At 36.7% G+C, this 64,836-nt stretch overlaps 2 protein-coding genes across 3 annotated transcripts; both read left to right on the plus strand.

Annotated features, from left to right (window-relative positions):
- Positions 1-7,809: 7,809 nt before the first annotated feature.
- On the plus strand, positions 7,810-53,021 carry Mbtps2 (membrane bound transcription factor peptidase, site 2). Of its 2 annotated transcripts, XM_027927250.2 has the most exons (11): positions 7,810-7,972; positions 11,142-11,290; positions 13,054-13,273; positions 21,947-22,050; positions 24,015-24,142; positions 38,679-38,797; positions 40,668-40,848; positions 46,597-46,691; positions 47,055-47,250; positions 48,590-48,665; positions 49,905-53,021. In XM_027927250.2, the coding sequence occupies exons 1-11, from the start codon at positions 7,898-7,900 to the stop codon at positions 50,125-50,127; spliced, it is 1,566 nt and encodes a 521-aa protein (XP_027783051.1). In that variant the 5' UTR covers positions 7,810-7,897; the 3' UTR covers positions 50,128-53,021. The 2 variants fall into 2 exon arrangements, 1 of the variants encoding a protein (XP_027783051.1); XR_011705677.1 differs by lacking the exons at positions 47,055-47,250; positions 48,590-48,665; positions 49,905-53,021 and adding an exon at positions 44,428-44,646 and having other exon boundaries at positions 46,597-46,683.
- Positions 28,169-29,480, plus strand: Yy2 (YY2 transcription factor). The gene has a single exon (XM_027927251.2). The coding sequence runs from the start codon at positions 28,234-28,236 to the stop codon at positions 29,356-29,358; it is 1,125 nt and encodes a 374-aa protein (XP_027783052.1). The 5' UTR covers positions 28,169-28,233; the 3' UTR covers positions 29,359-29,480.
- Positions 53,022-64,836: the final 11,815 nt, after the last annotated feature.

The raw sequence follows: 64,836 nt of genomic DNA on the forward strand, positions 1-64,836 counted from the left end.
AAGGTTCATTCATTCAGTCTTTTGGCAGGTTTGCCAACCTCAGTCTTTACTGAACCACATTTCTTTTAGAAGACATTCTTCTATCTTTGTAGAATAAAGTTTGATCTTCAGGAACACAGGGATTGCACTGGACACAGTGGTGCACACCTGTAGTTCCAGCTACTCAGGAGGCTGAGGCATGAGGATCACTTAGGTGAAGGAATTTGGGAAGAGCCTTTACAACATAGCAGGACTCCATTTCCAACAACAAACAGAACACAGGGATATGTGCTTGCTTCAAAGCTGAACTGGAACTGCAAACACCTAAACCCTTAGGGCTCCTAAGGATTTCCCTAATAATTTCCAAGGTTTCATGGACCCAGTCCATACATAGAATCCTGAATACTGAAGGAGAGTTTAACAACCAAAATAACTTAAGATAATTTCTAACCTCTGCTTGTGAACTTCAAAAAATACTCAAGGTCGCTAAAATTAAAGGACTGAAAATTTCAAGTGTAGGCAAGAATATGGCATAACTGGAATTCTTTTGCCTTGCTCCTGGGAATATACATGGGTACCTCTACTCTAGAAAACTTCCTGAGGACAAATGTTAAAAATACAGATTTGCCCAGGAATTCTACCCAGAACCTATGGTCAAAAATGAGTGCTTATGTTTATCAGCACATATAAAGAAGTGCTCATAGCGCTATTATTCATAATAGCCAACTGCTAGAACACCCAACCATCCATCAACTACAGATGACTATTTTGTGAAATACTACACAGTGCTTTAAAAAATAACTTATTTGTGGCACTTGGGATTAAACTCAGGGGTGCTCTACCAGTGGGCTAGATTCTCAGCCCTTTTTGTTGTATTTTGAGACAGGTTTTCACTGAGTTGCCTCACATTTATGATTCTCCTGCCTCAGCCTCCCGGGTAGCTGGGATTACAGGCATGCACCACCGCACCCAGCTAAAAAAGAATCAAACAAACAAAACAACTTTTGCTACATAGAAAATATTGCTCAATATTACACTTATAAAGTTGAGTGAAAGAAATCAGACGCAAGAGTTCATACTGTATGGTTACATTTATATGAAGTTAAAAAACAGACAAAAACTAATCTGTGATGATAGAAATCAGATCCTTTTCTCTTGCTCACAGCCTCTCAGGTCTACCTCTAGTTCATCATGAAAGATGCAAAATAAGATGGCAAAGAAAAAATTCTCTGTACTATGGAGAAAGAGAGTGTGCTCAGCCATTATCTTGTCCTCTCTCCTATCATACATCCTGTTATGAAGTTCATGAATTTTCCTAGGGAAAAAGTACTACTGTGTAGATAATTTTTTAATGATAATGTGTACCAGTAAACAATAAACCCTTCACCTAAAATGTAGTAAGCTTTTGACTTGGTTTTCTTGGCAATATCTATAAGCCTATACCAGGTATTCCATTCAGAATCTTTTCTGCTAAAGATCACAAAGGTAAAAATTGGAAAGCAAGCTGGTATCTGGAAAATTAAAGGAGAACCAAATTGCAGTTTCTTAAATATGAATTTGAGCAGCACATCTCAGCTATTTAAAAAATTATTTTATTTTATTTACATAGCATTTGCACATCTCAACTTTAAAAGGCACCGGTCACAGGCACAGAGTAGAGCAGTAACCAGTAGTATTTTCCTGGTGTAATTCCATGATGTTAAATTTATGATCTTTAACCATCTTCACATGGGGCCTGAGAGTATCTGAGTTTTTGTTTTTGTTTTTGTAGGAGGGATTAAACCCAGGGGTGCTTAACCATTGGTCCACATCCCCAGCCCTTTTTCATATTTTATTCAGAGACAGGGTCTCCCTGAATTGCTTAGGTCCTTACTAAATTGCTGAGGCTGGTTTAGAAGATTCTATCCTCTTGCGTCAGCTTCCTAAACCTCTGGGATTACAGGCATGCACCAATACACCCGGTTTATCTTGCGTTCTGAAGATACAGTCTCAAAGACCTGCAGAAACTCTTACCATAAACTAGGCATGGTAGTGCAGGCCTGTAATTCCAGAGATTCTGGTAGGCTGAGACAGGAGGATCACAAGTTTAAAACCAGCCTCAGTAACTTTGTGAATGTCCTAAGCAAGACCCTGTCTCAAAATAGAAAAAAGGGACTAGGGATATGGTTCAGTGGTTAAGCACCCTGGGTTCAATCCCTGGAGTTGAGGGGGAGGAAACAGGTCCTAGGAAGCTTCCAGGAGCTATGAGAAGGAAGAATGGGGAGTTGCAGTTTAATGGGTAGAGTTTCTTTTGGAAAAAAAAAAAATTGGAAATATGTAGTGATGATAGTTATACAGCATTGTGAATGTACTTAATGCTACTGAATTGTACACTTAAAATGGTTAAAATGCTAACTTTAATGTTATGTATATTTACCCACACTTTAAAAAATACCAAGTACACAAAGACTTCCATTCCCTGCAATATCCTGGGGGAAAAAAACAAAAACAAAAACCCTACAAGTACAAAAAAGAAAAAAAAAATAGGCAGGCTCACTGGTGCACGCCTATAATCCCAGTGGCTCCAGATGGATATGTACCAAAAACAAAACAAAAAATTTGTATTTTTTTTTTTGTACTGGGGGTTGAACTCTGGGGCACTCTACAACTGAGCTACATCCCCAGGCCTTTTTTTTTTTTTTTTTTTTTTTTTTTTTTTAGAGAGAGTGAGAGACAGAGAGAGAGAATTTTTTTTTAATATTCATTTTTTAGTTTTCGGCGGGCACAACATCTTTATTTATATGTGGTGCTGAGGATCGAACGGGGCCGCACGCATGCCGGGCGAGCGCGCTACCGCTTGAGCTACATCCCCAGCCCCCCCAGACCTTTTTATCTTGAGATAGAGTTTCCCTAAATTGCCAAGGCTGGCCTCAAACTTAAAATCTTCCTTCCTCAGCCTCCTGAATAGAAGTAGTCAGCATTAAAGGAATATGCCACCCCACTAGGCAATCTTTGTTGTTTAAAGCCACTAGATTTTAGGGTTTGTTTCCAAAGCATATCCTGGCTTATCCTGATGGGTGCAATTCGGTGTTATAAATGTAGAATCTAATGACCCCAGAAACAATCTGTCAGCTTACAACTGATGAGGAATCAACATTCCTAAATGTAATGTCAAACTTAAATTTTTTGAATATTAACATTTTAAAATCAATAAATAAGAGTTATATATTTTGATCATGCACAGCATACAGTTATGAAATATGAATACATTATGCAGGGCTGGGGTGGTGGCTCAGTGGTAGAGTGATCCCCTTACACGTTTGAGACCTGGGTTCGATCCTCAGCACCACATAAAAATAAATAAGTGAAATAAAGGTATGTGTCCAACTACAACTAAAAAATAAATATTTTTTAAAAATACATTATGTAGTGGCTAATTGAATACTAACATTTTCAATTAAAATTATAGTAAGATTTTTAATTTTTATATTTCACATATTCTTTTATCTTAGAATAATATGGTGATATTGTGCTTCAGCCAGATATTGATTTGTAACATTCTGCCAAAATACATATTCAGAGCCCCTCTAAAAATTATTTACTAAATTAAAATGATATGAATAAAATCTTGGCTATGTATTCTTTATTTAAAATAGTAGTTACTTAACTGAAACCTGAAATGATTTGTGAATTAAGTCACGATTTTTTTTCTATGAAAAAATACCATGATTTTTAAGAAAAATTTAGAAGTTCTTTGTTACCATTGTACATCTTCTATCATGTCTGTTCTGCTGCCACCAGCTGGCTTCCAGTACTGCTAAACTCCAGTAACCAGCAGGATTCAATTCTGTGCTTTGTTTTGACCGCTGGGCTCCTGATGAGAACACCAACTCAGTTGAATAACTAAATTTTAGGTTGGGAACAGAAAAGCACAATCAACTCATTTCCTCCATATTTTAGGTTATCAGATAGCCACAAGGTAGCTGGTACTGGTCTCAGCAAGTAGTCCAGACAAAGCTTCTGGCTAACACAAGAGTAGCCATTTCAATCCTTAAATTAGTATTTTCTTCCCAGGGAAAAATATTATTAAATGTTAGAGTCTTGGGGCTGGGGCTGTAGCTCAGTGATAGAGTACTTGCCTAGCATGCATTAGACACTGGGTTCAATCCTTAGCACCACATAGCAAATAAGATAAAGGCATTCTGTCCATTTACAACAACATTTAAAAAAAAAAAGTCTAAAATACCAAACAGAGGTCAATTCAAATACAACATTGCACTGATAGCTTTAGTGTAATTTTAGGCTTTAATAACTTCAAGAAGTATAAATTCTATGAATTTACACAAAACATCATTTGAAGGTAAAATTATTTCAATTTCATGATCACTTGGTTTTGTGAATTTTTGAACAGTAAATATATTTTAAATTTTTTGTTTCAGTCAATATTTGCCATCGTGTTGGGATATTAAAATTCAAAATTATTTGAAATTCACAAAATTAAGTAATGGAGCAGCTCAGGAGGCTGAGGCACGAGGATCACATGTTCAAAACCAGCCTCACAACAACAGGCACTAAGCAACTCAGGGAGACCCTGTCTCAAAAAAAAAAAAAAAGGGCTGGGGATGTGGCTCAGTGGTCTAGGGCCCCTGAGTTCAATACCTGGTACCAAAAAAAAGGGTGGGGGTGAGGTTGTGGCTCAGTGGTAGAATACTTGCCCTGTACACATGAGGCGCTGTGTTCAAACCTCAGCACCACATAAAGTAAATCAATAAGTAAAATAAAGGTATTGTGTTTATGAAAAAAAATTAAGTAATGGAGATTTAAATGAGTTTCAAGGAAATTTAAATTAAGAAAATTTAAATGAGTTTCAAGTGATGGTTTTTCTAAGTGTTATCATTTCTACCTAAGAAGTTCTCAAAGTTTAAGACAGCACTAAGACCTTTGGGATACCTGTATGTGAAAATGTGGAGTGGGGGGGGACAAACATAAACTTTTATAATTTATACTCAGCTATGTTCAAAGAAAATTGACAGTAGAATGAGACGGACATGGGCTGGGGATGTGGCTCAAGAGGTAGCGCGCTCGCCTGGCATGTGTGCGGCCGGGGTTCGATCCTCAGCACCACATACAGACGAAAGATATTGTGTCCGCTGATAACTAAAAAAATAAATATTAAAAAATTCTCTCTCTCTCTCTTTAAAAAAAAAAAAAGAGAGACGGACATCATTACCCTAAGTACATGTATAAAAACACAAATGGTGTAACTCTACTTTGTGTACACCAATAAACATGGAAAAATGTGCTCTATTTATGTAATATGAATTGAATTGCATTCTGCTATCATATATAACAAATTGAAATAAATAAAATAAAAAATTAAAAAAAGAAAATTGAAACCATTTATAACAACATATACACACATATAAACAACAAGATGTAAAGCTGAGTCAAAAAAATTATGGAAGCTAGAGAGACATGTTTCTAAGTGACTGAAACATTAGGAAAAGTATGGGAGAATGATGCAAGTTAGTAGCATTATCTGTAAAACAGTTTTCCTATATTATACTACATTTTCACTTTGAAGGGGGTTGAGGATGCATTTATATTTGGGATACTTGTCCTAAAGATAGTATTAAGACCTTGATATTTTTGTATTAACACTATTATTGCTGATGATGCTGTCACAGGAAAGCAAGGAGCTGGAAACTTCAAACCTTGATTCTTGTATTCCGACAAAAGAATTTTTTTAATGTTTACTTTTTATTTGTAGGTGGACACAACACCTTTTTTTAAATTTTATTTGGTGCTGAGGCTCAAACCCAGTGCCTCACACGTGCTAGGAAGCGCTCTCCCACTGAGCCACAACCTCAGCCCCTGATGAAATAAAATTTAAAGTCAAACCCCAAAAGTCATGCAAGAGAACTTTATTATAAGTGAAAGTTAAACCTAAGTAAAACCTAAGTAAGTCTCATACAGGGAGCACTCTGAAAATTTCAGAGTGGGCCATCTCTGAGCAGAGAACGGCAAGGAGACAATGCTGTCTACAAATTTATTACTGTTTGATGTTTACCAGGAAAACTGGGACCACCTTCTGTACTGTACCCCTTGCCAACCAGATGTTCAACTCCTACTTCACATGGGGTGGTGGAGTTTTTCACCTTAGTTGGTCCTCTCCAGAACTGTCATGGTGGCCATCCTATTTAGAGGGGCTTCATTTATAAGTCAATCCCATGTTAATATGGGTGCTAGGGTCAATAGCTGGTCAGAAGATACCTTAGTGCCCTGCTAAAGGAATCTTCCTTCCCAGACAGATAGAGACACTTAGAGTTATAATTCCTAACTTCACATCAACCTCAGCGGAACCTGTCAAGTTAATTCCATTAATCCTTTTCTCTTGCTGTGTTTCCCCATTAGCTCATTTGTTTCTGTTTATTGTCTACAAATTAAGTATAACCCTCCGTTTCTTATCTACTTTGGAAGTAGTTTAAGAAGACCCTAAAGTAATTTAAAGAACACTCCTGACTTTGCCATGCATTTCACTTCTCTTTGCTAGCTACCATTTAACAATGCTTTTCCAGAAAAGGTGAAACAATTAACTTTGAAAGATAAACAATAAAAGAATGCAGTGGGGGGGCTAGGGTTGTGGCTCAGTGGTAGAGCACTCGCCTAGCACATGTGAGGCCCTGGGTTCGATTCTCAGCACCACATATAAATAAATAGAATAAACGTGTTGTGTCCACCTACAACTAAAATATAAATAAATATTTATATATAATATATGCAGTGGGGCTGGGTAGAGTACTTGCAACCATGCGTGCGGCCCTGGGTCCCAGTGATAGAAGAAATTGCAGAAAAACACTTAATAAATATTAGTTTTCCTTCCCTCTAATAGAGATTGTCTAGTTCAGTGGTTCTCAACCTTGGCTCCACAGTGGAAAGACCCCTGAGTTTAAAAAGCACAGATCTTGGGTCCCACGGAGCTTTGGATTTAATTGGTCTGGGTTACAAAATGAGCATCCAGAATTTTAAAGCCCCCTGGTGATCCTAATGTGCAGCTGAGGTTGAGAAACACTGCTGTAGTTCAGTATATAATCAAGTATATGTCAATATAAAAATATGTGCAGATGTTCAGAGCTCCAATTTTTAACAGTAGCATCAATCTCAAATTTTATAATCAAAGAGGTTGGGAAAAATCAGTCAACAATCAACATTAATAAATCTCAAAAAATATGTCAAGCAAAATATGCCAGACATAAATGGTGTGATTCTATTTACATAAAGTTAAAAGAAAAGAAAACAGAACGGGGCGGGGGAAGGTTGGGGGAATCAACTGAGGAACACTAGAGGGAAATTCCTGAGATGGAAATGTTCTACATTTTTGATTAGGGTATATGGAAATACACATTTATTAAAACTCATCGAAATGGACAATTGAGATCTGTGTGTATGATTTCGCCATATGTAAATTACAGTTCCGTAATAAGAATGAATAAGTAAACCTGATTAACTTAAATGTGGATACCTATGACCAGGTCGGGGAGGCAGCGATAATAATTACTTCAGATGATCCCCCAGATCTTACTAGATTAAAAGGAACTGCACACCCCAGATCAGAACCACTGAGAAGGGAGAGCACACAGCAGAGACGGGCAAAACCTAACAAATCTCCACAAGACTGGTAGTCGAAAACAAGGGGTTCCCAAGACAGCGGCGCCTAGTGTCACAAGAATATAATCCCCTACGCCATTTTCCGGTACTCGCAAGTGCGACCGTGTATCGGCACCGGAAGAATCCGGAGGGAAACGTCTCCACCGCCTTAAAGGAACCGCAGGTTAATTTGGTTCCCGCGCGGATGTTGGAGCTGTAAGGCGCCTGGCGGTCGGCGGCTGCAGCTCTGAGGGAGGAGGAAGCCGGGGCTCATCTTCTCTCCGCTGCCGCCATGATTCCAGTGTCGCTGGTGGTGGTGGTGGTGGGCGGCTGGACTGCCGTCTACCTGACCGACTTGGTGCTGAAGGTGAGGGCCTCGGGCCTAAGACCCAAGCCGGTGGTGACCAGGGCCCGATCGCAAGGTTCTGTGTCGCCCGAGGCCTTTCTCTTCCCCTGCCAAGAGCCTTCGGGGCTAGAAGCCGCACCGCCGGTGCCCACGTGCGGCCTTTTGCGTGGCGCATCCGCCCGATGGAGTAAATAAAGCACGGCTGGCTGCGGGAGGGGTGTGGCGGCCCGCGCAGCTACCGCTGCCGCATTGCGGGTGACGGTCATCGCTGCCTTTGATCTTGCCGGGAAGGCGACAATGGTGGGCTAGGGGATGCGGGGCGGGTCTTGCTGGACCCCACAGTAGCAGTGTACCAGGGAGGAAAATAAAACATCTGTAGGAAAGGCTTTCTTTTCCCTCATTGTTTTAGGGTTACGACCCTCTAGAGACAATGGTATTGGAATGAATCTAAATCAAGTCATGATTGAAATCACTGATTTCAAACTCAGAGGTGCAGAGAGTCATCTTGGGGTTCCGGTTAAAAATGCAGATTCTGATTCAGCAGATCTGGGAAGGTTCCTAAGATTATGCATTTCTAATCCGTTCCTGAGTGCTACCGATGCAGCTGGTCCCCAGACCATTATTGAAAGTAGCACGCTCAAGTATCAAGGATTTAGATAACCAGTTTTCTATTATTCGAATTCTGATTTGCACCCTGCACCTTCTTCACACTAGCCACACGCCCTCTGGGTGCATGGTCCATATTTGAGTTATTTGGGAATGGTAGCAAAAAATAGCAACGATTTTCTGACCACGTGCTTCAAGAACCTTTTCCAGTCGAATATTGGGGGGGGGGGGTGTGAGGGTAACTATATGTGGAATAAGATCATATACGTTCTCAATGGTTTAATAAAAACACCAATTATGAACAGGAAAACCTTTATGTAATGAATACTGTTTTAAATAGAATGCTGTAGTATTGTGTGTCTTAGATATAACAATAAAATGAAGTGATGCTTGTTCGTCATTATTTTTAAACTTGCCAAGTGCAAGAGATTATACACGTAGTTCTTAGGAGAGCTGGGTGCTGCCACTTCCTAACCATTTTGACTGGGCAAATTACTACCTGTGCCACAGTTTCTCATCTTTAAATAGGAATAATAATAGGAAGGATCTCCTGAGATTATAGAGAGGAATATGTTAGTACATCCACATAAAGGCTTGTTATACAACCTAAGGTGTAAGGACCCCATCTCAAAAAATAAAAGGACTGGGGAGGTAGCTCAGTGGTAAAGCACCCCTGGGGTTCAATCCCCAGTATCGCGCACACACACACACACACACAAAGTCAAATCTATACAGTCTTTCATCAAGTATATGAGGTGATCAGGATGTCTCTTTAATTTCAGTAACAGCCCTCAGCTCCCTAAGAGTATTAATTCTCAATCAAAAGACCTAATGACTCATTCAGAGTGTCTGCCTAGGGAATAGAGAGACCTTAACTTCAGGAGCTTGTACCTTCAGCTTCTCTGCTTCTAGCTTGATCTGCTATTCCACCCTTAGTTGTTTTTTGTTTTGTTTTAGCATTTTTTGCAGTACATATCTGCTGGAGGGGTATGTCACTCTCCTTTTAAAGTCTTGGAAAACTAAGAGGTTTTAAAAGCTACCCAAAGACTGAGATGAGAAAACCTTAGATATGTATATTCAGACTCAGGTCACTTTTTAATCACTGTGATAGGGCTGAAATAACCTTCTAGGACAAATAAGCCTCACATAGGTGAGCATCAGTTATATCTACTTACAGTCCTTATTATAATTGTCAGATATATAACATAGCCTTATGTTATCTATAATCCTGTATTAGTCAAGTACTTCAAACTCTCCTAAATATAAAACTATTGTAGCTGTGTATAAGCAACTATTCCCACAACCCCCAGAGAATTTAAGAGATGTTACTGAGACCAAGATGGCTTTAGGTAAGTTCTGTACTTTTACATGTTGGAAGTTGGCCTAACTTAGGGTTTCTCAGAAGATAGAAAGCACAGATTATAGCTGAGCATGGTAGCACATGTTTCTAACTGCAGCTACTTAGGAGGCTAAGGCAGGAAGATCACATACTTGAGGACAGCCTGGGCCTGTCTCAAAGCAGAAAATTAAAAAAAAGGGTTGGAGATCTACCTAAGTGATAAAGGACCTCCGGATTCAATCCCCAGTGTAGCAAAAAGGAAATTAAAAAGAAGGAAAGCACTGATTCCAACTAACCTATCCTTTGTGTTGAATTGATTGTAACATAAGGCCTCTTTCCTTTCTGTGGTAAAAAGGAAACCTGTGCTGTCCAATGTGGTAGTTATTGACCACATGTGACTATTAAGCATTTGACATGGAGCCATTCTGAATAGAGATGTGCTGTAAGTTTAAAGTTAATACCAGATTTCAAACAAAGTCAAAACCAGTATCTCAATATTTTATTATATTCATTACATGTTGAAATGATATCTCGGATATTTGGGGTTAAAATACATGCTAATTAATCACTTTTTGATTATTTAAAATTTGAAATATAATTTAAATTTATATGTTGTTAACATTTGTGGCTCACATTATATTTCTGTTGGACAATACCATTCTAAGCAGAGGTCAGCAAACTTCTTCTATAAAAGATTTTAGTCTTTGTGGGCAACACAGTCTATCTGTCATATATTCCTGTTTGTTGTTGGTTTTTAAAATCCCTTAAAAGTGCAAAAACTAGGCTGGGTGCAGTGGCGCACACCTGAAATCCCAGCAGCTCATGAGGCTGAGTCAGGAGGATCACAAGTTTGAGACCAGCCTCAGCAACTTAGCGAGGTGCTAAGCAACTCAGTGAGACCCTGTCTCTAAATAAAATACAAAATAGGGCTGGGGATTTGGCTCAGTGGTCGAGTGCCCCTGAGTTCAATCCCCAGTACCAAAAAAAGTGCAAAAACTATTCTTAGTTCACAGGCTATACTAATACAGGTTGTAAGCCATATTTGGTTTGTGGGCCATGATTTGCCAGACCCTAACTTCAGCAGCTCAAACCTTTAATACTCTGAAGAATAAACAGAAAGCTTTAAAAGACATTTGAGCAGTTCAGCATTGTGATTTCTTATAGAAAATACTTTTTTCACTTCTTATATGTTATAAATTGTTCTTCAAAATTAAGTGATATGAAATTTTTTTCTTTCTCTTATAGTCATCTGTCTATTTTAAACATTCTTATGAAGACTGGCTGGAAAACAATGGATTGAGCATCTCCCCTTTTCACATAAGATGGCAAACTGCAGTTTTCAATCGTGCCTTTTATAGTTGGGGACGGCGGAAAGCAAGGATGCTTTACCAGTGGTACTCTTCATCTTCTCTTTTTGATTTAAATTAGTCATGTTCATGAGGAATAGCTTGTTAAATTAGCCATTTCCATCATATTTTTGATCTACCAAGTTTTTGAATATTGGCAGTAGAAAATTTTTCTAGTTTTTAATAACTTTATAGGATTGTATCATTGTGCTTTTACATACATTAAAAATCATGGTTGTGCTGGGCATAGTGGCAAACACCTGTAACCCCAGCAGCTCAGGAGGCTGAGAAAGGAGGATGTAGACTTCAAAGCCAGCCTCAGCAACTGTGAGGCACTAACCAACTCAGTGAGGCCCTGTCTCTAAATAAAATATAAAATAGGGCTGGGGATGTGGCTTAGTGGTTGAGTGCCCCTGAGTTCAATCTCTAGTACACACACACACACACGCACATACACACACACACACACACAGTCATGGTTGTACAACTATAATGCACCAATAAAAAATGTGGGGGAAAAATTGTGTTTTATGGTTTGGGTTTACAATGATCTCTAGGATACCCCAGATCCTGACAGGTTCTTAGTTGAGGGAAGGTGGGGTTGGAGGGTGGTCTGAATTCCTTTTTGTTAAAAATATAGCTCCAGATAGATTACAGCTAAATATAAACAATTAAATCATCAAAGAGTTAACAGAAAATGCAACTAATGCTAATCAAAATATACAGTAGAACAAAGGAAATAATAAGAGCAGAAATTAGTGAAATAGAAAGTATACAATAAAGAAAATTGGCAAAGCCAAATTTTGGTTCTTTGAAAGGATTAATAAAAGTAACTAATCAAGAAAAGAAAAAAAAAAACACAAACTCAAAGTCAGAATTGAAAAGAGGATGTTACTACAGATTCTGTAGACAAAAAAGAGACTATTAAGAACAAGTCTACAATTATAAATTTGACAGTTTAGATGAAATGAACCAGTTCCTTGAAAAACACAACTTATCAGAAAGTTAAAAAATAAGCTGGTTGTGGTAGCACACACCTATAATTCCCAGCAACTTGGGAGGCTGAGGCAAGAGGATCTCAAGTTTTAGGCCAGGCTCAGCAATTTATCGAGGCCCTCAGCAACTCGGCTACTCAGCAAGACTCTGTCTCTAAAATTTAAAAAGGCAGGTGGTGCACCTGGGAATATGGCTCAGTGGTTAAACACCCCTGGGTTCAATATTTGGTACAAATAAATAAAATAAAAACATTAGGATGGGCTCAGTGGTTAAGTGCCCCTGGGTTTAATCCCTGGTACCAAAAGAAAAAAAAGAAAATGGAACATATTATTCTCCACTATAGCACAGTAACTTCTAATTATTAAAAAAGTAGAAGAAAATGAACTATTAAATCTTCCCATATTAATATTTAGACTAGTTTATCTCAAAGTAAAGCTAAAATACAATGCAGACAAAAATAAGTGAAAAACAATGGTATATAATGCCAAGAGTTGTCCTAACTATGTTCAAATAAGATCAAAATAGAGCTGTGTGAATGAGCAAATACCATGAGAGGAACCCAACTAATTTTTTTTAATTGGGATCAACACTGAGCCTCTCTGGGTACCAGGAAATTATAAATTATTATAACTGCTTAAAGAAATTAGCGCCAGTGCTAGAGTCAAGTATTTGAAGTTCAGAGAGGAAAACGAGACAGAGTTGTTGAACATTTAGCCATTATTTTAAAGCTATGAAGTGTGGTTGGGCAGTGAATTTGTTAGTGCGCAGATTGTGAAGAGTTGTACATTTATATGATTTTTTTTTCATCTTGACAGGTTCAATTTTGGAATGGTCTTTGGTGTAATTGCCATGTTTAGCTCTTTTTTTCTTCTTGGAAAAACATTGATGCAGACTTTGGCACAGATGATGGCTGACTCTCCCTCTTCTTCTTCCTCTTCTTCTTCCTCCTCCTCTTCCTCTTCTTCTTCTTCCTCTTCTTCCTCCTCTTCCTCCTCTTCCTCTGCTCTTCACAATGAACAGGTGTTACAAGTTGTGGTAAGTACCTTCTTTTTGTTTTAAATAACTGTTGAAATGTAGATACAAGATTTCTTTCTGGCTAGTATACCTAGTATCCATAATATAAACATGAAAATAAAAGCCTTAAAATTTTTCAAATTACTTGCTTAAATAAAAAATACTGGGGACTGGGGTTGTGGCTCAGTGGCAGAGCCTAGCATGTGTGAGGCACTGGGTTCAATCCTCAGCACCACATATAAATAAATAAAATAAAAGGTCCATAGACAACTAAAAAAAAATTTTAAGTAAAAAATACTAATTAGTAAGTAATGAGAGGAATTGTGATATTTGGTAGTAGCATAATAGTTATAGCAGTGAACAAATGGGCCAGTATCAAAACTGTCAGCAATTACAGAGATATTCAGCTTAATTCATATTGTCATCTTAAGGTGTTAAATGATTGTTGCTTTCAAGGAATAAGCATGCTGACTTAAGGTATCTATAATGTACAAGTAAATTGTATTTTAGTCTTATGCAGAGTGTTCCCCTTTTCATTCCATGGCTTTCAGAGTATAACCAATAATATCTTTTTAATTAAAAGTATAGCTGGGCTGGCAAGATGGTGTGCCTATAATCCTAACAGCTGGGGAGGCTGAGACAGGAGGATTGTGAGTTTAAAGCCGGCTTCAGCAAAAGTGAGGCACTAAGCAATTCAGTGAGACCCTGTCTCTAAATAAAATACAAAATAGGGCTGGGGATGTGGCTCAGTGGTCGAGTGCCCCTGAGTTCAATCCCCAGTACCCGCCAAAAAGAAGTATAGCCAGGCGCATGGCATGGACCTGTAATCCTGGTGGCCTAGGAAGCTGAGGCAGGAGGATCGCGAATTTGAGACCAGCCTTAGCAACTTAGTGAGACCCTGTCTCTAAATAAAATACAAAAAAAAAAAAAAAAAGGCTGAGGATGTGGGTGAATGGTTAAGTGCTCCTGAGTTCATTTCCTGGTACCAAAAAAAAGTATAATACTGGGATTGTGAGTGTTACTCAGTGGTAGACTGCTTGTGGGCATGTGTGAGACCCTAGGTACAATCCCTACCACCACCACCACACACAAGAAAAGAGGTATAACACCTTTCCAAATAGTCACTGTGATTCTTGATGTAAAGAATAATGTGCTGAATTGTACTCCTTTGACTGTAATCTATTTACAATAATTCTCACATTAAAGAACATGTGTATACCTATACCTACCATTCCATGGTAAGCCCTCTACCAACTGAACCATATCCCCAGTCCCCCCCCCCCCTTTTTAAGCAGAACTGGGGATTGCACAACCCAGGTCCTCAGGCATGCTAGGCAAGCACTGTGCCATCGTGCTACATCCCCAGCCCTAGTTGGTTCACTTTTATTTCACATTTTTAAATTTATTTATTTTTTTTTCACATTTTTAAATTTATAGTTCCCATTCCATGAAGCATGGATATTAAGTTTTTAATCATGTTTTGTTAATGGAATATACTGTTTAAGAGTCAGTGACAGTTATATTTGCAGACTGGGTTTTGAACCCAGAGGTGCTCTACCACTGACCTACATCCCTAGCTTTTTACATTAAGTTGCCCAGGCTGGTCTCAATCTTGCGATCCTCCTGCTTCAGCCTCCTAAAATTAGCTGGGATTATAGTTATGCCAACCATGCCCAGTTCCTCTTTCTGTTTTTTTTAACTCATTTCTTTGTGATCTCTGCTAGGCTCAGTAATTATGGAAAGATTTAGAAGTCATTTATAGAGAATGATAAATAGTCAGTTTTTTCTTAGAAGTAAAAACTATTCACCGGGTGAAGCACTAGAAAAGTATAGCTAGGCCCTATTTACGTGGGGGACAGAAATCCAATCCTGGCAGAACTTTTAGAAGGATAGCTTTTATGATTGCACTACAGTTGAACATCATATAAGGTGCTGTGGGAACAGTATAGGAATGCAAGGTGAGCCTGGCACTGGGAAAAGAATAAAAAGACAATCTTAACAGAATAATGAGAAGAGTTCACATTGACTGGGAAAGGAAGATAGAAATTGGGCATCTCAGTAATGAAACAATGTAACATAGGAGGGAATAATCATAGTAATAATAAGACCTAGTTAACATTCAGCGCTTCCTGTGTGAGCTTTCTGTACCTTTTTTATTTTACTCTTGTGATTATCCAGAGGTAACTGTTGGTGTTCTCCCTGACTTACCGATGAAAAAAATCAAGGCACAGAGATAGTGACTCTACCTGTGGTCACAGCTAGTAAATAATAGGTCCATCATCACTGACCTTAGAGCCAACACACATTATGTTGTATTCCTCTGGAGGACAGATATTTCAAGAAAGTATAAATAATATTGACCTATATCTATGAATTATATGGTGGAAGAATGGGTAGGAGGGTCAGCAAGAGAACAGGACAATGCAGGAGATAAGATGGGAAATATAGGTAGGGTCTAGGTTAGGAAGGACCATTCTAGGAAGTTTTAGTTTTACCTATACATAATAGATATGTGCAAAATGGAGCAAAGTTGGCTAAACTAAAGATAGGGAGACCATTTAAGAAGGCTATTAGAAGTGATGAAGATCTAAACTAAATTAGTGGTATAGGAAAAGGAAGAGATGGATTCAAGTTATCTTTTGGAGTGCAGTTTTTAGACTTAGTGGCAGATTGAATGTGAGGTTAGAGGAAGAAGGAATAGTTCATGATGACTCTCAGGTTACCTGACTGGTTATTGCTCACCAAAAAGAGGATAGGATGGAAAGAAACTGATGGAGAAAACATGATAATTGACAGATGTATCTACCTTCTAGATTTTGAATGACAAAATGTTGTGTAGAGAAGAAATTGTTTCTTCTTTCTGATTTTCAGTTTATTCTAGTTTTCACAAAAATATTCATTCTATTAGGCAAACTGTGCTTTGGAACCATTAAGTTAGCAGCCAGCTCAGGAGGCTGAGGCAGGAAGGTTGTAAGTTCAAAGCCAGCCTGGGCAACTCAGTAAAATCCTATTTCAAAATTAAAAAATAAGGGGCTGAGTGTGTAGGTCAGTGGTAGAGTGACCCTCAGTTGAATCCCTAGTCCCTACCTCTCACATACACACAAAGAAGTCAGCAAACCTGTAGTCCACCATGCCTATTTATGTGTAATTAAGGACATTATGTCTGATGGGTGCAGTGGCACACGCCTGTACTCCCAGCAGCTTGGGAGGCTGAGGCAGGAGGATTGCAAGTTCAAAGTCAGCTTCAGTGTATAGAGTATAGTGAGGCCACAAGCAACTTAATAAGACTCTGTATCAAATTTTTGAAAAAGGGCTAGGTATGTGTCTCACTGGTTAAGTGTCCCTGGGTTTAATCTATGGTACCCCAAAAAAAAAAAAAAAAAAAAAAAAAAGAATTTTTGTCTCCTGAGTTTGATATAAGCCATTGTAGCTTAAAGAACATACATTCAGTTTACTGTTTACTCTAAAATTCAGTTTACTCTAAAATTCCCTACACACCATGTTCAGTATTAATTCCTCAAACCCTGGCACTCTTGTGTTATTGAGAGTATTCTGTATTCAGTATTCTGATACAGCTAATACCCTGTGTGATCACAGCAAACAGATGGGCCATTTTGTACTGTTGCCAGCAAATAAGACCTACCATCTGTTGGTATAGTCACACACTAAAATTCTTACCTTATCTCACTTATTATTACATCCAGAAGACAATAAAGAGAAGGAACAAATATCCTATTAGATCAGGCTTACTGGTTTATTTGAAAGGAAGGTAAGGCAACCTGGATATTTTGTGAGATAGAGGATATGAGAGTGAATCTTTTTTTTTTGGTACCAGGATTGAACTCTCAACCACTGAGTCACATCCCCAGCCCTTTTTAAAAAATATTTTTAGTTATAGATGGACACAATACCTTTATTTTATTTATTTATTTTTATGTGGTACTAAGCCTCACACATGCTAAGCAAGTAAGTGTTCTGCCACTGAGCCCCAACCCCAGCCCCTCAGCACCCCCCGCCCTTTTTTTAAGAGACAGGGCCTCACTAAGTTGCTGAGTCTGGCTTTGAACTCATGATCCTCTTGCCTTCACCTCAGGAGCCGCTGAGATTACAGATGTGTGCCACAGCACTTGGCCATAGTACATAAATTTAGAGAAGGGTCAGAGAAAACTAAACAACAGAATTGAACAGACCTTTAACAACATGAGACTGGAGCAAGTATGTTGAAAAGGGATATTGATATTTGTGAGAAAAAAGTAGCTCAATAGGGTCAAGTAAAGAGAACTTCAGATAATGAGATATTATGCATACATTACGAATGATGATGAAACGGATTTTATAACCAGAGAAAGGAGGCATGGAATTATTGGAATTTGGAAAATGATCAAAGCAGCATTCTGTGAATCTCCTCTTCATTTAATAAAGGAGGCTTAAAAGTGAAACTCCTGGGGCTGGGATTGTGGCTCAGTGGTAGAGGGCTCGCCTAGCACGGGCCGGACCTGGGTTCGATCCTCAGCACCACATAAAAATAAAGGCATTGTGTTGTATCCATCTACACCTAAAAAATAAATATTTAAAAAAAAGTGAAACTCCTCTGGAGCTGTGGATATAGCTCAGTGACAGAGCACTTGTCAAGCATGCGCAAAGCCCTAGGTTCAATCCCCAGTACAAAAAAAAAAAAATCCTAAAAAATGAAACTCCTGCTGAATAAATTCTGATTGAGTTGGAATTGAAACTTTAAATCATAAAATTCTTTGAAAGAAAGAACCTCAGATTATTGTTATATGAACACAGAACGAGGAAGGCGTAAAACTAATGTCAAAGTATGAATTTTATGTAACAGTAACACCTTTAATTTTTTTTTATTTTAAAGCTGTTTTTTTTTTTTTTGTAGAGAGTTTTAGATTCCTGGCAAAATTGAGAGGAAAATATTGAGTTTTCCTATATACCTCCCAACCCCTACACATGCACAGCCTCTTCCACAATCAACAACCCCCACCAGAGTGATATATTTGTTATAATTGACAAACCTACACATCTACACTGGTTGGTCATCACAACTCAGAGTCCATAGTTGACATTGAAGTTCATTCCTACCTGTGTACAGTGGTGCACGCCTATAATCCCAGCAATTTAGGAGACTGAGGCAGAAGGATCACAAGTTTGAGTCAGCCTCAGCAACTTAGCTGACACTGGCTCAAAATGAAAATTAAAAAGGACTGGAATGGGGCTGGGGTTGTGGCTCAGTGGTAAAGTGCTTGCCTAGTATGTGTGAGGCACTGGGTTCAATTCTCAGCACTGCATATAAATAAATAAAATAAAGTGCATTGGCAAGTAAAAAAAATATTTTAAAAAAAGGACTGGGTTGTTGCTCAGTGGTAGAGCACCCCTGGATTCAATCCCCAGTATTAAAAAAAAAAAAAAAAAAAAACCTCCTAGTATTGTAGGAAATGATGAATCTTGATAGATTTGACTACATAAAATTTATTTATAAATGAAAAGCAAGATAAGATTACAAGACAAACTAGGGAATACATTTGTGATGTATTACAAAGGACTGCTATATCTGAAGTAATCTTAAATATTAGTGAGGAAAAGATGAATATTTATTTTACTTATTTTGGAGCTGTGGGTTGAACCTAGGGGTTCAGACATGTTAGACAAGCAATCTACGCCCCTCAAGATGAATACTTTAGGATTTTAAAAAAAGGTCATAAGATCATAAGTAGGCAACTCACAAATGTCAAAAATATTGACAAAAATATGAGGGAATTTCAGTTTTACTAATGAACAAAAAAATGTAGTTCCATCACAAATTTGAATAAAATGAGCTTGTCCAAGCTTATGGAAGGGTTGGCTTTTGAAGAACAGTGTGATAGTATGTATCAAAGTTGTTAAGGTTTGGATATGACACGTCCCCAAAAAACTTCTGTGTTAATTCAGGAATATTCTGAGGTAAAATGATTGGATTGTGAGAGCTGTAACTTAATCAGTTCATCCTAGTTTGAATGGACTGACTTGATGGTTACTATAGGTGTGGGGCATGGCTGGAGAAGGTGGGTCACTGGGTGTGCCTTAGAAAGGTGTATCTTCCCTCTAGCCCCTCCCCCAAACCCTCTCTGCTTCCTTGTTTCCTTGAGCCAAACACTTTCTTCTGCCACGCCCTTCCTCCATGATGTTCCGCCTCATTCTAACCTAGAGCAATGAAGTCTGCTGCCCTTGGACTGAAAATCTGAAACTGTGAGCCAAAATAAGTTTCCTCCTCTAAGTTGTTCTTGTCAAGTATTTTGGTCATAGAGACAAAGCTAACACAAAAATCCTTTAAAGTTTGAGAGTAAATGTTTTCCTGTGAGGCATAATGTTAACTAGTGGATAAAGATTAGCACATTTAATCCTCAAAATGCCCTTTTATGCAAATTTGGTTATTTCCATTTTAATGATATAGGAAATTGAAATGTTGAGGAATAATATGCCAACTTCCTCAAGGTCATTTATTTAGTTATTGATAGTCAGGACCTGGAGCCCAAGCAATATACCTCCAAAACCTGAGTCCTTAACAACTATGTTCGTCTAAAAATTTATTCCCCCAAAATATTTGGGTATATGTACCCATATCTTTATCATATTATTTAGAAGAGCAGAAACTTTTTTTTTTCAGTTTTTGGCGGACACAACATCTTTGTTTTGTATGTGGTGCTGAGGATCGAACCCGGGCCGCACACATGCCAGGCGAGTGCACTACCGCTAGGGCTTGAGCCACATCCCCAGCCCCGAGCAGAAATTTTTAAAACAATTAAATGCACAGCATTCCATTTCAAAGACTATAATGTGACTATTAAAACTCGTGTTAAGCCTGGCGCAGTAGTGCACACCAGTAATCTCAGCAGTTCTAGAGGCTAAGGCAGGAGGATCCCAAATTCAAAGCCAGCCTCAGCATCTTGGTGAGGCTCTAAGTAATTTAGCAAGACCCTGTCTCAAAATATTTTAACAAAAGATCTGGAGGTATGGGCTGGGGTTGTGGCTCAACAGTAGAGTGCTCACCTAGCATAGCAAGTGAGAGGCCCTGGTTTGATCCTCAGCACGGCATAAAAATAAATAAATAATAGTATTGTGTCCGACTAAAAAATAAATATTTTTTTTAAATCTTTAAAAAAAAGAAGTGGGGGTGTGACTCAGTGGGTAAGAACCCCTGTGTATCAGTCAAGGGGGAGGGGTGCGTGAGGTGGGGATGGGGCTTCAAGGAGTTAGGAAAGCATTGAAAACTTTAAAATTTTTTTTTTTTTTTTGTATTTCGCCAGCAGGATTATACACTTCAATTTTTCTTTAAGTTTTCCAGTTTTTCTTCTTTAAACATTCTCAATTAATATAAAATAATAGTAATGAATGAAAGATGGTATTTTCTCCAGAAAGATAACATTTGGGTCACAACTCTTAGACTGTGAGAAATAGGTGCTCATTATGGAAATTACAGAATCTCTCCCTAAAAGATGGTGTAAGTTGGGAGTGATCATTTACCTTATGAGAAGACTGTGGACTTACTAAAAGAATGTTATAATATCCAGCTCTTATAATAGCAAATTTCCTTTATATATGCATCAATATTTATATGCACAGTATTTTAGGGGCACATGATTGCAAGACAACTCCTGCTCCTTGTGTCCATAATGTAGCTGTGTTCCAAGTGTCTTAATTTCTGCATTAAATTTCAATTTATAGGGCTGGGGTTGTGGCTCAGTGGTAGAACACTTGTCTAGCATGTGCGAGGCACTGGGTTTGATTTTCAGCAGCATATATAAATAAGTACATAAAATAAAGGTCCATGAACAACTAATAAAATATATTTTTTTTAATTTTATATATACACACACACACACACACACACATACACATATATATATATATACGTGTGTGTGTGTGTGTGTGTGTGTGTGTATCTTTTTGGTACTATTTTCTGACCAATATAATTGACAAACTGAATAGAAGCAATGAAGGGCATTGTTTTCCCATGCTGATCAAATGTTTTATTACACTAGCTTTCATTATCAGCTGTCCTATAATTTAAGAATATTAAAATGAAACTCACTAATTTGGGGCAAGGGCAGATGTTCTGAATCACTCCACATAAGTACTTAAAACCATACAGTAACAATTCAGAGGAAGGATTTATAATTTTTTAAGGACTATAAATTTTAACAAATATCCTCAAATCAAGTATCCAGCCTTTGAGGATGGATCAACTGCTGCCTCCTTCACTGTCACTCTGTACTCCCTGCCACTATGCTGGGCTCTCTCATGGTGAGCTCTTCAGGAAGCTGAAGTTGCAACTTTTTTTTTTTTTTTTGTGATGCGGGGGGGATTGAACCCAGGGCCTGTGTGCATGCGAGGCAAGCACTCTACCAACTGAGCTATATCCCAGCCCCAATAAAGTTCCAACTTTTTAACCTAGTGTCTCCTTTTCACTTTGTATTGGTGCTGTGCTTGTTCCAGACAAACTGCCAATTCAGAAACTGACTGGTGTTTCTGCTTTTAATTATGGTATAGATGAGTGAATCATTAATGTTCATGTTATCTTTAGTGTACAGAACATGCAGTTTGGATGTCTAAGCTTTAATACACAGTGAATATCATTATCTCTTGGTGCCCAAGCTCCCTTGCACCTCCAGCTGACAGTTACTGCCATGTTGTGTCTATGAACAGGTTCCTGGAATAAATTTACCTGTCAATCAACTGACCTATTTCTTCGCTGCAGTTCTCATTAGCGGTGTTGTACATGAAATTGGACATGGAATAGCAGCTATTAGGTAATGATATTTATCTTTGTTCTTTTCTACTACATGCAAAGAAGCTTTTCATTTAGGAGGGTTAGTTACTAAAATCTGCTGTATTTAATAACTATTAGTCTTTCTCTGGAAATTGCCCAGTGCATATCCCTCATGTATTACTTTGAGGTAGCTTCTTTTTTCTAGAAAAGATTAATATATTGATGAATGTGCATATCTATAATTTGTGTCTTTCTGCCTTTTGCTGGCATGGTTGTGGCTTCATGGTGCTTCAAGGTTTTTCATCCCATCTTGAAAGCTAATGTTTCTATTTGTCATTGGGTTAGAATGATAACCATTGCACTCAATCTCCCTCACACACCTTGCTACTTTCTTTTTTTTTTTTTTAAGTTGTCAATGGACCTTTATTTTATTTATTCATATGTGGTGCTGAGAATCAAACCCAGTGCCTCAAACATGCTAGGCAAGAATTCTACCATTGAGCTACAACCTCAGCCCCCACCTTGGTACTTTCTTTGGCTTATTAGCTGAAATAATTTCCTGCATCTGGTCATGTGCAGTATTGGCTAGAGTAAGAAAACTAAAAATGCTGATTTAACAAATATCATAGCCTATCTAGAAACTCAAGTGGAAGATAAGAAGAGGATGAAACCTAGGACTTCCTTTGAGAATCATGTCTTGGTAGTCTTTAATACCCAAGTATAATCATTCTAATTATACCTGAGTAATTAAAAGCCTACTAAAATTATAAAATCACGATGGAGCCAGGCATGATGTTGCACACTTGTAAACCCAGCAGTTCAGATCACAAGTTCAAAGCCACCTCAGCAACTTAGCTAGACCTTGTTTCTAAATAAAAAATAAAAAGGGGCTGGGAATGTGGCTTAATGATTAAGCCTAATGATTAGCCCTAGGTTCAATCCCTGGTGCCAAAAACAACAAAAATCATAGTGGAAAGAAGGTACATCACAACTTCCTTGTCACCCTGCTGATAATTACTGCTATAACCAAGCATGCTCACAGGAATGTGTTTCATCCTTTTGAGTATGTAGCCGAGAGAAAAGGCAAACTACTATTTAGAGGAAATAACTTGATTGCTTCTTATTATTGTCCAGTTGCTTATGAACTAGAGTCTGTTGGCAATAAATCCTCATCTTGACAGAACATACACTGTTGCACAGATGTGCATGGTAGTGATTTAAAGGGCAATTAACTTTTATTTTAACTCTCACCTTTGCTTTTATTTTGCAGTCTTTTAGGGTTTACATATAGAGGTGTTGTTAACAACTTAATAGTATAACTTGGGTAATTAATTTTTTAATAAAATCTCAATTGCCAACAAAAGTAAATTGTATTGTCTTATATATTTAGTATTGACAGCACAATATATTAGGGTGCTGCTTTTCTTTTAGAGTAGCTGTTTGGTCTTATGAGACTATTAGTATAATGCTTATTTTAGAAAATAAAGTGATAAAAATAGTTCTCTTAAGGACAATCTGAGCATTATATATTTTCAAAAATATTTAACATTACCTCAATAGGAATAAATCTCCCCTGCTATTTGTAATAGCTAAGATAATTGATAATTTACTTGATAATTTACTTGATAATTATATATTCTTCTGTGTCTTTCTCTAAAAATAGTTCATAGGAAACCATAAAAATTATTATCATTTAATTTCTCAGCAATAACCATCTGTTTATATATATGTCTAATTTCAGTTATTATTCAGCATAATGAAGTTGTTAGTCTATATCAGAATGCTATCTGTTTTATAATTTTTAATTTCTTAGACAGCCAAATATATACTACACTATTCTAAAATCATGATTATATAGTGTATCAACACAGTTTTTTAGATTCCAGGGACTTGGTTTTCAAATCAAAATTTGAAATTAGAGTGATTTTTTTTAAATTACATAAATTATTAATATGACAAATGCAATAGTATTAGTAAATTCCTTTTTCTCTTGTGATTTCTTAGGGAACAAGTTCGATTTAATGGCTTTGGGATTTTTCTCTTCATAATTTATCCTGGAGCATTTGTGGATCTGTTCACTACCCATCTGCAACTTATATCACCAGTTCAGCAGCTAAGGATATTTTGTGCAGGTAACAGACGACTTTTTCTTTTTTTTTTTAACATTCATCTGTGGTTTTTGTTTTAGTTTTCTATGGTTAGTGGTTTTATTGAAAGTACTGACATCAAAAATTACATCTTTTGGTTAATAAACTCAGCTTATAAGGCTCCCTTAAAAGTAGTACAATAAAATAATTTATAATTATTTCTTTAAGACCAATTGAAAGAACACAAATGGTTAAAATTTAAAAAACAAAACACAGAAGAAAGCTTTGTTTTTACTGACGCAAAAAATGACCAAGGGATGGGGATATAGCTCAGTTGCAGAGCACCTACCTAGCATGTGCTAGTTCCTGTGATCCCCAGCACTACAAAATAAAAGAAAAACAGAGCCTGCAAACTATGAAGAATGTTACTTCAGCTGAAATACAGGGCAATTTGCTCAAATCAAAAGAGAACTTGAAGAATCAACCAAGAGATAAAGGAATTCAGAAATGGAGAAGAGATAGCACTCAAGGATGGGGAGGATGGATAATGACTTCTAACATTGTCAGTGTTCAGAGAAACAGAATCACTTGGAGATATACAGCTACATAGGAAGAAATTCTGGGATACATAGATCCATCTGAGTTAAATTAGTATATGACAAATTCATCACAATTCTGCATCTCTTTAAAAGGAATAACTGAAGCTAAGCAAGAGTGTAATTATAATTCTTTTTTTTTTTTGGAGTGGGATACCAGGGATCGAACTCAGGGCCACTCAACCACTGGGCTACATCCACAGCCCTATTTTGTATTTTACTTAGAGACAGGGTCTCATTGAATTGCTTAGTGCCTCACTTTTGCTGAGACTGGCTTTGAACTTGCAATCCTTGAACAGACTGTGACTATACAAGTGTCCAAAAAAAATTGGAGGTGAGGAAAGTAAAAACAGGAAGTCTAAGTACTAATGTTCTCAACTTCATCATAGTGGAAAGAGAGTCTACCTGAAGTTGATAAATCAGAAATAGAGGCTTGACTGTACCACTTAAATGTAAACACTACAAGATCTAAAGACACACATAAAACTTTCAAATTACAATAGTGAAAGCATGAAACAGGTCAACAAAACTGATATCATCAAAAGATAAAATAAGCTGGGTGTCTCAGGAGACTGAGGCAGGATTCCAAAGCCAGCCTCAGCAAAAGTGAGGCACTAAGCAACTCAGTGAGACCCTGCCTCTAAATAAAATACAAAATAGGGCTAGGAATATGGCTCAGTGGTCAAGTGCCCCTGAGTTCAATCCCCAGTACCAAAAAAAAAAAAAAAACCAAAAAACAAAAACAACCAGAGCTGGGAATATAGCTCAGTTGGTAGAGTGTTTGCCTTGCATGCACAAGGCCTCTGGGTTCTAATCCCCAGAACCACACACACAAAATAAATAGTGCCAGACAGCCAGAAGAATGAGAAATTATACTCCATTATATGTGATGTATCCAAAGTGCATTAAGTGAGGCATAGGAATCACTTAGTAATAATGAAGAATATAAGATAATATGAAAACATAATAGTGGGGCTGAGGGTATAGCATTGGCTTAGCATGCAGAAGCCTTGAGTCCAATACACAATACAACAAGGGAGAAAAAAGAAAAGAAAGAAAGAGAAAAATAAAACAATAGGGGCTCAGGATGTGGCTCAAGTGGTAGCGTGTTCACCTGGCATGCGTGAGGCACTGGGTTCAATCCTCAGCACCACATAAAAATAAAATAAAGATATTGTGTCCACCAAAAACTAAAAAATAAGCATTTAAAAAATAAAATAAACAATAGTTATGAATCTTGTTGTATGAAGTAACAAACCATCAAAACTTAGAACAAAAAAAAATGGAAAAGGCTCAAGGAGAAACAAATTTAATAAAGATATTCATCTTTCAACACATAATGATAAGTATAAGAAAGACAAGCTATGGAAGCTCAAATTAGTAAAATAGGCAAATCAAATTCTATAACATAAACACAGAAGACAATTTACTTTCAAGTGCCCATGAAATTAAAAAAGAAAAAAAGACCATGTATTAGTTCACAAAAAAGTCTTCAATAAATTACCAAAATAATAGTAGGAACTTAAGTTCCTAAATTAAAACAAAATTTAGAATTTTGTTTTAATCACATGTTGGATCAACTTAAAACCAGAATTGCAGTATAAAAATGATGATAATTAAATCATTTTACCAGAATAAGTTGTGAAGTTTTGCTAAAAGTTTGCCATAAGGAAAATTCACTATCTTAGGTGATTATTATGCAATTAGAAATGGAAATAAATAAGTTAAATATTCAACTTGAGTATGAAGAGCTGGGGTGTAGCTTGGTGGTAGAGCACTTGCCTAGCATGGATAAAGCCCTGAGTTCAATCCTTGGTACCGAAAAAAAGGAAAACAAAATGAAGAGTAGGAAAAGAGCTATAAAATATTTTTTAGAATGAAGAAGTAATAAGAATATAGGGTCTGGGGCTGTAGCCCAGTGGCTGAATGCTTGCCTACACATATGAGGCACTGGGTTCTATCCTTAGCATAAAAATAAGCAAATAAAATAAAAGCCTATCCATCTACAACTACAAAACAATTTTTGAAAAAGAATAGAGGCAGAAAACAATGGAAAAAATAAAATTAGAACTGTTAAATCTAAGAGTTATTTGAAGGAAAAAAAGATTAAATGATGGGAGGAAGCATCTATAGACAGAATTAGTCAGTGTGGGAATTGACAGCTAATGCAGAGAAAATTAAAACAAAGTTGATGAAGAATGCCCCTATAAAATTCACAGGTAGAATTCTTTAATTTTTTGTGTTACCATGGATTGAACCCAGGGTTGCTTAACCTCTGCAGCCCTTTTTAGTATTTTATTTAGAGACAGGGTCTCACTAATTTTCTTAGGCCCATGCTAAGTTGCTGAGGCTGGCTTTGAACGTGCAATCCTCCTGCCTTAGCCTCCCCAGGCACTGGGATTACAGGCATGCACCACCACTCCGGGCTCTTTCAAATCTTGAATGTATAGATTTTCTTTTCTTTTTTCTTTGGACCAGGGATTGAACTCAGAGGCACTTAACCACTGAGCCATATCACCAGCCCTTTTTATTTTTTGTTTTGAGACAGGGTCTCACTAAGTTGCTGAGGCTAGCCTTGAACTTGTTTTCCTCCTGCCTCCCTCTTCCAAGTTGCTGGAATAACAGGCTTGTGCCACTGCCCCAGCAAAACTGAGACTTCTTTAAAGTCAATATACCAATGATATATCTTTCGTGTATAGAAAATTTATAAGCATATGGCCTATCTCAAGAATGCAAGGATGGCTCATCATTAGGAAATCTATTTGACTGTAGTAAATATTTTTCACCATTAGGGGAAAAACTTTCCTCATCTCAGAAGATACTGACAGTGTTTAACAAAATTCAAAATCTGTTTATAGTTTGTAAAATACTAAAAGTAGGAATAACTGTATATTTCATACTGGTTTAACATTTAGAAGCATTTCTATTAAAGGACAAGACAACGAATCCCACTATCAACTATTGTTGATACTATTAAATGTTGATCTGTAAATGTGGATCAGTGTAATTAAATTAGAGGAAATAAAGAAGCTTAAATATTAAAAATGAGTGGCTTTTCTTTTTTCCCCAGATACTTAATTATAAGCCTGGTTGGGGGGGTTACAAAATCAACCGAAATGAAATGCAGAAAAATTCAGTAAGGATCTGGACAGCAAAATTAATGTTCAAACAACAGTAGCGCGGCAAGAAAGCCGGAAGTTCAATGCGAACACGCGAGCACAAGCACGTGGGTATAGAGGAGCACGTGGGCATTGACGTGGGTATAGACGTGGGCACGCGATTGCTCAGTGGCCGGAAGTGCATGCGTGTGGTGCCCAGGCGCATGCGCTTGGTGTTCCCAGAAGAACAAGTGTCTTCTGACTCAATCGCCTGTAATTTGCGTTAGAGCCCACGCTTTCTTCAAGCACACACGCTTTCCAATTTCGTGCCTTCCTCTGCAGTTCATGCTTTTGTACTTGAACCTGCGTTCTCCTTGGTTCTCCGCCATCTCCTGGCCTGTACCAGCTGCGGAGTAGCTGAGACCACTGCAAAATCTCTGCCATGTCTTCAGACAGCATTATCTACATTACCACAGAAAATTTGGAGATGCCTGTAGATGTTGTAGAACTGCACCAGATTAATGTGGAAACGGTTCCTTTGGAGACTATGGCCGTGCAAACCATTGAAGTGTACGAGGATATTAGCGGTAATTGGGTCCACGGTGGCCACAACCACCCACCGCTAATTGCACTTCAGCCTCTGGTCACTCTCACTGCCAGCCACGGAGAATACGATCAGGAAATGATCATGGTGCAGACCCAAGAGGAGGTGGTGGGTTACTGTGATGCAGACAACCTGCCAGCCAACAATGAGCTCGAGGGCGAAGTGGTTGACCCAGTCGGCGGTGAAGATGTCAGTTTCCAGCAGACCCTAGCATCTCTTTTTGGCTCCACCATGTCCTCAGCCTGTGGTGGGAAGCACACCAGCCAGAGTGGCAAGCACAGCAGCAAGAATGCCAGCAGTGAGGCCAAGGTAGGAAACGGCAGCTCTGAACTGGGCAGTAAGAAGTGGGAACAGAAGCAGGTGCAGATGAAAACCCTGGAGGGAGAGTTCTCTGTCACTATGTGGCCCTCAGTTGACAAAGGAAACCAGGGGACAGAGGTTCAAGGACAGACTGAAAACTCACCTCCTGATTATTCTGAGTACATGACAGGGAAGAAACTTCCTCCTGAAGGAATACCAGGTATTGACCTCTCTGATCCCAAGCAGCTGGCAGAATTTACTAGAATGAAGCCAAAAAAACCCAAAGAAGATGGCCCAAGAAACATCGCTTGCTCTCATAAAGGCTGCGTGAAGATGTTCAGGGATAATTCTGCTATGAGAAAACATCTGCACACCCACGGTCCCCGAGTCCACGTATGTGCAGAATGCGGCAAAGCTTTCGTTGAGAGCTCCAAATTAAAGCGACATCAGTTGGTTCACACTGGAGAGAAGCCCTTTCAGTGCACCTTTGAAGGCTGTGGAAAGCGGTTTTCTCTGGATTTCAACTTGCGCACCCATGTACGAATCCACACTGGAGACAGGCCCTACGTGTGCCCTTTTGATGGCTGTAATAAGAAGTTTGCTCAATCAACTAACCTGAAGTCGCATATCTTAATGCATGCCAAGAACAAGACCAGCCAGTGAAAAAAGATCCTTCCCCAATTCGGGAAGTATCTTCCACTGGTATGGTTGAGAGTATGTCTGCCCTTTGTTGTTTGAGGGAAAAAAGGTGTTTTCCAAGAAAAAAGAAAAATGTATCCTGAATATGCAAGGTCATGTTTTGATAGAATAGTTAAAGTTAAAATATTTCTGAAAAAGCAAATTTTATGTAGCATAATATTGTTAAAATGCACTCACTGCCTTGTTCTGTAATGATATTTCTGTGAAGTTTTTTCCCTACAGGAGAATGATTGATGAGCCTGACATCAAAGGACAGCTTGTTCAAGCTGAGTTAGAGACTTTTGTCATTCTTAAAAATATGAAGTTCACTTATTGCCTATATTTTAAATTTTTATTTTCCAAATGTTCATCTTTATACTCTTAGAAATATGTTTGGGAATACTGTTTTGATTTTTTTTTGGAGGTGAACAAGTTTGAGTGCAGAGGTTTTCTTTAAAAGAATGAACATTTACATACTTAGGTATTTTCCTGCTGAAGAAAAGTAACTTTTATTTGCTGTCTTAATTTTGGTTTTATTCTTTGATGTTAATACATTTTGCATAACTAAGCTGCATTGAATTGAATGACATTGAACATTAGATGATTTGGTAGTATTAGTCAGTTTGAGCCTATTTTGGTCAATTTTATTTTCCAAAAAATATTACCAGATGTTATCATCCAGTGTGATTTCTTTGCTTGTTAGAGTAGTGCTCAGATGGAGAATATATTGTTTGCATATTGATTTTCAACACATTATATACATCCTGTGTAATAGAAAAAAGCAAAAATAAAATAGCTGTTCTAAAAGAAGGGAAATAAAGCTTGTCTGTATAAATACAGTGTCTAGGAAATGTAGGAAAAGTGAAGGGTGCTACTGGTGTCTGATGGGTATAGGGATAGAGTACTGCTAAATGTCCTATAGTGCATAGGACAATCCCCCACGACAAAGAATTATCCTGCTGAAATGCCTGCAGTACCAGTGTTAAGAAACCTGTTCTAGACAGTCAAAGTTGTAACAGTTTTCGTGTGTGCTTATAGACAAATCATTAATGGATGAGAAGGTTAGAAAGAAATTTGTTCCACCATCCCCATTGTCACTTAAGCTATCGTAGACAAATTCAGAATCTAGAGGGGTGATAACGGTACTAGGCTGCATGCCTGGCAAGAAATAGGAGACCACCTGTAGAGTCAAGGAATCTATGCAGCTGTGTGCCCTTACCTTCATTCCTTTTGTTCATGCCTTGTTTCTTTGACTAGTATTAGCACCATGGGGTTGGGAGTGGGGGTGGGGAGGAAGATGGATAAAGGGATAGGTGCGCAGCAGGGGCATGAGGGGGGCATGAGGGGGTCATGGGGAGAAAAAGGAGTCACGGAGAGGGAGGGGGAGCCCGTGGAGCCGTGGGGGAGGGCACGCACCCGCAGTATTCCGAATTGGTTTTCCCAGAGTGAATTGAAGAAATTAGAGGGGTTTTTGTTTTACTTTTGTTAATAAAGCTATGAAAGCTGTATAATAAAACACATGTGAGTATCTTTTGTAATCTTAAAGTGGAAAAGACTACAAAGGAACCCACTGACCATGCCAAAACTTAAAATGCCTATAAATGCAAAACTACAAAACGAGCCAAAGAAACTCAGAGGAGAAAATTATAATACCTATTACAAAGGACTAAATTCCTCTATTTATATTTTATAAGTAATAATGTATGCAAATTAGGTTTTTAAAGGAGAGCGCTTAGCAAGTGACCAAGGATGTACGCAGGCATTTGGATAGAAATATGCAGCTCTCTGAAGAAATGTGAATAGCCTTATAGAATGTGTAGGATCTTTCATGAGACACAGCATCAAGCCAGGTGTGGTGGTGCATGCCTGTAATCGGGCTCAGGATTCGGAGGCAGGAAGATTGCAAATTCAAAACCAGCCTTAGCAATTTAGCAAAGCCCTGAGCAATTTAACAAGGCCCTGTCTCAAAAAAATAAAAAGGTTGGGGATATAGCTCCCTGTTTAACTGCCCCTGGGTTCAAACCCCAGTACCAAAATAAAATAGAAATCAAGACAGATTTCATTTTTCACCCAGCAGATTGTATCAAAGACTAAATTTAATGATAGTATCCACTCTATTCAGAGGGAAGAGAAACTTCAAATATAGGAACATAAATTAATGTAAATTTGTTGAAGGTCAATTTTATTTCACATACTTTTTTGATCCAACAATTCCATTTCTAGATAATTTTCTATCTCCTTACAGATACGTGCTTAATTAGATGCATAATAAAAGCAAACCTGTTGCCAGGCACTGTAGTGTGTGCCTGTAATCCCAGCATTTCTGTAATCCCAGCTGCTCATCCCAGCAGCTTGTGAGGCTGAGGCAGGAGGATCAGGAGTTCAAAGCCAGCCTCAGCAACAGTGAGGTGCTAAGCAACTCAGTAAGACCCTCTCTCTAAATAAAATACAAAATAGGGCTGGGGATGTGGCTCAATGGTTGAGTGCCCCTGAGTTCAATCCTCGGTACCAAAACGGGGTGGGGGTTAGTCATGACTAAATATGGGAAAAGGTCTAAAATATAGTATAATACCTAATGTAATACCATTGCTAGGGTTTTTTGTTTGTTTATGTTGCTGGGGATCAAACCCAGTGCCTAGCACATATCAGACAGCTGCTCTACCACTGAGCACACCCCCAGCCCACCTTTGGTGTTTTTAAGGATGTATCTGTATATAATAGAAGATATCATTTACCCCATAAATTCTAGACCAGACTTACTCTGGATATTTCTAGAATTAACCACTTAGAAAACTTTTTAAAACAATTTGCAATGTGCACATGGTAAATGGAACATGTGTTTACTAGGTATCTACCTGCTTTAATAACTTAAATAACAGTGGCCTAAATTATCATAAAATTTTCCAAATATAAACAGTTCAGTGTTGATATGATGATTCTGTGATTTGGCAGACTTTTGGGCTCTTCCTGTCTTGTGAGCTCTTCTATTCCCAGCATTCAGCTTCTTTGTCACAGACTCAAGTCCAACTCCATCATAGTACATTCCAGTGCAGAGTTGTTCCTGTTACTTCCACTTATACTAATAATGCACCTACCCTGGTTCTAATAATGCCTCTAACCTGTCGATGAGAAAAACTGTTATGGAAAAAGGGAAGACTGTATATAGGAGGAGAGTGTGCTAGTGAATGCTTAACTCCTGGCTCTGGAGGGTAGGGTGGGAAACCCTGATACTAGCATTTGCTGGTTTCTATGGTGTAAATGCTCCCACCATGATCAGTTTCAAGCGACTGACCTACAGTTTCTGAAGAAGGAATTGGAAAGAAATGTACACAATTGACCTGGCAAGCTGGTAGGAACAGTTCTACCACACCAATGAGTTCATGTAATTATCTCTGCCACAGGATAAGGTATAAGTCCTAAGAGAAAAAAATGAGTTTTTTATTGGTTGTTCAAAACATTACAATGCTCTTGACATATCATATTTCATACATTTGATTCAAGTGGGTTATGAACTCCCATTTTTACCACGTGAACAGATTGCAGAATTACATTGGTTACACATCCACGTTTATACATACTGCCATACTAGTGTCTGTTGTATTTTGCTGCCTTTCCTATCCCCTTCCTATCCCCCCTCCCCTCCCCTCCCATCTTCTCTCTCTACCCCATCTACTGTAATTCATTTCTCTCTCTTGTTTTTTTCCCCTTTCCCCTCACATCCTCTTATATGTAATTTTGTATAACCCTGAGGGTCTCCTTCCATTTCCATGCAATTCCCCTTCTCTCTCCCTTTCCCTCCCACCTCTCGTCCCTGTCTAATGGTAATCTTCTCATGCTCTTCCTCCCTGTTCTGTTTTTTAAAAAACTATAAAACAGGGCTGGGGTTGTGACTCAGTGGTAGAGCACTTGCCTAGCATGTATGTGTGAGACACTGGGTTCAATTCTCAATACTGCATATAAATAAATCAAAGGTCCATTAACAACTAAAAATATATTTAAAAAACACTAAAACAGAAGGTTGGAGTGTAGCTCAGTGGTAACACACTTGCCTAGCATGCACAAGGCCCTGGATTCCATCCCCAACACTGCAAAAGAAGTATGTTTAGAATCTGGGGGTATAGCTCAGTAATATATCATGTACTTAGCTTGTGTGAGACCCTGGGTTTGATTCCTAGCACCAAAAAGGAAAAAAAAAACAAAGGAAGGAAGGAAGAGAAAAAGCCAAAAACCTGTATCCAGTTTTTTTTTTTTTTTTTTTTTAGGTTTAAATTCCCATTCACTTTTTTTAATTTGTTCTTTTTAGATACACATGACAGTAGAGTGTATTTTGACATATTATGTATACATGAAGTATGAATTCCTATTCTTGTGGTTGTACATGTATATTAGTTGTGTATTCATAATGAACATGGGAATGTCCGATTCATTCTATTGTCTTTCCTATTCCTATCCTCTTTCCCTTCCCTCATTTCCCTTTGTCTAATCCAATGAACTTCTACTCCCCAACCCCGCCCTTATTTTGTGTTAGCATCTGCATATCAGAACATTTGTCCTTTGGTTTTTTGGGAATGTCTTATTTCACTTGGCATATTTTCCAGTTCCATTTACTGGCAAATGCCATAATTTTATTCTTCTTTATGGCTGAATAATATTCCATTGTGTATGTATAACACATTTTCTTTATCTATTCATCTATTGAAGGGCACCTAGGTTGGTTTCATAGCTTAGCTATTGTGAATTGAGTTGCTATAAACATGATGTGGCTGCATCACTGTAGTAGGCTGATTTTAAGTCCTTTTCAAAAACCTGTATCTTAAAATGCCCTTTATTGTGTTTGTATACATATTTCTGGACATTCACAATGCATCATAACCTAGAACTAAACACCACATTCATTCTTCAATAATTGTAACAATACAAATTTTAAATGGATAATTATCTTATGAGTCCTTTAGCCAGCCAGTCATAGTAGTGGGTGCCTGTAATCCCAGCAACTCAGGAGGCTAAGACAGGAGGTTTGCAAGTTCAAGGCCGGCCTCAGCAACTTAGTGAGACCCTGCCTCAAAAAAATAAAAAGGGCTGGGGATGTAGCTCACTGGTAGAGCCCCGCCCCTGAGTTGAATCCCCAGTACTGCGGGGGGGGGGGGGGGGGGGGGGGAGTCTTTTAAAACCATTCTTAAGTATCCTTAAAGAATTATTAGAAAACATTCTGGTTTTTACCTTTGGATAAATAAATATATGCATAAATATACTCACATACTTGCTGATGTGGGCAGAGAAAATTTCAGGAGGGATAAAAGGAAAATGTTGAATATGTTTACTGTGAGTGGTGCTGGTAGGTAAAATAGGGAAATCTTTTTTTTTTCTGCAGTACTGGGGATTGAACCCAGGACCTCACATATGGTAGGCAAGCACTCTACATTCCCAACTAGGGCCAAAGAAAGTTATATGTCTCCAGCAATAATTGGGTCCACATATCTCCTTCAGAGTTTACTAATTGGCATAGGAGTAACTAGTCCTGCTATCTATCTACCTAACCCGTCACCTTGTCATTCCCAGTTGGAAGTTGTCAGCCTAGTGGAGAATGAGGTGGCTTTGCTCTGCCTTCTTTCCCAGGCAGAGGGATAAGGAGAGGTGGAAGGGGGGATATGCTCATCTTGCCATAAAATCAATAGAGGGCAAATTCAAAGATTTAGAATTATCTGTAAGAAGGGATTGATCAGAGCTGTGGTTGTGGCTCAGTGGTAGAGCACTTGCCTAGCATGTGTGAGGCACCGGGTCCGTTCCTCAGCACCACGTAAAAATAAATAAATAAAATAAAGGTCTGTCAACATCTAAAAAATATTTTTTTAAAAAAGGGATTAGTATCTCATTCCCTGCTAAATAGTTACTGATCTGTGGGCTCACCTTGCTGTTACCCAAAGTGGAAATGAGCAAGGGGGAATATACATAAATTACATACTTAGAGAGAGAGAGAGAGAGAGATAACAGATTCATGTGCACATAATGCCTAGCTTATTGATTTTAAACTTAATAATTTCATTGCTTCTAAAATGTCTTCCCACTTCCATGTAAAAAGTCCAGAATATTATTTATGGTAGTCTACTGAAGAATACTTAATTCTGCTTTTGTAATGCTACTTTTAAAGCACTGCATGTGTAGTAGCTACTGTTTTTGAAGTTTTTGTTTTGTTTTGTTTTTGCTTTTGTTTTTGATACCAGGAATTGAGCCCAGAGTCTTTTAATAACTGAACCACATCACCATCTCTTTTTATTTTATTATTATTTTTTTAAATTTTGAAACAGGGTCTCACTATGTTGCTTAAAGTCTCACTAAATTACTGAGGCTGACTTTGAACTTGTAATCCTCTTGCCTCAGCCTCCTAAGCCACTGGGATTACAGGCATATGCCATCGTGCCCAGCTAATAGCTATTTTTTAAAGCAATGAAATACATACTGATTTTGAAAAGGAAAATCCAGTAGCCATATATCTGAAATTTGGTGAGGAAGAGAGATGAGATAGATGCTTCCTGAGCAAATTTTATAGGAAGGTGTTTAAATTTTGAACTAAAGTATAAAGAATTTTCAGAAGGGAGATTAAATAGTACCCGCTGTCCAATCCTAAGTGAAGAGCAAATTGCTTTTAAAAAGTTCTTGGAGCCGGGCATGGTGACACACTCCTGTAATCCCAGCAACTCTGGAGGCTGAGGCAGGAGGATCAGGAGTAAAAGCCAACCTCAGCAATTTAGCAAGACTCTGTCTTGAAATAAAAATAAAAAGGGCTACGGATATGGCTCAGTGGTTAAGTGCCCCTGGATTCAATTCCTGATACCAAAAACAAACAAACAAACAAAAAAAAGTTCTTGGGCTGAGGGTTTAGTTCAGTGGTAGAGTGTTTGCCTAGCATGTGTGAATGTGTGAGCCCTGGGTTTGATTCCTAGCACTGCCAAACAAAACTAACTAACTAAACCTCTATGCCTTGCTGCTAAAAAATCACTTTAAATAATAAAGAAAGTTTGACTATTCTGGCTCTATAGTTAAATTTTTTGAAATCTTAAATATTGAAAATCTTGTTTTTATTTATATCAGCTAACTGAAAGTTATTTATGGGGTCAAGTAAAAATATTAGTGAATCTGGAAATGATAATGTAATTATAGTAAGCAATGGTCTTGCTAGTCAGTTTATATTCCTTCAGATATAACTACAATGAATGATTCTAGGAATAATAATGTGAGTTGATTTTTTTTTTTACCTATTAAGTCATCTTGTGTCCTAAAAATCACTTAAAAACACTTCTGTGTGTTTGAGAATTGAAGTAGTTGTGTTTTATTGTTTCCAAACTATACTGAACACAAGTAGGGCTTGATTGAGGTAAACATTAGCCTCTTCAGTAATGATTACCAGCCTCAAGGCAATGGGTACCTTGCTGCTTTGATCACAGCAATAGATTTTCTTCTCCCTTGATCCATGATCTCAAACTTAAACCCTGGATCACCTATACTCATATTTTTCTATTTTTACCCTGATCTCATTGCTTAGTATATAAACCAATTCCATCTAAGCCCTGATGTTTCTTGTTTCATTAAAATCCTGAAGGAAGCAAGAGAAGACGTGCTATCACAACTATTTAACATTGTTCTAGAAGTTTTAGCCACTGCTACAAGACCAAAAGAGGGGCTGGGGATGTGGCTCAAGCGGTAACGCTCTTGCCTGGCATGCGCAGGGCGCTGGGTTCGATCCTCAGCACCACATAAAAATAAAATAAAGATGTTGTGTCCACCGGAAAAAAAAGACCAAAACAGGTGGGATAGGGAGGAAATAAATTATCATTATTAGAAGAATTTAGAGACCATGCAATTCTATATGTAAAATTCATTTTGGTGGTTAAGAAGTAAATGAGTGTAGTGTTCCTGAAACAACCCAACAGCATCCTAGGAAGAAAAGATCCCATTCAGAGAATTATACACTGTACTAAAAAAAAGTTAACTTTTTAAAAGAAATATATAGGTCCAATATAGAGAAAACTACAGATCTTTAGTGAGAGATGTAAAAGATTTGAGTAAATGTAGATATGCCAAGATCATATGTTAGAAATACAGAATTGTGGATTCACTCCTAGTTATTGTAGTGGTATTAGAAATGCTATTCTGAATACTATTTGGTGGTTGCAAAAATGATTCTCAAATTTTTCAGAAAGAATAAAGGAGAAATAACCAAAATAAACAAATTAAAATAAATTGAAGCTATTTACTTGCTAAATACTACAATATTATTACTACCAGTAATTATGACTGCTTTATCGTCACTTAAATAATCTGAACAGTGGAAAAGGGTGGAAAATTCAAAAGCAAATCAATGAATGGATGCAAGTATACTATAGGTGAAAAGTAACATTTAATTTAATGAGGAAAAAATATTAAACATTTGAATAAAATCATACTTATAAATCACAACAACATACACACAAAAATTCCAAATGATAAAAGACTTAAATGTCAAAACAAAACTATTCAAGACCATCTTTCTAAACAGAAAGAGTAATTACTTACATAATATTAGGGATAGGAAAAGTCTTCCTTTGAATGGCTGCAAATGTTGAATATATGATGGAAAAGATCAGCAGATCTGGCTGTGTAAATATTAGCTTTTTTTTTTCCTGGTTGTTTTTTTTTTTTTTTTCTGATACATGCTTGACTGGTACAATACCACTGAGCTACATCCCCATCCCTAATTTTAGCTTTTTTTTTTTTTCTTTTTAAAAGAACCAGTTCCTTTATAAAGGTCTGTTGCTTTATAGTCTGTGACATGATATAAGATACATAACTAGTTGTTCCACCAAAATTACTCTTTGTAATAGTTCAATTCTTAAATGGAAACAATCCTTTTTTCTAAGTGCCACTTGGGATTTCATATCCCAGTTTGGCAAGATTTTTTTTTAATTTTGTCATAACTTTCACTTGAATATATTTGAGATTTCCTTCAAATATCACAAATATGTTTAAATTAATGATGTATAGATTTTGTGAAGAGAATAGTAGAATATATTAGTTCTATTGGTATTAAATATACTAGCATGTGGTCTTTCTAATGTGATATTAACAAGCCCATTTTAGATATTGGTATCTGAATTGAAGGTAGCGTCTAACAGAACATTTGTCTGCTATATTAATAAATAGCTCTCTCTACTTCACAGCTTCTTCCGGTCACTTTACTAATTTATCAGAATACCTACATGTTGTAAAATCCAGCTACCTATGGCACTCTTGCCCCAGTTGAGCTTACTACTTTTTTTCTCTCTTTTCAGGTATCTGGCATAATTTTGTTCTTGCCCTCTTGGGTATTTTAGCTCTTGTTCTACTCCCGGTAATTCTCTTGCCATTTTACTACACTGGAGTTGGGGTGCTTATCACTGAAGTTGCTGAGGTAAATAATGGATTACTGGTACTTGGGGCACTCTTTCTCCAGATGATATGATCTAATACTTAGCATTTAATATCTGGCATTTTATTCAAGTTCTCATACACAGAATGCTCAGTTTCTTCTGAAGAAATTACTGCAGTTCTTTCAAATCTAAATATAATGTTGGGAAATACTTTCACTCACTTTTTCTTTCTTTCTTTTTCTCTTTCTCTCTCTCTCTCTCTTTGTTTCTCTCTGTCTTTTGCTTTATCTTTCTCTCTTTGTCTCTCTTCTTTGTCTCTCTCTCTTTATCTTTCTCTCTTTATCTCTTTCTTTGTCTCTCTTTCTTTGTCTCTCTCTCTCTTTCTCTCTCTTTCTTCCTTCCCTTCCTTTCTTTCCTCCCTTCCCTTCCTTCCTTCCTTCCTTTTTATTGTGACTTGAGGATTCAACCCAAGACACTCTACCACTGAACTATATCCGCAGCCCTATTTATTTATTTATTTATTTTGAGACAGATTTTTACCAAATGGCCCAGATTTCTGATCCTCCTACCTTAGCCTTCTGAGTTGTTAGGATTATAGGTATGTGCCACCATGTCCAGCTCTTCTATTCTTTTAAGGTATTTTTTAAAATTATTTTTTAGTTGTAGTTGGACACAATACCTTTATTTTTATTTTTATGTGGTGCTGAGGATTGAACCCAGTACCTCACACATGCTAGGCAAGCACTCTACCACTGAGCCACAACCCCAGTCTAAGGATTTTTTTTTAATGTGTCTACTGCTGGGGTTTTGTTTGTTTTTTTTTGTTGTTGTTGTTGTTGTTGTTGTTGTTTGTTTGTTTGTTTTGCAGTACTGAAGATTGAACTCAGGAAAGCTCTACCACTAAGCTATATCCCTAGACCTTTTTATTTTGTATTTGGGGACAGGGTCTCGCTAAGTTGCAGAGACTGGCCTTGGACTTGTGATTCTTGTGCTTCAGCCTCTGAGTCACTTGGATTATAGGCATGCACTTCTAAACCCAACAGATATAAAGGTTTTATAATACTAATTTGAGTATCAAAAGGTTTTGCCTTTTAAAAATTCCATGGAAATTGTTTTGTTCTGAGTTACAAAGATAGTATCAAGATTATCTATCTCCATGTATTTTGTTAATAAAATTAATTGTTTACATTTACTGTTAATTTTTATACCTCTGCTTTTGAGACAAATGTCATTTCTCCTAAGTAGTAAGAAAGATGAAACCTAAGCTATCCAGACAAAACATTTTATAGGAGTTTAAGTTAATATTTTCAACTTTGTATTTCATTCCCTTATACATGACTACTATAATTGCACCAGATCTTCTCTTCAGACATTTTTAAAGAGGAAAATTGCTTTTGTGAGCTTACCTGTTTATAGTGCTGATAGTATTGTCTGCATATTTGGGATTATATTTATATACGGACTTATAAAATTATATGTATTTTGAGAATATGGGAAAGTTTCCCCAAAATATGGTAAAAGCTGTGTGTGTGTGTGTGTGTGTGTGTGTGTGTGTGTGTGTATGAGAGAGAGAGAGAGAGAATATGAGGCTTGGTATTGAAACCAGGGCCTCACATATGCTAAAAATTCACTCTCCCAGTCCTTTGTCATTTTAGTCTTAATGGTCAGCAAGTGGATTTTTTTTATTGTGACAAAGTCAAAATCTTGGAGACTTAGAGAAAGCAACTGTAATTTTTGGATTTTATTTAGGTAATTTTCTAGGACTATAGGTTTTAGATTCAAATCTGGATTATTTTCTGCATTTAAAAAATATTCTACTTAATTGACTTCATGTCTTTTACTATTGTTTGCTCAAACTAATCATAGCTTGTCTTCACATGTTGTCTGATTTGTTTTTTCCCTCTTCCCAAGGACTCTCCTGCCATTGGACCCAGAGGCCTTTTTGTGGGAGACCTTGTCACTCATCTACAGGACTGTCCTGTTACTAATGTGCAAGATTGGAATGAATGTCTAGATACTATCGCCTATGAACCCCAAATTGGTTATTGTATAAGTGCCTCAACTTTACAACAGTTAAGCTTCCCAGTTAGAGGTATGTGTATTTTGTCAGTGAAATATAATGCTTTGAACACAACTACCTTCTATTCACTAATCCTTAGACAATGTCTATAGATTTATTCTCCTCTAATATTTTTAAAGCAAGTCAGCAAAATAAACAAGCCCAAACTAAGCATTATTCTTGGTAAACTGGATACTAAATATATGTTTCCTTTATTGTATATTATTGTTGAACTTCTAATTCATAATATCATATTTGATTTTTTTCAGGGGAGGCGTACCAGGGATTGAGCTCAGGGGCACTCAACCACATAGCCACATCCTCAGCCCTATTTTTTGTATTTTATTTAGAGACAGGGTCTCACTGAGTTTCTTAGCGCCTTGATGTTGCTGAGGCTGGCTTTGAACTCACAATCTTCCTGTCTCAGCCTCCCCAGCCCTTTGGATTACAGGCGTGTGCCCCCACGCCTGGTTTATATTTGACTTTTAGAATTACAAAATTCTTTCTGTTCTTAGAAAATTTGCAGTGGCACACACTTAAAATCCCAGTGACTCTGGAGGCTGAGGCAAGAGGTTTGCAAGTTTGAGGCTAGCCTCAGCAACTTAGCAAGACCCTGTCTCAAAATAAAAATAAAAAGGATTGGGGACACAGCACAGTGGTAGAGTGCACCTGGGTCCAATCTTTAGTACACCACTCCTCTCACCCCAGCACATGCCTGTAATCCCAGCTACTCAGAGGCTGAGATAGGAGTGTCGTAAGTTCAAGGTGAGTCTGGACAATTTAGTGAGACCTTGTCTCAAAATAAAATTTTAAAAATGGGCTGGGATAGCCAAGTCATGGAACCAGTCTAGGTGCTTGTCAAGAGATGAATGGATGAATAAAATGTGGTATATATACTCAGTGGTGTTCTACTCAGCCATAAAGAAGAATGGAATTGTGGTATTTTACTATAAATGGATGGAACTGGAGAACAACATGCTAAGTGAAATAAGCTAGACAGAGAAAGTCAAGGGTTGAATATTTTGTCCCATATACAGAATCTAGACCAAAATAAAGAGGAGAAAAATGGGGGATCCAATGAAAATTAAAGGAAGATCATTGGAGCAGAGGAAGAGAATTGAAGGGAGGGAGGAGGAACAGGAAAAGAGGAATAGTGGAATGAAATTGACCAAATTTACACACACATCATGGTGAATTTTACCTGTATGTATATCTACAATGCACCACTTAAAAACAAAAACAAAAACAAACAAACAAACAAACAAAAAAAAACAGTAAATAAATAAAAGGAAGACCAGTAGAGTAGAGGAAGAAGAATGGGAAAGGGAAGAGGGGAGGGAAGGAGGAAGTACTGCGGAATGAAGTAAATTATATTCTATATATGTATGATTATGTCAAAATGAAACTCAATATTATGTATAACTATGATTCACCAACAAAAAAAATTTAAAATATAGACTGGGGATATCATTCAGTGGTAAAGTGCTTACCTAGCATGTGTGAAACTCTGGGTTCAGTTCGCAATACCATAAAAAAAAAAAAAACTTGTTAAGGGGCTGGGATTGTGGCTCAGCAGTAGAGCGCTTGCCTCACACGTGTGAAACCCTGAGTTTGATCCTCAGCACCATATAAAAGTGAAATAAAGGTATTGCATCCAACTACAACTAAAAAATAAATATTAAAAAAAAAACTTGTTAAGTCAGTACTCAAACTCAACCATAACCAATTAACTAAATTTAATTTAATTAATTAGGGGTACTTAAATACCCTAATATAATATCTTTATGTGTAGATATATAATAGTATTTTCGTTTATATAATTTTGAAATTAGTTTAAGTAACAAGAAGCAATTTTCCTTTGCATAAACTTTCCCTTACATATTCTGGCTAAAATATACCTAAACTTAAACAATTCTAGTGGTAGCTGTGTGTGAATGGTGGCATATTTAAAGCTATTTGGGATAGAGTTATTTTATATATTTTAGGTGGCAGAAATCCAGGAAAAGTTTTCTTGGCTAATGAAAATACCCCTTGAGGTCAGATATGTTGTCCTGTGCAGCAGGTAACAGGACTAAAGTAAGTTTCTTCTCAGGACCCACTAAACATTTTGAGTTCTCTCAGCTCTAAAAAAGTCAGCAACTGGGCTGGGGTTGTCACTCAGCAGTAGAGTGCTCACCTAGCACATTAGATGCCTTGAGTTTGATCCTCAGCCCCACATAAAAATAAATAAAATAAAGATATTGTGTCCAACTACAACTAAAAAATAAATTTTTAAAAAGTCAGCAACTTGGCTGGGTGCAGTAATGCATGCCTGTAATCCCAGTGATCAGGAGGCTGAGGTAGGAGGATTGCAAGTTCAGCAACTTAGTGAGGCCCTAAGCAAATTAGTGAGATTTTGTTGCTAAATAAATACATACATAAATGTGTGAGGATGTGTGTGTGAAAGAGACAGAGAGAGAGACAGAGACAGACAGATAGATTGTGTTGGGGGCTTGAGAGTAAGAGAGAGTACTAGGGATGTATGTAGCTCAATGGCAAAGCATCCCTGGGTTCAATCCCCAGTACAAAAAAAAAAAAAAAAACAATCAGCATCTCTATTTCTTTCTTTTCTTTTTGTAGTACTGGGAATTGAACTCAGAGGGCAATCTACTACTGAGCTCTATCTCTAGCTGTTTTTTAATTTTGAGATAGGGTATTACTAAATTTTTCAAATTGGTCTTAAACTTGTGATCTATTTGTTTCAGCCTTGTAAGTTGCTGGGAAATCATCAGTACTCTTTTTTTTTGTTAGTTGTTGATGGACCTTTATTTTATTTATTTTAATGAGGTGCTGAGGATCGAACCCAGTGCCTCACACATGCTAGGAAAGCACTCTACCACTAAGCCACAACCCCAGCCCCATCAGTATTCTTTATACAAAATTGTTGGGCCCAAATTTTTAAAGTGTTCCAAAATACAAATTATGTTCACAACCTGTATTTTTAGGTCAAGAAATACCCTAGATATTTGTCCACAACTACTGGTATAGGTAAATGTGATTAATATTCGAGAATAATTTTACTATGCAACAGAGGCAAAGTAGTGAAAACCATTTTTTAATTTTTTTCTCAAATTTAGTCTTCTATATATAACTTTATTTTCAGTGCTTGGGATTGAAGTCTACCATTAAGCTACATTCCCTGCCCTAGATAACACACTTTTTAAATTTTTTTAAAGTTGTAGCTGGGTACAATACCTTTATTTTATTTATTTATTTTTATGTGGTGCTGAGGATCGAACCCAGTGCCTCAATGTGCTAAGCAAGCACTCTACCACTGAGCCACAACCCCTGAGCCAAAACCCCTGTATAACCCATTTTAAGAACATTTTATTAATAAATAAATAAATATATAAAAGCCAAGAGTAGTATAAACAAGCCTTCATGGACCTTTTTCCCATCTTCAGCAATTACCAACGTTTTGTCACTTTTGTCATCTAAGCAGCCCACTATTGGGAGGAGTATTTTAAAGCATATCCCACCCTATCAATTCACCCATAAACTTAAGCCTCTTTTTAGACGGTGATTACTCTTTAAACATGAACACAATGCCATTATCACACCTGTTTTATTCAGCAATTTTGCTGCTGCGACTAAAGGGTCTGACCAGCACAATTATAGAGGAGGAAGAGTTTATTTGAGGACTCACGGTTTCAGAGGTTTTAGTCCGTAGAAGGCCGGCTCAATTCCTCAGAGCTCAAGGTGAGGCTGAACCTCATGGCGGGAGAAGATGACAGAGGGAAGCAGCTCCCATCACCAAGATCAGAAAGCAGAGAGAGGGACTCCACCCTCCAGGTACAAATACATACCCCAAAACCATGCCCCAACTCCCACCTCCTCCAGTCACACCCTACCACTTCAGTTATCACACAGTTAATCCCTACCAGGGTATTAAATCACTGCTTGGGTTAAAACTCTCACAGCCCAATCATTTCTCCTCTGAATCTTGCATTGTCTCACATGTAAGCTTTTGGGGCACACCTCACATCCAAATCATAACAACACCTAACACAATATCTTATTGCTGTTCAGTTTTCCTTAATTTCTTTTCATAGTGCTGGGGGGTTGAACCCAGGGCTTCACATAAACAAGGCAAGCACTCCACCACTGAGCCACATCCCCAGACCCCTAATTATTTTTTAGTTGTAGATGGACACAATAGCTTTCTTTCTTTCTTTCTTTCTTTCTTTCTTTCTTTCTTTCTTTCTTTCTTTCTTTCTTTCTTTCTTTCTTTCTTTCTTTCTTTCTTTCTTTCTTCTTTCTTTCTTTCTTTCTTTCTTTCTTTCTTTCTTTCTTTCTTTCTTTCTTTCTTTCTTTCTTTCTTTCTTTCTTTCTTTCTTTCTTCTTTCTTTCTTTCTTTCTTTCTTTCTTTCTTTCTTTCTTTCTTTCTTTCTTTCTTTCTTTCTTTCTTTCTTTCTTTCTTTCTTTCTTTCTTTCTTTTCTTTCTTTCTTTCTTTCTTTCTTTCTTTCTTTCTTTCTTTCTTTCTTTCTTTCTTTCTTTCTTTCTTTCTTTCTTTCTTTCTTTCTTTCTTTCTTTCTTTCTTTCTTTCTTTCTTTCTTTCTTCTTTCTTTCTTTCTTTCTTTCTTTCTTTCTTTCTTTCTTTCTTTTTCTTTCTTTCTTTCTTTCTTTCTTTCTTTCTTTCTTTCTTTCTTTCTTTCTTTCTTTCTTTCTTTCTTTCTTTCTTTCTTTCTTTCTTTCTTTCTTTCTTTCTTTCTTTCTTTCTTTCTTTCTTTCTTTCTTTCTTTCTTTTTATGTGGTGCTGAAGATAGAATCCAGTGCCTCACATGTTCAAGGCAGGCACTCTACCATTGAGATACAGCCCCAGCCCCGCTAATTTTTTTTTTTTTATACTTGGTTTGTTTAATTTGGCTTCTGAAAATCTCTTTTAAGTTGTTAGTAGTTTCCTGACTGTTTTTGAAATGGTATATGTTTATTGAAGAAACTGAACCATTTAAACTTCATTTATTCTGGGTTTTTCTATTTATATATCCTTTTGATGTCACTAATATGTTCAGATGCCCCTGGTTTCCTATAAACCAGTGGTTAGGTCTAGAGGCTTGATTTGATTCAGGATACTCCTTGTTTTTTCTTTTAGCAGAAATGCTTCATAGGTAATACCTAATATTTCCTATTGATCATAACAGGAGGCACTTGTATTCTCCCATTTAGTAATGTTAAAATTATTCAGTGGGCCAACCTGATTCTTTTTTAAAAAAATATTTTTTAGATGTTGATGGACCTTTATTTTATTAATTTATTTATATGCGGTGCTGAGAATCAAACTCAGTGCCTCACACATGCTAGGCAAGCAGTCTACCATTGAGCCACAACCCCAGCCTGCAATCTGATTCTTTAAGGTTGAAATATTTGTCAATTTTCCCTATTCTCAAGATTTACTATCTTCCAAAACCTCTCAGAAGTAGATAGGCCCTCTTCACTATCTACTTCAGAAAGGGTTATTATTATAAAACCTACTGAGATCCTGTAACTCCAACTTTATGGGTGGATAAGTTTATGAGGACAGCTTATCTAGGGTTAAGTGCCACTTTTGATTTCAAATTGGATGAATTGCTTTTTATAATGTAAAATCAAACTGCAGCAATTAGCTGTCAAGCTAAACACTGAATTATGCAGCTTCCTGATTCATATGCCATTTTATTTACTTTTTGCCTTAAAAAAAGCAAACTTTTTATTACAAATATGTAACAGATTCTAATAATCAAATAAGCACTGTTTCTCTTTAGCATACAAACGGCTAGATGGTTCCACTGAATGCTGTAACAATCACAGCCTCACAGATGTGTGCTTTTCCTACAGAAATAATTTTAATAAACGTCTGGTAAGTTGCCCTGAGGCAATCTTGCTTGTCTGATATAATTATAACAAAATAAGCATAGAAAGCTATAATGGAAATTATGAAAATTTCTCCCTTTTTTCTCTGTTTACTTTGTATCATTTTATTAACATCTCTACATTTCATGTCACATTTTATCTGAGAATCTTTAAAAATTTATACTAATGTAATATCTTATATGACCACGGTGGAATATTTGAAATTAATTTATAGTGTATGCACATAAATGGCAATTCCTTTATGTGAACTTCACTGCTAATATGCTAGTTGACATGAAAAATATTGATAAAATGTAACTTGAATTTAATAAATCATTTTAATATTTACTAATTTATATTTTATTCATAGCATACATGTCTACCCGCCCGGAAAGCAGTTGAAGCCACTCAAGTTTGTAGAACCAATAAAGATTGTAAAAAAAGCTCAAGTTCGAGTTTCTGTATAATACCTTCTTTGGAAACTCACACTCGCTTAATAAAAGTAAAACACCCACCTCAAATTGATATGTTATACGTAGGACATCCACTACATCTTCACTATACAGGTGGGTATTATTGTGGTGGACCTGTAGGAAATTGTTAAAATCACCTATATTTTTAGTGTAGAAATTCAGTAGAAGTCCTTGCATTAAGTTTGTTTATTATAAATTTGATCACTTGTCAAAGTCTTATTTTCTTGTTCTTAAGCATTAAATGAAATTTAGGCAGTAGGAAAATAATCTGAATTTCTGAAGCAAGAAAGAGCCTGCCCATGAATAGTGATGAATTTTTACCTTCCCACTATTTATGTCTAAGTCAAATAGGTGATGTCTTAGAGATGTTCTCTGTGAGTTTATTAAATTATTCAAGCTCCCCCAAATAGTAGCAAGAGCTCCATACCCTAGACAACGCCATGATGTATGGGCATGTATGCATGACACATGAACGTAGGATTACAAAGTTGGGCCAGCATAGTCGTTTTACCAGTAGCAGCCTGATTGAACTAAATATATAACTTCTTCATATGGCTTATATAGTCCAACTCATTTTATTGTACAAGATTCCTAATGTTATTTTTTCTTATAACAATTCATCATACAGTTCACACTTTTAAAATGTACAAATCAATGGTTTTTAATATGTCTTTGTCTCAAAATGAAAAATAAAAAGCTGGGGATATAGCTCGATGGCAACATGCCCTGTACCAAATAAATAAATCCTTAGTATCAAATAAATAAACATAAGGCTTTTTCATTGCTTTGTAGTCATATCCTGATAAACAAATCTGGGTCATTTTTCTTATTTATTCATTTGACACTAAATGACTCTAGACTGCAATTATTCAGTACACCCTCAACATATGAAGATATGTCCCAAGTTTAGATCATTCATAAATGTGTACTGTGGGTTCTGCCTAATTACAGGATAGGTTTTAAGTGTTTTGAACAAAGACAGGATTTTGGAATCCATGGAAGAGGAAGGACTTTAAAGATTGCCTAATCTTAATCCTTGTTTTAGCAATGAAGAAAAAACTGAGACCAAAAATAGATTAAATAGCATAATAATTGGAGTAAATGTGATTTTAAAGTTATAACTCTTTGAAAGGGTAGGAGTTCTTTAATGTAAACTATAAAATGTTTTTTCAAACTCCGTATTTAGTAGTCATATTTGGTATATAGTCCCCTTTATCTTACTCTTGCTTCAAATTATAAATACATACTGGGACATGAATTCTTTCATTCCAATCATTTTATTAGCTATTCTGGAATAATAATTGCTTTTATAGACTGGGCTTTCTCAACCTGTTTAATAGCTAGCCTACATTTTGACCTTATGGTAAAATTTATAATGCTGTTGCTTATCTGATATAAATAATATGCATTATTCCTTGTTTCTCCTTTTTAGTGAGCATCACCAGTTTTATCCCACGTTTCAACTTTTTAAGCATAGATCTGCCAGTGATTGTGGAGACATTTGTTAAGTATCCTTTCTGGTATGAAAAAAAAAAAAAGTTTTCAAAGTGTTGTTTGGAGATTGGTCAGTTTTACTTTGAATAGAGTATTGGAACCTTACAAGAATCACTTAACTACTAACAACTAAAAAGGAGACTTTAAAGAAGTTGAAAGAGCTTAGACTGTACCTGGGAGGGAAAAAGGAGGAAAAAAAATTATCAGAAAGGGAGAAAGGTTAAGATCTGTAAGGCAAGGAACCCTGAATACAAATTAAAATTTGAATTTACAGGTCTAAAACCTTTTAGTAAGTTTATAAAGGATGAAAGCTTCAGTTACTAGTAAGGTGATGAATTCTGCCCATCTGAGCTTGTTAGTTTTGACTAAATGGAGGACAATTCTTACATACATAACTAGGAATTATGTAAATGCATTTCACTGGTCCACTAAGGAATGCCTAAGGAAGATAAAACCAGTTTACATTAATAAAATAGCAATTCAGAGGACAAAATCTCATGTAGTCTATAGCATATCCTGTTTGCATATAAAAGGTGAATTTTTTAAAAGAAATTGATTATTATGTAATTGGAAGAGTTCTTTATTTTTGTCACTTTTAAATCTTTAACTTTCTTTCCTTGATGATTTGGATCAAAATGAAATGGAGAACAAATGAGCAGTTAATTAAAAAAAAAGTGTATAATCAAGATTGTATCTTGGAGACTCTGCAACTTTGTCAGAGATACTTAATGCTATAACCTTATAGATGATAATAAAATAAAGCAAGGTTCAAGGGTCAAAAGCTTCATTTCCTCAAATGAAGGAAGTCTTTGTAAAGACCAAAAAGTAATTTGGGGACTGGGGGTAGAGTTCAGTGGTAGAGTGCTTGCCTAGTATGTGTGAGGCCCTGAGTTCCATCCTCAGCACTGTCAAAACAAAAAAAGTAATTTTCCCCCAATTTCTTATTCCTTCCACATTTCTTTCCATGGTGTCATTAAAGGATTAGAGAAGCTTAATCTTTCTAGGAGTTCATTATAAATTGGTTTGTCTATAAGTGGTTTGCCTTATTTTTCTTGTCAAGATTTCTGAACTTCAAAATAATATAAACTCTTTTGTTTTAAATAATAGATATAATGGCAGAGATGTTAAAAAATAAAAAGTAGAGAAATCCTTCATAATCTCAAATTCAGTCCCAGAACAGTATCTTCTTGTGACTCTCAGAAAGGTGGTTTCTACTCAGCTCACAGCTGGCTCCTTAACTGATTTTAACTCAGGTATCTGATTTCCCTCTCCGGAGCACTGGCTATTGTTAATGCAGTGCCCTGCTTTGCTTTGGATGGTCAGTGGATTTTAAACTCTTTCCTGGATGCCACCCTTACTTCAGTGATTGGAGACAACGATGTCAAAGATCTGGTAGGATTTATCATCCTACTTGGTGGCAGTGTACTTTTGGCTGCCAATGTGACGCTAGGACTCTGGATGGTTACAGCACGGTAATATTTGCATTCATCTGACAAGTCTCTGAGTTACAATATACATCTACGTGGTAATGTCCATTGCCATTGAAATCATTACTTGGTATGAAATGTAAAGTGTTTCCTTAAAATTACATTTTGGCCTACATCTTTATGCTCCTCCTGTATCCAGAGTACCCAAACTAGTGGTAGAGGATGAGCAAAAGAAATGAAAGGCATAAATCCCTAACTACATTCTAGTTTTATTTTATTTTTTTTTAATTTTTTATTGTTGGTTACATTCTAGTTTTAAAGACTGAATGTATGCATTTCACATGCTTGTGGAACAATTTTTAAACAAGTGAAAATTCATTCTTTTAATATAATTTTGTGTGACCACATACTGTCTTGAAATAGTATAAAGGAGAACAGAATCAGGTGGAAGTAATTAGGAAAAACTTAAAAGCACCATTAATCTAGATTTAAGGAAGACCAGACTTTGGCCAAGTGGAAGGGTGAATGTGTTGTTGGTCTACATCACTTGTCATTTTTCTTGAAAAGTATTTTATAGTTTATTGGTGTATTATTTTGTACTTTGAAAACTGTGAGAAGTCTGATTTTAATTAAATTAATAAACTTCTAAAAAAAGAATTTGCTTACATGAAAGGGAAAATCTTTGTCAAATGATAGCAAATAAAACCAAAATCGGAAACAGGGCCAATGATATGAGATGGCTTTGTCCCACAAGCATTATATTCATTGATGATGTATCTCCACATCATGAAGAAGCACTAACCTTTGATATTCAGAGCCAGCTGCATGAAGTGTCTCACACCAGCAGCTTGTGAGCTGAGGCAGTTAGGACCAAACCTCAGAAGTCAACTGGGTCCTCTGACAGATCACAAGACGAACCCAGGATCTTCAGTAGACCTGGTTACCATTCTCTTATAGAGGTTTGAAGCTTAGAGCTCTTCCAGGGTAGACATTTTCTCTTGTGCTACCAAGGCCATCTGGGGCCTATCTTTAAAAAGCAACAACTTTAAACCCTGAGCCATACTCTGTCCTCACCAGCGGCTCCCATGTTTCTCTGTGTTGGGTAGTTAAACACCTAGTCCTTGCTTTCTATCTCCCCTAAGCTACCTCTGCGGGTCCATAGAAGACTTGGTAGTATATTGAGAATGGCTGCATGTGAAAGGGGACAAATTTGGATTTGCCAGAGCCTAGGAACAGACTCTTGAATCTGAAAGAGCCATACCTGGTTTAAGGTCTTATGGAATGAAGATGCAGCACTGGGAAGTTTGGGAAGTCAACAGGCCATCGTGAAGCAGTTGGTCTTTGAAGTGTTATGAGCATGCTGGTTCTTTGATGAAAAATATACACTTCTCTCATACACTCAAGAAGTGATAAAAGGCAATAACTTATTAATAGCCATGTATCCAACTTCTTCACTAAGTGAGGTACTCTATGGATTACCTTTGTCAGATCATTAGTTGCTCTTTCAGCACTAAAACTTTTAAATCATTTTTAAGAAACTTTTTAGATTGTATTAGAATTTTACCTTGCTTCTTAAACAGAAATTATATTTTGAATAATTTTAATCTTTTATTAATGACTTGGGTCATCAGTCAATACCCCAGTACTAAAACCATGCAAATTATTGGTTATCCCAGAAAACATGGCATTTGTTCTACTCTTAGGTAGAACAGTCATTCTGGACCAAAATGTATTAGCCTAGTAATGCTTAAACCTGTTTTGGTAGTAGACCTTAGAGAATGCTCATGAAATACTTATGTAATTAACTTGTTTACATTTGAATTAAGCAGTTTACTAATGAAAATGTATGTGTGCAAGTCAATTTTTTAAAAATTTAGGGAAAAAATTATGTGTGTGTGGTGCTGGGGATTGAATCCAGGGCCTCATGCATGCTAGGCAAGCGTTCTGCCACCGAGCTATACCCCAGCCCAAGAAAAAAATTTAATACAGGAAATCCTATCCATTAGCTTCTTTTTCTGGATAAAAACAAAAACGCAACCTTATATTATTTTAGCTTTTAAATACCTTGCTCTGTTGATCCATAGGGTTAGGATTTGGAAACACTGTCATAAGAAATTGAGCAGATCAGTACTGTTTGTATAGAAATGGCCTCATTGTATAAAAAAGGAAATGTTATGTGTTGTTTTTTTAGCTTGACTATGGGCTCTTCTAGATCAAGGACTATGTCATATTCAGCTTTGCATCCCTGGCACAGTGCATGAGACATCATAAGTACTTAATTAATGTGGTTGGATGGATGGTGATTAGTGTTATTTATGGATTAGAAAAGCATGTTTCTATTTAAGCTGTAAAGTATTATTGAATATTTACTGTAAATATATGTTAACATAAAAAAAGAAAAAAACCTTGGAAGCTCTTTATGTCCCTGGCATATTATCATCTTTCTGGAAAGAATTCATTTTGGTTTCTGTAAAGTGATTAGAAAAAATTAATTATTTTGAGGATTTGAAGAAAGTGTTCTGTGTTGTCACTTTGTTCAACAGTTAAATTTTTATTCTCAGTGTTCCTACTCTGCGTTGTTTACATTTTTGAAAGTTTTTTTTTAATCACCTACACTCTGTAGAGAATGTATATATTTTTTTCAGCATCTCAGTTTGAAAAGACACGCAGTTAAACCTGACCTTTTAATAATATAATAACTCTGCTAGGTCTTTGTCTGTTCTAATAGCAAATTGTAAATGTGTGCTTCATGGTTATGTGATTTTCAGCCATCATTTTGTCCTATGGTATTTATTGAATGTCCACATACTGATGGTACACAGGTATTTTTTTTTTCTGTAGATCTTTTGACCGTGCTGTAATTCATTCTTAAGCTTTAACTTGAAGGTATCATAATTGCCAGTGTTTGGTGTTTAGCAATAAAAAAATAAATGTTTATCAGCATTTTATGTTTGTCATAATCTATGTGTTGTCTTTTTTAAAAAAATGTACTCTGTTCTGTCAAAATTGTTCTGCTTACATAGAGTAAGATCTTAATCATTTAAAAATTCCTGATCTAAAAGCAGCCTTCAGTTTTTATTCATATAAAAGTTGTTGCAGGCCTTGAAAAGAAATCTTTTAAACAAGATTCCTGTGTTCACTATTATCTTGGAAATGGCTGGTTTATGGATGAAGAAAAAGGACTATCATGTTTCCTTAGTGTGGACAGAATTCTCCTGTAAGTTCATCTGTGTTTTGGGGAATTCCTGAAAAAAAGCATTTTAACTGTAACATTTGGTTTCTTCTTGACCTTTTGCCCCCCTGCTTCCTCCCTTGTTCCTAGGGCCAACCTTCCCCCATCCCTGCCTTCCTCCCCTCTCCCTGTGTGTGTGTGTGTGTGTGTGTGTGTGTGTGTGTGGTGTTCTCTCAGCTGGGAATTTAGCCCAGTTCCTGATTAGCTATCCTCATTCACTCCTCACCTCTGATCATGTTACACTACAGTTAAGAGCCACAAGACTAAGTGACTGATTAGCTAAACCACTTTTTTAAAAACACCTTTATTGAGGGGCTGGGGCTGTAGCGAACGTGCCTGGTATTTGTGAGGCACTGGGTTCGATTCTCAGCACCAAGTATTAAAAAAATAAAGATCTATCAGCAACTAAAAAATATAAACAAAAACATCTTTATTAAGATAAATACTATAAAATCCACCCATTTGAAAGTGTGTGATTCAATGTAGAATCATTTTTCTTTTAGTGTCTTATCAAACAAAAGCATACATGTGTGTTATGGTTTGGATATGAGATATCTCCCCCAAAACTTACGTTAATGAAAGAATCTTCAGAGTTGTAATGATTAGATTGTGAGAGCTGTGACCCCCTAGTTTGAATAAACTAACTGGGTGGTAACTGTAGGTAGGTGGGGCATGGCTGAAGGAGGTGGGTTGCTAGGGGCATGCCCATAGGGATTATATTGTTTTCCCCTGGCTCCTCTTTTCTTCTTTCTCTGCTTTGTGGCTACTGTGAGCTGAGCAGCTTTCCTTCACCACACCCTTCAACCATGATGCTCTGTCTCATCTTCCACAGCAATGGAACTGACCAACCATGAACTGAACTTCTGGAACTGTGAGCTAAATTTTGTTTTCTCCTTTAAGTTATTCTTTTCAACTATTTTGGTCACCGAAACAAAAACCTGACTATATACTTTATTTTAGTCTAACTGAATACTTGTACCTGTGATAAGACTGGGAGGAAAACAATTACATTCAATTATTTCACAACTATATTAACCTGGGGTGGTTTTTAGCGCCAGAATAAAGTTGAAGTAAAGGCAAAGTATGCGCATATACTTTCTTTGAGAAAAGCCTTTTTAATCAGTACACTTCCGAACTCCTCTTACTATTTAGGAAACACTAATTTGAATAATCCATTGTATATTTTATCAGGCCATGTCAGATGAATTCAATGAAAGGAAAAACTATTTCGGAATCTAGTGCTACAATAGGTTACACTCAGAGTGGAGGTAGAGAAAAATGTCTAAAGGAAGTTGTAATTCTAATTACAAAACAATTAATAATATTGTATATTTCAATTTCCCACTAAAGGGGGGAATCCTTAATAAGTTTATTTAGCTATTAACAGATAATCAATAATTGTCCTGTCTTATTAACTGAATACTTCTCAAACTTTTCTATTGATGTGTTACATTGTAATAGAGGGAAAACCCAGAAGGATCTAAGAATATAATTCTGTAATTGACCCTCCACAGTATAAAACTGAAGTCTCACTTTATCTTAAATTCAAGTGGATTTTGCATTCCATTAATCAGCTATCATAAAGCCAGCTCTCCTCTTAAAGATATGAAATGCTATACTATAAAAGGTTTAAATTGCAAGAATATTAAGATTTTCACCCTTCTAAAACCTATTGATGTAAAGTAATTTATAGCAGCTGATCTATATATTACTGTTATCTATGATGGTACTTTGGTCCATCTGTAGTGAAATTAGAAGAAGATTGTGTATATTTTCTTTAGTTACAACAATGTATGTGTGATGCTATAAGTCTGCCTGCTACCCTTTATCAAAGTGCTCCCCTTTATTGCAGTGTGGAAACAATTTTTTTAGCACTGCCAGATTGTACTCTATAATGGCTTTTTTATAATTGACATTTTTAGGGACAAAGCATGAGGTTTCTATGTTTTCCTATACCCTTATCTCCTACTAAATTATATGACTTCCAGGTTTTGACAAATCTATTGGATATAAATTGACAATTCTAAGCAATTTATGTTTCTTAGATTATTCCTTTTTCATGGCGGGGCAGGTACCAGGGATTGAACTCAGGGGCACCCAAACACTGAGCCAAATCCCCAGCCCTATTTTTTATTTAGAGCAGGGTCTCGGTGAGTTGCTTAGCACCTCGATTTTGCTGAGGTTGGCTTTGCATTTGCTATCTTCCTGCCTCTGCCTCCCTTCCCAGCTGCTGGGATTACAGGTGTGCAACACTGTGCCTGGCTTCCTAGATTATTCTTAAAGTTGCACACCCATATACTTATTTGTCCATTTCGATTTTTCATTCTGCCAGTTGCTCATTGCTATCCATTGCCCAGCTTTCCACTGGGTGTCCTAATTTCTCTTATTGATTCATAGGAATTCCTTATGTATTCTAAATCATTGGTCAACAGACTACAGCTTGTAAGCCAAATCCTGATTACTATGGATTTTTGTAAATAAAATTTTATTGGAACACAGCCACATTCATTCATTTACATATTGTCTGACTGCTTTTTTTCTACAATGGCTGAGTTGAGCAATTGCAGCAGAGACTGTATAGCCCACAAAGCCTAAAATATTTGTTATATTTTATAAATCCACAAAAGAACCCATGTTCCAGATATCAATCTCTTGCCCATTTAAGATGTTGCAGATCTATTCAGCAGGCTGATGCAGGAGTGTCACAAGTTTGAGGCCAGCCTGGGCAACTTACCCAGACCCTGCCTCAAAGTTTATAGAAAAGGGCTGCAATTTAGCTTAGTGGTGGAGCACTTGCCTAGCTTGAACAGATTCCCTGGGTTTGATCCTCAGTAGCAGGGAAAAAAAATGTTGCAAAGGATTTTTCACAGGCTATTATACATCTGTTAATTTTATTTATGAGGTCCTTTGTTGAGTAGGATCTTTAGTTTGATACAGTCAAATTTATTAATTTCTTGGTTTATTATTTGTGTTTTGTGCATCTTATTTAAAAAGCCCTATCCTGTCCCAAAGTCATAATAATATTCTACATTTTCTTCTCTATTTTAGAGTTGTACTTTCACAAGGAGATTTTTTTAAATAACTTTATTTATTTATTTATTTATTTATTTATTTATTTATTTTTATGTGGTGCTGAGGATTGAACCCAGGGCCTTGCACGTGCCAGGTGAGTGCTCTACCGCTGAGCCATAACCCCCCAACCCCCTTTAATATTTATTTTTTAGTTGTAGTTTGACACAATACATTTATTTTATTTATTTATATGTGATACTGAGGATCGAACCCAGGGCCTCGCACATGCCAGGTGAGCGCTCTACCGCTAAGCCACCCCCCGGCCCTGCACAAGGAGATCTTTAACTCCTAAAAGATATGGTATAAAGTAAGGAACCCAGACTTATTTTTCTATGTAGACTTAACTATACTTAAAATAGACATAATAGTATTTTTCATTATAAGATTATTGAATAAAAATTTAAAGTTCTTAATATGGTACCTAGCATACTCAAGTGTTATATACTTAAATGACTTATTTTCAGAATACAGAATTATGATATGCTTTGTCCTGATAGTTCAGTCCTCATTAGTGTTAGGTGCTGCCTTATTTTGGTATGCCTTCGAGATTTCCAGTGCTTTCAGACTGGTTCTGGTTTTCCAGAGTATCTTCCAGGCCTTGCCCACCCTACCCCACCCACTTTTTTGTGGTGCTGGGTTAGAGCCTTATACATGCTATGCAATCATTCTACCATTGCACTGCATCACCAGATCTTTTTATTTTTTTATTTTTTTTTAATTTTGAGACAGGGTCTTATCAAGTTATCCAGGTTAGTCTCAAATTTGCAATTCTTCTTCCTCAGCACCCCAAGTAGCTGGAATTATAGGCTTGTACCACTGCATCCAGCTGGCCTTGGTCCTTTTAAGTATTTCTTCCCCTGATCAAAATGGACCAAAAATCACAATATTTAAGCTATTGGTTAAGGATTTTGCTTATTGAAACTGGTCAAAATAAGCCAGGTGCCGTGGCTCATGCCTATAGTCCTAGCAGCTCTGGAGGCTGAGGCAGAAGGATTGCAAGTTCAGAGCCAGCCTCAGCAAAAGCAAGGCGATAAGCAACTCAGTGAGACCCTGACTCTAAATAAAATACAAAATAGAGTTGGGGATGTGACTCAGTGGTTGAGTGCCCCTGAGTTCAATCCCTGGTACCAGAAAAAGAAAGAAAGAAAGAAAAAGAAACTGGTCAAAAAATAACCTGTGTTCAAGGGAATGTTCATTGATGGTAACATAACTAATATTTAAATCTGGTTTTATGAAAACAATAGCTTAACAGAAGGAGACACTGCAGCAAATAATTATTGGAGAGAATTTGGGCAGGATATCCCTTTTTTATTAATTAATTTTATTTTTACACAAATGGAGCATAACTTTTCATTTTTCTGGTTGTATATGATGTAGAGTCACACCATTCATGCAGTCATACCCGTACATAGGATAATAATGTCTGCTTCATCCCACCATCTCCCCTGCACACACACACTTCCTCCCCTCTCCTCTCTTCTTTCTGCTCAATCCAAAGTTCCTCCATTCTTCCCTTGCCCCCCACCCCCATTATGGATCAGTATCCACTTATCAGAGTAAACATTTGGCCTTTGGTTTTTGGAATTGGCTTAATTCACTTAGCATGATGTTCTCTAGCTCAGTCCATTTACCTGTAAATGCCATAATTTCATTCTTCTTTATGGCTGAGTAATATTTCATTGTGTATATATACCACAGTTTGTTTATCTAATTATCTATTGAAGGGCATCTAGGTTGGTTCCACAGTTTAACTATTGTGAATTGAGCTGCTATAAACATTGAGGTGGCTGCATCACTGTAGCATGCTGATTTTAAGTGCTTTGGATATAGACCAAGGAGTAGGATAGCTTGATCCTTTGAGGCCACCAAATCAGATAGCACAAAACCCTCTGCTCTGTGCATGATTTGGGGTATTGTATTGCAAACTAAGCTCTTTTTATGTGTTCACTTAAATTTTCTTTTTTTTTTTTTTTGATTAGAAAGAGATTAAACTTTGGAAAAAAAAGGTCTGTCCTTTTGTAGATTGTTTATCTACATCTTTTGCCCATATTTTACTGGAACAATTGTTACTTTGTTGCTTGTCATGAATCCAGACTCACATTTTTAGAGTGTTTATAAACTTCAAACTTTTAGACCCTATTTTAACTCCTTTTTTTTTTTCCTGGTACTGAGGATTGAACCTAGGGGTACTTAAACACTGAGCCACATCTGCAGTCCTTTTTTATACTTTATTAGATACAGGGTCTCGCTGAAGTGCTAAGCACCTTGCTAAGTTGCTGAGGCTGGCTTTTAACTCATGATTATCCTATCTCAGCCTCCTAAACCACTGGGATTATAGGCATGCACCACAGTGTCCGGCTCTATTTTAATTTCTCTTATAGTCTCTGTCATACTTTTTTCAGAGGATTCTTTTCTTACCTTTTGACCCCTTTGATTCCATTCCTTAATGGCTTCTAATTTTTTTTTCCCTAGGCTTTACGTATCACCAGAAGTCTAAAATGTAGGTAGTACTATGCAATTTATAGAATGTTTACTTCTCCCCTTATCATTCATGGAAATTTCTAGGAAAAAGATATAGGTAATCAGGGGTTTGTTTGGAGAGAATACAATTGGAATTTTAAAAAGAATGCAATTGAGGGCTGGGGATATAGCTCAGTTGGTAGAGTGCTTGCCTTGCATGCACAAAGCCCTGGGTTCAATCTCCAGCACTCCTCTTCCCCCCCAAAAAGAATGCAATTTGAGTGGCCTTTATAGGAAAATTTCTTTCTTGCTAGAAAAGAAGTACCAAGTGTATTATAGAAAACAAGTTAATGAAAATAGTGATTTATTGAAAAAATAGGATTATATTATATATGAACCAGTAAACTGCTGCTTAAACTTGACAATGTATTATTACAATCATTTTTCCATGTTATTAATATTCCAATGTTATTTCAATGATCATATAATATCACTATGCAAAATATGCTATAATTTAATCAATTCCTATTCTTTCCAGTTTTTAAACATTTATAAGTAAAGTCACTAGGAATATCCTTACAATTAAATCTTTTAAGTCTTTTTCCATATTTATGATTATATATAATTCCAGAAAAATCTTAGGAAAGTTCTAGAGGGAGCATTTCTATTTTAAAGTAGGAATAAAGTTATATATATATATATATATATATATATATATATATATATATATATAGCCTTGTTACATTTGAATTTTTATCTGTTAATTGGGTATGCAAAAATGACCTCATACTTTAATTTGTACTTCTTTGATTAGGAAAAATGTTGAACATTTTAAAATGTGTCAATTGGCTATTATGGGACTTTTTTGTTTATCCACATTCTTTGCACATTTTTCATAGAAGTGACTATTTTCTTACCGCTTTTCTCATACACTCAACTGTACCATTTGATTTGTCATGTGAATATATTATAACTTTAAGTGTAATGCTATCTTTATGTTTTATATACCCTGATATGCCATTTCTTGCCTATGTCTTCCACCTTTGATGATACATTTTGAAAGCCTTACCCACCCCAAGATTTATAAATATTCACAAACATGATTTGTTTCAAACATTTAACTCTTTAACCCACATATAATATATTTTAATGTTGGTGCAAAATAGGGATGTAGCCTTATATTTGTTTTCCCCAAATGATTAACAAGTCCTCCCAAGGAGATGGTAATCTTCAAAGATATTTCATACCAACTAAGGAAAAGTGTGAATCTTTTTCTTTGGAGAGAATAAATATAATTAGTGAAATTATCTATTGTTTGAAAAATAATTCTTATTTGTATAGGAGGCAACTATTTATTATTTTACTTTCTCAATCCAGTAATACAATAAAGTAAGTATATGGCTCATGTATTTTTTTCATTAAAGTGTTTTTATTTTTATAGAAATAATGTTTCTCATTCCTAAATAATACAGATAAGTAATCTGAAGATTATACTTAACATATGTCATTACTGAAAGATACTGTTTTCATCAACTTCTTAATTTGAAATATTTTTGCTTCATAAATTTCAAAACTTTTAATTCCTCTGAGGGTTATTTAAGACTAGTTTTTAAAGGTTGAAAAAAATCTGTCTTTAGAACAGATATCCTGATTTTTAAAAGTATCTTCGTGTGTTTTAGTTATATAATGATGAAGTACAGAGTGCTGAATTCCTTGTTCACTTGTTCAAATACATTTATTAATTTTTACCATCATAATTTAAATTTCAAAAATAAGTTATAATGAAGATACCATGAATTTATATTTTCTTATAAAAGTTTAATAATTTTTCCTATTTATAGTAAATCATCAGTTTAAAAGAAGTTAATTAAGTGGCGTGGTGTGTGTGAGAGTATGTGTGTGTGTAACTAGGAATTGAACTTAGGGCCACCCTACCACTGAGGCCACCCAGCCCTTTTTTATTTTGAGATAGGCCCACTAAATTGCCCAGCCTGGCCTCAAATTTGCAATGCTACAATTTTGCCTTCTGAGTCATTGAGATTGCAGGTTCATGCCGTCACATCAGGCTTAACTTACCATATTTTACAATATGAACCTTGTGCGTATGTTATACTAAGAGATGTGTATTGGATAAAAATGGTTCCATTTTTTCCCTGCTTGTTACCATTCTTCAGTCACTAGAACTGATACATACAATCTCTCTCTCTCTCTCTCTCTCTCTCTCTCTCTCTCTCTCTCTCTCTCTCTCTCTCCTCTCTCCCTCTCTTTCCCCCTCTCCCTCTCCCTCCCCACCCTTTACTGTGTCTTGAACCCAGGGACCCAGGCATACTAGGGAGGTATTCTCCCACTGAGCTACATCCCCAGCTTTCTTTTTTTATTTTTTATTTTTTAATTTTTATTTTAAGACAGTGTCTTCCTAAATTGCCTTGGCTGGCCTCTAACTTGTAATCCATCTTCCCTTAGTCTCCAAATTGCTAGGAGTATTGATGTGCTGATGTGCACCACCACACCTGGTTACATATAGTTTTTTGTTCATTTAATAAATACTTACTACACACCTACTATGTGCCAGGAACTGTTCTTGGTTCTGGGAATGCAGCAGTCAATAAGACAGTTTTTCTCTTTAGTAATGTGTAAGAAAAAAATGCCATTTGGTTTTGAACCAGTAAATATGCTAAGCATTACTGAATTTTGTAAGCATACAGTGGAAGCCTTCAATTGAGAAGGTTGGTAGAGGCCAAGTTTTAGAAATACATTAAGGACATGATAGGCTTTAGTTTCACTGCAAATAGAGAGCCAGTGAAAATTTCATGCAAGAGAATTCTGTAAGAAGGTAAAGCATAATGGGAGGGAAGCAAAACTGGCAACAAGGAAATTGGTGAGCAGACTGTTTAGTAATCTCTGGCAAGAGATGATGGCAATATAAAATGAGGTGGTGGCAGTTGAGATGAAAAGAGAGAAGACAATGAGGACAAATTCAAAAGTAGAATCCACTGTACTTGATAGTTTGGTATAGAAAATTCAAAGAGGGTCAAGAAACTGAGCACAGTAATGCATGCCTGTAATTCCAGCCTCTTGTGAGGCTGAGGCAGGAGGATGGTAAGTTTGAGGCCAGCAAATTAGTAAGACCCTGCTGAAAAAAAAAAAAAAAAAAAAAAAACACGTGCTGGGAGTGTAGCTCAGTGGTAGACTACTACTAGGTTCAATCCTTAGTAAAAAAGCATATATATTTTTTTCATTTGAAAGGGGAGCAGAAAAAGGGTGTAGGACCCAGAGAATGATGTAGGGGGAAGTTGTTATTGTGTTAGCAATGGGAGAGTCACATGCATATTTTTGGTGCTAATGAAAGGACAAGATAAAATGCCCAAGGGAGGAGCTGGGATCCAGAGCACAAGTACAATAGCAGCCTTCAGTAAGAGAGATGCCCTTTCTATAAGGAAGTAAAGAGGGGGGAAAATGGGTGCAAGCACAGTTGTCTGTGGGTTTGATGGAGAACGTCATGTGGGTCTCTGTCAAACATCACATGAATCCAAAGTGTCTAGAATGATGTTTGGCATAGAGAAGGCACTTTAGAAATGTTTGGTTAGAGATTTTTTTGAATCTGGTCTTGAACAAATTTAATGATGCAGGGGGCAAACATTAGTAAAAGGCCTATGACAAGGAAAGGGGTCAGGAAAGAAAGTGTTACTGAAGAAGGGGGTTACTTAACTGCCATCCTCCAACAGAGGAGAGCTGTTGTTTCTGACCTTCAAGGTCCTGTTGGAGTTGTTTTATCTCGTCTTTGACTATACCAGATTGATTGACATAAAAACAGCATTCCTCCTGTAGGTATAGACAAAGTCTGCCTTTCTCTGCTATTAACAGGTCCAGTCCATAGCTGTTTTATTATAGGACCACAGAGGCTAAGGAGTCCAGTTGATTCTGGAGGGTTAGTATAGACTCAGTTACTTGTTGGATATCCCCTATCAGCTGATTGGAGAGCTGATGAAAATAGGTAATGGTTGTGGTTATTCCTGCAGGTTCTGTGGTGAAGCTTGCCATAACCCCAGGGAGGCTAGTAGGGAAACAAATTGAATAGTCCATTTGTGTCAAGGACTCATATGAGTATGGACTTACCAATGAGCTGTTTAGGCTAGAATACCTGCTATTAAGTGAAATAAGCCAATAATCTCTCACCAGGAGGTGTGAGGGCTAAGAAGTTGTCCCTATAACAAGGTTGGAGAGTACAAGGCCTTTATTTGGGGACATAAATCTTTAACATAGCCAGAGTTATCAGGAATGCAAACACAACAGTTAACTTTTAATGTTACAGATGTCCATCACCATAAGATGTAGTTAAGCTACTTAAGTGTCATCTGATCTCTAAAACCTTTCTACTGATGTGACCTCTGTGTCTAGTAGAGAACCTTTTATTGGGGCTGGGGTTGTGGCTCAGTGGTAGAGTGTTTGCCTAGGTTCGATTCTCAGCACCACATAAAATAAATAAAGTAAAGGTATTATGTTCATATACAACTAAAAATATTTTTAAAAAGAGAGAGAACCCTTTATTTCTGTCACTTAGGGCTAGATAATCATGTTAGAAGATATTAATCCTACCTGTGTAGGAGGTCAGGAAGATCTGTAGGCCTTAAACTGACTAAAACCTTCTGACTGAGCAGTTTCACTTGATAGTTATTAGGCATACCTTCCTAAGAATCTCTCTTTTGTAGCCTCCAGACTTACTTATTTTGGGGGGTTAACACAAATGTATATCCTAAGTTACATTTTACTATTATTATTATTTCTTAAAATGCTCAGGAATGGCTGTGTATTGGTTTTAATTTTTTTTTTTTTTTTTTTTTTTTTTTTTGCTAGGTATTTATGATGAAGCAGGTCAAACTGACTTTTGTTTTTATCTGCTGTTAAGAGTCAGCTGAGTTCCCATTTAGAAGTCACTCTTGGGGAACTTGAGAGCAGATTTTTAGCTCTGCTAATGCCTTTTGCACCAGGATGGGTCCAGGTCTTGCTAACCATGTGGCTTCCCTTGGAAGCATCAGGGATGTCTCCCTTCTCCAATGACCTTCCTGTTCATAGCAAGTGCACTGATTGGCTTTCAGTTTTCTCCAGGGGTCTCATTAATCTCCCTGATCAGGAGATTATGTGGCTCAGAGTTGAAAAGCTCTTTAGAGAAGGTCCCTGTTCCCTGGATTCAGACTGACTCGGAGACAAGAGCCAAATTTTGGTTCTTGGCCCTTTTAACTTTAATTTTTAAGTCTTGATCTTAAACATCTAGTAACTAAGTCTCATTAGTCTTAAATTAAGAGTATTGGGCTTTAACTTTAGTCTATAACCTTTCAGTCATCTACCCCTTTTATTAATTGGGATCTATATTATCCTATCTGTAGGTGATGGCTTATTATCTTAAATTAACCAAAGTTGTGTGTCCTTAAAGCAATACCTCTGCAAAACAATAACAGGCAACATTTAGACAGAATATAAGGAAAATACAAAATAAAATTAACAAGAGTAAAAACATATTTATTCTGTGTAATAACTATCTTGAATTTTGGCTGAGTTATATATTATATCTCCTGTTTGAGATCCTGGTAATCTTTTTTTTTAAATATTTTTTGTTGTTGATAGATCTTTATTTAATTGTTTCTACATGGTGCTGAGAATCTAACCCAGTGCTTCACACATGCCAGGCAAGTGTGCTACCACTGAGGCACAGCCCAAGCCCCAAGATTATATTAATCTTAACAACAAAAATCAATCTTTTGAATGTAACTTTAAATGAACTGAAGTCTAGCTTACTTTGGAGTCATCTTAACATGTCCTAAGGTGGGGGGTAGAGTCTTATCTCAGGTAAGGTGGGACTCCTCACAAATCTTAGGTCAAGTGTTCTAGTTCTACAGCTGATCTTTGCCTTTTTCTTATATAACACTTTACAAGGTTCACGTATATTATTTCTTGAGTTCACATGAAAATTAGTTAACACAATATGATATTACATTT

The sequence above is a fragment of the Marmota flaviventris genome, chromosome X (genome assembly GCF_047511675.1).
Source record: "Marmota flaviventris isolate mMarFla1 chromosome X, mMarFla1.hap1, whole genome shotgun sequence".
Classification (NCBI taxonomy): Eukaryota; Metazoa; Chordata; class Mammalia; order Rodentia; family Sciuridae; genus Marmota; species Marmota flaviventris.

Excerpts from the sequence above, each read along its gene's own strand:
- Yy2 (XM_027927251.2), top strand. The coding sequence starts at position 28,234 with ATGTCTTCAGACAGCATTATCTACATTACCACAGAAAATTTGGAGATG.
- Mbtps2 (XM_027927250.2), top strand. The coding sequence starts at position 7,898 with ATGATTCCAGTGTCGCTGGTGGTGGTGGTGGTGGGCGGCTGGACTGCC. Across the intron at positions 38,798-40,667 it reads TTATCACTGAAGTTGCTGAG|GACTCTCCTGCCATTGGACC; the intron begins GTAAATAATGGA and ends CCTCTTCCCAAG. Across the intron at positions 46,692-47,054 it reads ATAATTTTAATAAACGTCTG|CATACATGTCTACCCGCCCG; the intron begins GTAAGTTGCCCT and ends TTTTATTCATAG.